The 60,948-nt window shown below is 41.8% G+C and overlaps 1 protein-coding gene and 1 long non-coding RNA gene across 2 annotated transcripts in view; one reads left to right on the top strand and one right to left on the bottom strand.

Annotated features, from left to right (window-relative positions):
- Positions 1-8,706: 8,706 nt before the first annotated feature.
- ELL2 (elongation factor for RNA polymerase II 2) lies at positions 8,707-51,084 on the bottom strand. The gene is made up of 12 exons (XM_035099692.3): positions 50,736-51,084; positions 42,807-42,854; positions 35,673-35,794; positions 33,835-33,998; positions 29,852-30,111; positions 26,946-27,070; positions 26,722-26,815; positions 23,951-24,524; positions 21,186-21,252; positions 16,938-17,109; positions 14,213-14,257; positions 8,707-10,163 (listed from the first exon to the last, which is right to left on the bottom strand). Exons 1-12 carry the CDS (start codon positions 50,865-50,867, stop codon positions 10,047-10,049), a joined length of 1,920 nt encoding a protein of 639 aa, XP_034955583.3. The 5' UTR covers positions 50,868-51,084; the 3' UTR covers positions 8,707-10,046.
- Positions 51,085-54,230: 3,146 nt separating this feature from the next.
- LOC148684405 (uncharacterized) overlaps positions 54,231-60,948 on the top strand; it is a 9,733-nt gene continuing 3,015 nt past the window's right edge. The window contains exons 1-2 of the long non-coding RNA XR_015946121.1: positions 54,231-54,358; positions 59,400-59,587. This is a non-coding gene — a long non-coding RNA (uncharacterized LOC148684405). The remainder of the gene's footprint in view (positions 54,359-59,399; positions 59,588-60,948) is intronic.

The following is a 60,948-nucleotide window of genomic DNA, read 5'->3' as shown; positions in this document are numbered from 1 at the left end:
TTCATTCAAGATGGCCATACTAACCACTATGTGGTGCCCGAGTTTGCTTGTTTTCCTTTTCCCTCCTCCACTCCTTTTCCCTTTGTGTTATCTCTTTTAGGTTACAGATGGGCATGCCCCAGACTTGCAGGATTTAATTTGTTACTTTACTAGGATTTAATTTGTTACTTACCAGAATCCCGAGGTCCACCAGCCTGAGCCAAGTCCAAATAGTGGCTTAGCAAGGGCAGGCATACACTAAGAGGGTACAACAGAGTGCTTCTGAGCAAATGCTCAGCTCACAGATTTGTGATCAGTACTAGAAGTAAGGTGACGTATTGTTTCAGACCCAGGTGGCACTGTGGGTTAAACCACAGAGTCTACGGCTTGCTGATCAGAAGGTCAGCAGTTCGAATCCCTGCAACAGGGTGAGCTCCCGTTGCTCGGTCCCAGCTCCTGCCCACCTAGCAGTTCGAAAGCACATCAAAGTGCAAGTAGATAAATAGGGACCGCTCCGGCGGGAAGGTAAACGGCGTTTCCGTGCGCTGCTCTGGTTCACCAGAAGCGGCTTAGTCATGCTGGCCACATGACCTGAAAGCTGTCTGCGGACAAACCCTGGCTCCCTTGGCCTATAGAGCGAGATGAGCGCCGCGACCCCAGAGTCGGACATGACTGGACCTAATGGTCAGGGGCCCCTTTACCTTTTAATAGAAGTAAGGTGACGTATTGTTTCAGATGAAATGCACTCTAACCTAATTTGGGGCAGGGGAAATGCTTTTTAGTTGTTGCAGTTGTTGGGTAACTGGGAATCAAATGACCTTAGCTAATTTACTGCCAGTAACCCAGAGATCTACCAGTATATTTTGATCTTGCCACCCCTATTATAGAGATTGCACATTTGCAATAATACCTTGTTCTTTTTTTAATCTGCGTATTGCTTAGTAAATTTAGATGCCTTATAAATAATGGCGATGATTGCAGGAAGCCACTTGCCATCATGAAGACACAAGATTTATAAAGTGGGATTGCTGTGTTTACCTTTCTTTCTGCCTAACCCACCCACACAAAAGGTCATTTTTACATTAAGAGTTTCTGCCTCTCAAATCTATTACGGGCAATCACTGGAGCTTTGAAATGCAAATAGGTGAAGTTCAGAAAGCTGTCTAAGTTTGCTTTTGACCTCTAGTCAACAAACCACACTCTACCTCTTGGAAGAGCCGCTGACCTATTTTATACTGTCGCACCTTTGTGAAAGGTTTTGGCAGCCGTTCCAGGAAAACACTGAGTAATGGAATAAAACCTTGGTTTCAGAGAGAACTTTCCATGAAAATAAGTTTTCTGTAGCAGAGAACGCCTCTGATCACAGGGGGGACAGTAGTCAGCGCTCAGCCTTAATGTAAAAAGTGGCAAATGGTTATTTGAAAAGTAGGGCAGGAATCTACACATTGCATGTGTGGTGTGCATGTAATTCTGGAAGTGTTGCACCTCAAGCATAATGCATTTATGTTCCCCGCTCCTCTGATATAGGACACTGAATGTCATGCTTTAGGAAAAGAGAACAGATATATTTAAAAATTTTAATGGACAGGCTCGACCCAGTCAGGCATAAATAAAGAACTTCTGAGTTGCATGGCTAAAAGCAAATGGAAGACTTGAGTACATACTGTTGTAAACAAAAACTGCTCTCTTTCCCTTACGGGGTACAAGAGCCCTTATAGAGTCCTTTGTAGGTTCTCCATCGGTAGGAGAAAATAACAGAGGCCAACCAGAGAATATTGAGAATCTAGTAAGCCTGATCTTTATTAAAGCTGTTGCAACAGGGTGCTCCCCCCACACGCAGGAGAGAGGAGGAGGACCCAGGACAAAGGTGTGCAAGCCCTTATATAGACTTTTGAACTGCCCACTCTGTAGCTCAAGACCACCCCTCCATACATCATACATACATCACAGAAGGGGTGTAGCCCAAGAACACCCCCCCCCAAGCACACCATACGTACATCAGAGAAGGGGCAGACTACAACAGAAATCTGAGTGAGTTGTTTTTATGCTATAGGTAGGTAGCCGTGTTGGTCTGCCGTAGTCGAAACAAAATAAAAAATTCCTCCTAGTAGCACCTTAGAGACCAACTTAGTTGGTCTCTAAGGCGCTACTGGAAGGATTATTTAAATTTTGTTTTTATGCTGTCTGCCTGGTTACCTGATTGGATTACCTGGGCATCCTGGCCACTCTTTTGTTATGATAACTACTCAGTTCCTGAATCCAGGTCACAGGGCCCACCCTATTCATATCTTAAATGTGCCCTTGAGACAGGATTTGTGAGCAAAGAGACAATGGGGAGGCTTTCCCATTTCCTGTGACCTTGCAGAGAAATATTTGAGGTCAATTTGGAAGAGACAAGTGGTTTCAGGACATTTTCTGTGGGGTTTCAGACATGCGGTTTATACATTTATGAATATTTATTATATACAGTATATAAAAAGACCTTAAGATTCTTATAACAATACAGTTCGAAAGCCCTAAAAAAACCTCTTCCCAAAACAATGAGATGCTTTAGGTGAGATTCCTGCATTCTACAATTCTGTGTAAGGCTGAACAATGGGCCTGATCCAGGTGAAACTCTTCCCTCCATTAGCACTACCAAATAACTTATTCCCAGGGCTGCCGGATGTGCTCACACAGCCCCCATTCACTTCAATTGCGCCCACCCACAATATTAGCCATGCTCTAGTCGGATAGCAGTCAAAGGAAAGGGGATCCTTTTACAGAGGAAGGAAACATTTAAGTATCAGTAGGCATAACAAACCACCTGCTTTTGCAACTGACAGTTTAAAGCCTTTCCATTCGCGGTATTTGCTTGTAGCTCAGCATTGCCCAAGTCTAACTGGAATAGTAACTAATTTTGCAATGTTCATTGCTCAAATACTTATTGAAATGCTCTAGAAATGTGTTGGGGTTTTTTGTGGGGAGTGGGTGGGGCTGGAGGAGAAGAGACTCTGGCAGTGCCAGTAAGCTTTGGAGAGGTATGTCAACACAAGATTTACTAGGCATAGCACCTCCCTGCCCCTCAATCCATTGGCAAGAACTGCTGCTAATTTACATATATTAACTTAGCCTAACCTACCTCACAGGGCTATTGTGATTTATTATTTATTATTTGATTTCTTGCCCACCCTTCACCTTAAGGTTTCAGGGCATGTTACAGCCATAAATAGATACCGCCGGAGTGGTATCTATTTATCTACTTGCACTTTGATGTGCTTTCGAACTGCTAGGCTGGCAGGAGCAGGGACCGAGCAACGGGAGCTCACCCCGTCGGCGGGGATTTGAACCGCCGACCTTCTGGTCGGCAACAGGTTTTTTTTTTTTTTAAAGCACCTTAGTTACAGGAATAGGCTGGATCCTATTGCAAAGATGAAAGCGGAAGAAGGGGGTGGGTAATTTACACAACCTTGAGCTTATTTGTGGAAAAGCAAAATGCAAATATATAATGTAATTCACACTGGCCCCCTTGCTTTACTGGAAACATTTCGTAGTCCTTTAAGGAAAAGAAGAAAAAGAAAAGGGCCGACTCTGATAAGGAAAAAAATCTCAATCTCTCTCTCTCTCTCTCTCTCTCTCTCTCTCTCTCTCTTGTAAGTTTCACTGCTTGGGTGTCTGAACTGCCAAATCCCAGTCTACCTAGCTTACCTTGCAGGGCTGTTGTGAAGGGCGAAGAGGAAGACAATGTACACAGCCTGGAGCTCCTGGGAGTAAAATCAAGAGGCAAATCTACAAACATGAGTACAAGTCACAGCTCTCAGCAAAACACATACACAAAACTTTTATGAAAAATAAAAAAGGATCATCGAGTTAATGCATAGCCTAGGAATTTTAGCTTGCTGCAGCCCTAGCATGTTTGCTGAGTCCTTGTGCATTTTCTATTTTGTTTCTGGTTATATTCATAAATAACAGCCCAGTGATGAGAAACCAATCAACACCAGGGGTGTTGCAATAGCATCTTTTTTTAAAAAAAAAGCAGGAAGGAAGCTTCATTTATTTCAAGTGAGTTACTTCTGAGTAACACATATCCAAGTCAGCCAGTTGCCTTTTATTTTGTAAAGGCAGTGCACTTGGGGAGTGAATTAAATAATTTGAACGTAGAGGAAAGTGCTTAACCATTTCCCAGGATCCACCTCTGTCTAGCTTCAGGCTAGTAGCAGCCACCACTCTTGCTGGGATGAGGGGGGCTGTTGGAGATTCATTCCCCGTGTCTGCTGTCATGGGATTGTTGACTATCACATGATGGTACAGTATATGTTTTGACTCCACAGAATGGGAAGTGACGGGGACCGATCAGCCAGGAGGGAGGGAACATGCCAGTTGGGCATGTGTCTCTGCCAGGGTCCTACTCGAGTGTAAGAGATCCTAACAGGGGCATCCCAAGACCCTGGTGGGAGTGGTCAGTCTTTTTTACTTTGATTGTTTAGCAACAGTGATTAAATGTTCTTAGCAATGGTGCTGAAGTCTTAGAGCTGCCTCCCCATTTGGTGTGCTAACTTTTTTCAGAAATGTCTGACTGAAAAAAAACCAATTCTTTTTTTAGGAGTCTGAGGTCTCTGCTGCCTCACTACATGTGAAACCCCTGTGGTCCTGTTCAGGGATGAAGTAGAATCATAGAATCGTAAAGTTGGACAGGACCCCAAGGGTCATCTAGTCCAGTGTTTCTCAACCTTTTTTTGGCCCACGGCACACTTGTTCCATGAAAAAAATCACGAGGCACACCACCATTAAAAAAGTTAAAAAAATTAACTCTGTGCCGCCCTATATTGACTATAGGAAGGAGGAAATTAATCTCCCTCCTGCCGCCCCATGCGAGGGGAGAAGCCTTCAGACCCCCAATTCTCCTCTCCCGCGGCCCGAAGTGGTACAGTCCAGGCAAGGCTCTGCCTGCCCCCGGATTACAAGGGCGCGCACACTTCCAGGGGAGCTGCGGGGCGGCTCAAAGGCGAAAGGTTACCTTGGCTGCTGCTTGCGAGTAATTCCGGACCGCGAAGCCCAGCGTCCGCCGCGCAGCCATGGCGAAGGACGGGCGAAGGGGGTAGGGGAGGCGGAGCAACCTTGATGCGGCTTAAGGGGGGCCGGCGGCGGATCTGGAGCGTGCCTCCCTAGGGGGCCTCCCTAGACTCTAAAACCACCCTCCAGTCGTTTGCACTGAGCTTTGGGAAAGAGGAGGAGAAATATTGCTTTCCGGCGGGTTAGTGTTGTTTATTGGCGGCCGCCAGGCACGTGACAATGTAAATCGCCCTTCTCGTCGCCGCACGTCATGGCACACCAGCCAGCGTCTCGCGGCACACTAGTGTGCCGTGGAACAGCGGTTGAGAAACGCTGATCTAGTCCAATCCCCTGCAATGCAAAAATCTCAGCTAAAGGAGATGGAAGTGTTCCAACCTTCATTTCTCAGTGCTTATACCATGGTTATTAAAAGCCTAAGAAACAAATGATGCCAAGTTCACTGTAGACAAGAACACTACAGGCACTCTTGTGAAACCACCACAGCCTGGATAAATTGCAGAAAAACAAACATTAAGACTTACATTTGCGCAAGGTTATTAGGGGGAAAGCTAGTATTTGGAAACATGCATGCTCATGGTGGGCCAGTTGTTTTATCTGGCCCTGACACAAGCAAGCCATTTCATTATACAGTTCCAGTTGCTGCTGGAGGAAATGTTTTTTGTTTCATTTTGAAAGCAACACATTTAAACATAAAGGAAATGTGCAGGTTGTATTCAAGTTTTTTAGTTTTTACCTAGGCAATTGCAGCCCTTCTTGCTGATGTTCCAGTAGTCTTTCACATTTACAGTGCAAGACTAAGATGTTAAGGTCCATTGAAAGCACATTGCTCCCCACCCCACTGAATATTGGGAAGTGTAGTTTGCTAAGATTGCTGGGAATTGTAGCTCTGGGAGGGGTAAACTAGGATCCCCAGGATTCTTTGCTGGGGATGCCCTGTGCTTTTAATGTATGTTTAATGCCTTTGTGGGTTTCCCACAGACATCTGGTTGGGAACAGGATGTTGGACTAGGGGGGCCATTGGCCTGATCCGGCAGGCTGGTCTGCTTAGCCAAGAGGGTGGGGAAAGGATGAGAACAATGATTGTTTAAGCCATGAAGACTTGTTAAAATTCATTCAGGCCTCATCTAAAGGAAGGATCTCCAGATGTACAAAGCCTTGCCACGTTGACATTTGGCCGAGATGCTAGCTCAACACATATTAAGTTAAAAGGTGCCACATTCTGGATAATCATCTTCTCAGCATGACTGATGGGAGGCCTTAAATGCTGCAGGAAGCAATCTTAAGCCGGCTAGTACATACTGTGTCTATTTGCAGCATGTTCTGTGCAGAGATCTTCGGAGGTCATGTCCAAAGGTTTTTTGTTTTGAACTGCCTCTCGATTTAATTCAACTGGACATAGATCCATGATACAAATCCTGCCTTTTGTTCTTACCTTGGTTTATTACCGGTATATTAAACCCTTCCACAGAACCCATAGTCTCTGAAGTCCCCATTTTCAGCATCAACAGATCTGACTGAAAAATGTTTGTAATGTTTCCATTACAAAATAAAAAGCCGCCTGGTATTATTATTATTATTATTATTATTATTATTATTATTATTAGGGCATTTTAGTTAAGAGTAAAGCAGCTACATAGGCAAGACGCATGAAAATATCCAGTTACTGCCCTATAACTCATATTTTTAATCATGTTTGATTAGTGGTGTTAGTTTACCGTGAGAGAAACTGCACAAACTATCTAGTTAAAGAAACTGACAAGTTCACTATAGATTGTCAGGAAGGAAATTTTAATCGTGGACAGACATACTTGCATGCTAAATACAACTTTGGACATGCCTTTTTTTTACTGTAACTTATTTACCGTAGTAAAAGAAACAGCCATCACCTACTAGATAATACAGTTCATGCTATCCCTGTTTTATGTCATATCATACCTTGATAGCACATGGCTTCCCCCAAGGTATCCTGGGAACTATAGTTCACCCTACACAGAACTACAATTCCTAGCACCCTTAACAAACCAGAGCCCATTGAAGCCGTGTGCTTTCAATGTCCACAATGTGGATGTGACCTTGGTGAATGTGATTATTACCTGCACCCCTGATCTACTGGGATGTCCTAAGGACATTCTGTGCTGTTTCAGAGAAGTATGTATTTAAAATTTTAACAACAGAATTACACTATTGATGTTATCTCATTGACTCAGTGCATTGTCATTTTGATTGCTGGCCACAGCTTTGTAACACTTATCAATTTGGCACTGTCAATATATGTGACCCTTAACATAACAGTTGCCATGTTAATCTTCTGAAGCAAAAACAGCACTTAAATGACAACAAAATCATATGCATTTGAAGTCTAAAGTTCACTTTGCCCAGCTGCGGGAAATGAATTTTGTTTGCAGAAATATTATGTTAAGGAGAATGTGGATTGAGAGGTTAGTGTGTAGAACTGGACATTTCCCAGGCGTCATGGAGAATGTGCACATAATCTGCCCACAAAGAAGGAATTGTGCACATTTCCCAGACAATATATGTAGTCTCCAACCAGCCTTGGAAAATACGCATATATCAACTGAATTTTGTCTATTCTCTGGTCATTATGCTTTATGTCCAACAGGCTTTGAGAAATCCTGTCAACGTATACACAAGGAGTGTGTAGAGAGGGAAAATGTAAGGTGGGGGTTCAATGGCAATGAGATGTAAAAATTACATTCAATGGTGTATCTTGTCTAAGGCCATTTAGTGGGTTCATGGGTGCACTGAAATTTGAACTTAGAACATTTTGTTCATAAATCACTTAGCTATACTGCTACAGCAATTCTCAAGTTCATTTAAAGTAGTTGTCAGCTTTCAAGGCATGAAATGATGGAACCTTAGAGAAATAATCACTCTTCAGCTACTTGTGAACAAACTTGTAAAATCATGAAGTGCATGCAACTTCACGGGTGGATTTATTTTGCATTATGATGTGTTACAAATGCAGCATTAGTGCTTTACAATCTCTCTGCCGATTAGCTGTATCACCACTTTGAGCTAAGTAACCATCATTCTGGTTTTACAGGGAGGAAATGAGATGGAGGAAGTGATTTGCCCAAGGACATGGCTGAGTTAGGTTACAAACCAAAGCTTCTCTGCCACTCAGGGCTGATGTCAATGCGCTTGCAGCAGAATGAGATTTTCCACTCCAGCAAGTCTCGTGAGTAACAAAACTACAAATGACAATTGGTCAAAAAGGGAAAAAAGTTAACACTAATATGTAGTAGAGAAAAATGCCAAGTTTGATATTACTATTGGGTTCTCTATGCAAAAAACATTAACATAAAAAAAGTTGCCCCAATGCAATCCAGAAATTTCTGCATCAGTTCACTAAGCCTTGAAAGCCAATACACCAAAAAAGTACTGAGGAAGAGGTTTGACTGTAAGAGGTCATAATATGTTTAAATGACTACACTAAAAAGCTGTGAAAATTTATGCTTTGTGACTAAAATAATGGGCTGTAGAGAGGGTTTCTCACATGCAAAATGGTTTCCTGTGAAAAATGTTCCTGATTTTTTTGGTCTTTAAAATCTGAGCCCAGCATTTCAGAGTCATATGTGTATAATGCTTAAGGTATTTGTAGGAAAATATACCATGTTCTGTTGTTCTGCTGTACAGCAACACACAACAACTGAGTTAATGCTGGAGACAAGTTTATTAAAGATACTACCAAAATTTTGGCAAACATTCCAAAAAATAAAATAAAATCAGACTTGTAAACATAATGCTTCCCTTTTCAATTGGCAGCACTTTTGAAAGAAATATATTAAGACAAATGAAAAGACAAGTATAAGTCAATTTTGTGACCAAATAACTTATGTTCCCACATGATAAAGTGACGGTTTAACTTAAATTAAACCAATTAACTGCATGAAATGAAAGTTTGTGCTGTTTGATGATCACAGTATTTTATAGTTAAATACATCTTTGTTATATTCCTGACACACAGGAAGAAAAATCTTTAAATATACATTTCATGTAGGCAATAGCTTCATTGCATATTCTCTTCAAAAATACTTTTATAGCAGTATATAAATAGGTCACCTACATGTTAATTTTATAATTTTGCCCCAAAACTATAGAATATTTTTTTTTGTAAAGTATCAATTTTTCCTGGATAAGAAAGCTGACAAATCGTTGAAATGGAAATATTTGTCTTCCAGAACAGATGCAGCAGTTTTATTGGAAAAAACCCTGCATTAACACTTGTCAGTTGTCAACCTGAACATTTGGCCTATATAGCAGATTTACCCCCCAACTGTGTATGCACACAACCCCCCTCCTCTCTCTCTCTCTCTCATGCACACACGCAGACACACACACACACACACACACACACACACACACACACACACATTTCAGACACAGTAGTGCTTCCCATTTTAATGTACTGGGAAGCAGTGTTTATGGAGAAATGGATTAAGTACAATTCAGATACATAAGCAAACAATGTAAGGCAATCATTGCAGTGGGGGTTCAAATCACAGAAATAAGTTACCCTTGTTGATAGGTGTGTGCATGTGCACATATTCATTCACACCTCTGAACCCTCCAGAAACAACGTTTACTTTATTGTGCAAATTTTTAAACTTTCTACCATTTAAGGCAAATCGTTTTTGCATTAACAAGAAAAAGTCAGGAAAAAACAGGCTTGTAATTCATCCATAAGCATCTGCTTCTGCTAATATATATTAGCAGAACCTCAGAACTACAGAGACTGGATCCCCAGTACCCAATGGTAAAATGATTTCCATGGATAAATGAGTAAATGTTAAGGATAAAAAGGGACCAGGGAAAAAGCAGCTTCAACTATGCAGGGAAGCAACATCCTCACCATCAAGAAAAACAGCAACTCAGCCTGCTAATGCTGAAACTCCCGCATTAGAGATTTCACTTTGTTTTTAAACCTTAGAGCAAGTCTTATGGAATTTTAAATAAATAATCTTTAGTTTATTCACATCTTCTGGTCCAGAGCCCTAGTGCCATGACTCTGCGTGCCGTTGGTCAAATTCACCTATAAGTCTCTTAATGTGAGCCAGCTTGTTGTGGAGATATTCACATCTGTACTTTTCTTCATGGTAGTTAGGACTAGACTGCAACAGAAACAAAAGTAAAATTCTAACAATGTACAATCTGACACTGACTGTATATAATCCACAAAACATTGTTAAAAAGTAATGAAATGCAAGCCTATAAAACCACAGATAAAACAAAACCTAATCTGCAAGCATCTCCTGAAACCTACCAATTCAGAAAGAATTGGAACCATCACAAAGTTGGGCTCTTAAAGCCATCTCAGATACACAGTTCACGAGGATACCATGGCCGTTGGCACTGATGCCAAGAGGTCCTGCACAATAATCAGGGACATGCTTCCCCTGTTTAGGATCAGTCAGGGATGTTTCAGTCACAAAAGTGGGATAGAAAACAGACTGAGAAGATTCAGACAATCAAATTCCATAGAGGAAACTTTTGATTTCAGGTAGGTTTTTTTTTAAGTTAGCATTTTTTTGCCCTTTGTATGTTATACAACCCATGCCCAGGCATTTTCCATAATTAATCAGATAACAAAAATCACGGTTACACAGTGTAATTCACTGTATTCTGTTCTCTATCAAGGAACTCATGTGTTTTGCTTAAGGCTGGTGACAGATCTGGCAACTACCGTGTTTCCCCCTTTTTAAGACACCGTCTTATAACTTTTTTTCCTCAAAAAAACACACGGTGTCTTATTTTCAGGGGATGTCTTATTGTGTTTTTATGGTATCTATGGTTCCGGGCGGTGGGGCGGCAGGCCTCCTCGGCCGGGCCATGAAGAGGCCAGGCTGCTGGCTAGGCGCTCCGCCCGGCGATGCCTTTGTGTCGGTTTTTAAATTCTTTCTTCTATTTCCCCCCTGCCAACCGCTCCAAGGTTCCTGCTACTTTATTTTTCGGGGGGGGGGGTGTTTCGCATGAGGATGAGCAGGGCTGAGGGATCCCGCCCGGCCTTAGACAGGCCACCCGCGCGCCTTCAGAGCTTGGCCAGCCGAGCTTGGCCTCCGGGGAATGTGGGACCCGGGCAAGGCGGCACTGAGAGCCCCCACGGCTGCGCAGCCATCGCCCTTGTTGCTGTGTTCCTTTCAAGCCTCTCACTCAAAATGAGGCGCTCACTGCACTTGGAAGGAGCCGCGCGCCCACGGCTCATGCAGCAAGGGCCCTCCCGACTCCTACCCAGGCGCCCCTTTCCCCTCCTCCTTGCCGTTTCTGGGCGGCGGGCGGCAGGCAGGAAGAGGCCAGGTCGCTGGCTCGGCGCTCCGCCCGATCGGCGCTGCGGAGCGCTCCGAGCGATCGGCGCTGGTTCTGGGCGCCAGGGTGGCAGGCCTCCTCGCCGGGCGCTCTGGCGGCGCAGAAGGGGGCAGCAGCGCTCCCGCCGTGTGTCGCCCCGGTGGTGCGGAAGGGCCTGCGGGCCTCCCGTCACCACTCTGCCTTGGGCCATGCAGCCCATGACACTCCAGCGTCACGGAAGGGGCCAGCAGCGCTCCCGCCGCCGTCCATCACTCCAGTGGTGCGGAAGCACCCGCGGGCCTCCCGCCGCAGCTCAGCCTTGGGCCATGCAGCCCACAGGGGCGAGCAGCGGCCTCGCCTCTGCCTGGCCCGGCAGCAGCAGCAGCAACAGCAGCGGGAGGACAAGGACGGCGCTGCTGCTGGGTCCCGCTGCCTCGAGGCAAGCGGCGCTGCTGCGCGGAGGTATGGCTTATTTTCAGGGGGTGTTTAATCTGCACAAATGCTTAAAAAGCCTGCTATGGCTTACTTTCTGACTACGTATTAAAAAGGGGGAAACGGTACCACGTTTTTTAAAATGAAGGTACTTCCTTCTCAGAGAATCCATGGTGTAATCTGAAACTTACTGCACCTAGCAGAGACTATTCAAATGAAGTCTTCAATCTCCATCTTGAGACCTTACAGCCCAACACAGAGTTCCCTTAGCTCAGTTGGTTAAAGTGTGGTGCTGATAACACTGTCCCGTATGGGACAGCTGCGTATTCCTGCATTACAGGGGGTTGTATGACCCTCAGGGTCCCTTCCAACTGCACAATTCCATTCTACAACATCAAGCCATTTTGTTTTGTTGCTTTAGTTCTCTCTTGTCCTCATTCCCTACTTTGTCTAACACCCACCCTGATGGACAGTTCAGGAGAATGCGAAGCTCACTCTTTATTTTGTGACATTTTGGTTGGTCCTAATAAAAGGATTGCTAAACTGCAGCTTTCAGAATTTTTCATGGAGACCAACCAAGCCTCTTTTGGTTTTTATGCATAATTTGAGGCTACTGCAATCTTGAGAAAGTCAGAACTCTTGACATACACAGTATTCAAAAGGCACATCTAACTAATGCTACATAGAAACAAGCAATGTTTCAATACTAACGTGGCCTTGTGGTTACAGTGAAGGTTGGCTGCATATCGTACTGCAGTTGAAAGGACAAGTGCCATTTCGTTTCAAAACGGGACCAGCTGAGATGTTTGTGAAGTGCTTTATGTGGACCCAGGATGTGCTTCTGGAGACACAGTGCATACAAAGTGCCTGATGTGTCCACAAATACAGCCATGGGTTCCCAGAACTAATTTGATCACTGTGGTAACTGAAAAAAATGGTTACCGCACAAAAGAGAATTGGGCACAGCTATTGCTTTTGGACCCATGGCTGAACCAGATCATGTACTACTTCCTCCACATTGCTGGGTCCTTGCAGTCACTCTGTTTTAACATGGGTTTAAAACACCTGAATTGAATTAAAATTCTGGAAGCAGGAGGTACAATGCAGGGAATGCTAGGTACAGTCATACCTCAGTGTACGTCTGCTGCAGCTTGAGTACTTTCGGTCTGAGTACTCCACGGACCCGGAAGTGTTTAATTCCGGGTTCCGCAGCGCGTGCGTGTGCAGAAGCGATCTGCGCAGCACGCACGCATGGAAGTGCCACTCCGTATAAGTACTTTTCGGGGAGCGAATGGCTCCCCGGAACCAATTGTGTACTTAAACTGAGGTACCACTGTACTTCTAAATCCTACTGTCCAGGGGGAGCCCAATGAACAAAGTTACATGCAATAAAATGAAGCCTCTTGCACTTCAGTGGGATTCAGACATTAATGCAGGCATCCCCAAACTTCGGCCCTCCAGATGTTTTGGACTACAATTCCCATCTTCCCTGACCACTGGTCCTGTTAGCTAAGGATCATGGGAGTTGTAGACCAAAACATCTGGAGTATGCAGTTTGGGGATGCCTGCATTAATGTATCTGGATTGCTCAGGTGAAAAACACTTGTTGGGGGGTTTATTCCACCCTCATCTGCCTCTCTCCACCTCCGCCAATGGGACCAGCTGATGTACTTCTCAGTTCATGCCTCTCTGGCAGAAGACTCCTCCCCAATCCTCAACAGATGGTTCTTCTAAGGCCCGAGTGACTGTCACTTCCCTTCCCAGCTCTGCTCTGCTTCCTAAGTTATGTGCCCAGGCTCAGAAAGTGATGCAGCCACATAAGGCATACAGCTGCTCAGTACCACATTAGCAATTACTCCTTCAGTTTTAAGCAGCAAATGAGGGAGAGCACATAAGAAGAGGCATATGGTCAATTAGAGCCTCACTTCTAAGTCACATTTCTAAAATTCTCATTGTTTTAAGAGCACTATTTATAATTCTGAATATCTGGGATCAATACCAAATCTTGGCTTGTCACTATGGCTAGAGGATTCAGTTGGAAAGTGAAATGCTATAGAAGGCAGGACAAAAATGTACTTCACTCATATGAAGATTCTCAATTCACAATGATCATAGAAGCCAAAACAAAACATTTGCCACAAACATATTAAAAACAGACAAATAGAAGCATTTGTCCAGACTGAAAAGCAAGCGCAATGCAATGAGAATCCAAGAGGCAATGATCCAACATGGTTTCAGTATTTAAATACACGTCACCTAAATATGTGTTTTAATCCATTTCACTGTAAAATTAGAAGTGCTAGAATTATATACAGTGAAGCCAATATGAGTACAGGAATTAGGTCTTTTTGATGTTAACTTTGAGCTCTGATTAATCCTATTCAGCTGGAATGGCATAGTTTTATACATACACCATACACAATAATTAAGTATAAGTTATACAAACCTGTTTGATCTTCCGATATTCTTGTAAAACTTCGTCATGAAGGATCTACAAGTTTAAGGATAAATTTATGGTTACTAAGTACAGCTAGCAATTAACAATTACCTTAAGATTAACTGAAGACAGTGTACCACACCTGTACAGTAAGAACATCCATCTTACACATCCCTGGATCACACATTCATTTTACCAAAAACTCCCACTCTCCCCTCAAGAATTGGGATGGTGTGAATCTGGTATTGTAGTTTGAAAACCCAATTTGTAGAGCCCCTCATTTCTGCCTTCTCTGCAGAGAAAAATAATCGCTCACTAATGGAGAAGAACAGTCAGTAACAAAGAGTTACTGAGCCAGTTCAGACAATCATATCTCAGCTTACTAGGCTGAAATATGAATAAGACTTTAAACCAACTTCAAACTGTTGCTTAATGTCTTGGCTTGTTCTGGAGCTGGTATCCCTGGAATACTGAAGCTGCAGTATCCCAGTTTGGATGAATCAGGAAACTATGATTTGTGGGAGAGCCTTGTTGTTTTGATGGATGTCATTGGAGGCTAGAGCTTAACACACACACACCCCAACCACCCAAAGGGGACTATGAACTTAAAGCAATGTTGAGATTTAAGAGGAAGAACATGGGCCAAAAAGTAAAAAGTCACTGTGGAGGTGAGAGGAATTTTGCAACGTATGTGTCTCTGGAGATGCTTCTGATGGGAGCGGAATGGTGGTCCCCACTTGTCAGCTATACTTGGAGAAAAATACCCTGCCTTCAGACTGAGAAAGAAAATGGCAATTTCCTGGAACTTGTTGATCTAGCTGACCAACTGAAAGGAGAAGACTATAGTTCCTTGGGAACTTCCTACTATGGGATGGAAGGGACGCGAACTGAGCAGAGGAAGATTGGAGTTATCCTTGAGATTTCAGTTGTCCACCCCAATCACAATGGAACAACAATACAGTGGTATCTCAGTTTACGAACTTAATCCGTTGTGGAAGTCCATTCTTAAACCGAAACCGTTCTTAAACTGAGGCACACTTTCCCTAATGAGGCCTCCCGCTGCTGGTGCCCTTCCACTGTTCGGATTCTGTTCTTAGACCGAGGTAAAGTTCGCAAACCGGGAGTTTGTAAACTGAATCGTTCGTAAACAGGACTGTTCTTAAACTGAGGTACCACTGTATTGTGACCAGCCAGCAAAGAATGCAGTTTAAAACATCAATGGCAGACACACAAGACCAATGAATGTCAACAACTGGATTTATCAGATCACATCTGGACTGAAAAGAAAAATTGCTCCTCACTTGATGTTATATGAAAAATTAAATAATATAATACAATGAATAGAAATCATTAAGAGTGCAGCTGTTGAATAAGTGATAATTTTGTAAAATGGAATGTAACCAGAGGTAAATAGGAGTATGAAGCCCAATAATAGTAGATGATAAAGATGCATCAAGAATGGTGTGCGGGAATTAATTTGGAAATAATTTGTATAATTTGCATAATCAGGCAAAAATTTGGAAAACCAATAAAATTAATTGACAAAAAAGAAACAGGAAGCTATGGCTAGTTAGAGGCTTTCTGGTTGGTTGGTTTACACTGTATGCACACAGTCCCTTTGCTCTCCCATTTGCAGTGTGAGCAAATGTTCATCTCAGTTTATTAAACCAAGATATGCTAATCTGAATGTGGGCATTGCCTTTCAGCATCAGAGAGCTTTTTGACTACACACTTTAGGAAGTCTCCTCTCCTCCTGTTCTGTTTGTGCTAAGCAACACTCCAGGGGTTAGAGGCTAGGACAAAAGAACCAAGTTTATACAAATATCTTGTTGATCCTATCACAACATGAGCGTCATCCTGCTCTTGCACAACCCTTTGCCATCACTAATCATTGGGTTTTAAGACTCAGCAGCAAGTACTGCTTCTCATTTATTTTAAAGTAATCTGAAGGCACAAGACTGATGAACCTATATCCCTTATCACTATATTGGTTTGAACCAGAGAATGGGAGTAAACACTGCAGATCAGTTCATGATTGATATATAAATAATTCTCCTAAAATAATACAATACTTGTTTTGTATTATTTCCTTGCCAAGGAAAGTAAAGATCCATCACTTCCCAAGATAAAAAGATGTGATGAGGTTTACAAAATAGAACCAGCCTCTGCCAAGTCTGCAGGACAGGAATGATCACAATTGTGGAACATTTCCCAGGAGTTCTTCTCTATAAGGCAGGGGTTAGCAACCTTTTCCCACCGTCTCTCAGACCATGTGGTGGGCCGGCTAGATTTTTTTTTTGGGGGGAAATTAAACGAATTCCTATGCCCCACAAATAACCCAGAGATGCATTTTAAATAAAAGCACACCTTCTACTCATGTAAAAACACCAGGCAACCCCCACAAATAACCTAGAGATACATTTTAAATAAAAGGACACATTCTACTCATGTAAAAACATGCTGATTCCCGGACCATCCGCGGGCCGGATTGAGATGGCGATTGGGCCGCATCCGGCCCACAGGCCTTAGGTTGCCTACCCCTGCTTTAAGGCCTCCATGGAGGGATCTGGCACATTCAAGGTACAGTCAAGTTCTTTTAGAACTTAAAATTATGGCCATACCATGGGGAACAGATGTAATGTGCACCCAACAATTCTAATCCCAATCATCAGGCATACTTGGATGAAGGTTAAAGCTACATTAACATCAGAGGAAGGTGGAAAGCAGGTTTTACCTGATATTCTTTTGATCCTGGAGAAAGCAGTTTACGCTTTGCATCTAGTTTCATAAACTTTCTAGTAACACTCTCCATCCTTGCATGCAAGGTTCTATATTCATCATATTCTGCGTTGAAGTCATCCTTGTAACTTTGTCGTTGTTCATAAGAGATAATACCTATGTATTTTCTTTTTTAAAATAGAATAAAATAAACAAGATTTAAAATTCATGGTATTGTAATTTTTTAAAAAAGTTTATCATAAATCACTTCCCCTTTAAAACTTATTAAGAGGTATAAATTACTTAATTCCCCCTTCACTGTCATGGTGATCTAACCACCTTTTAACTACCGGTAGTCAGAATTTACGGTAGTTTCTGCAATCTCCAGGTTACCGGTTATTTTCTTTTTTAAAAAAATGTTCACAACAACATGCATTTTTACATAGGAACCAAGATATTAAAATCAAAGACTGCGGATTTTTAAAATTCTTCTGTGAATTTGATTATAGTTTATATTTCCTACAATTAATACAACTGAAGGACCTTTTAAATATCAGGCAAAATCTCATGACTTTGGTGGACTAAAGAAGTTAATAAAAAGCCCTGGCGGCTAAGACTTAAGAAATAGTTACAGTATTGTATCATACGATTGTGTTGGAGAAAAGATAAACAGCTTCCACCTCACTGAAGATGTTTCAGTAGAAATACATTTTATGCCATCAACCTAATTGCTGCCTATTGCTACATATCTCCAAGCATCCCTCTCTGCTGGGTTAGGGCAATTAGAAGGAACAATATTATAGATTGTCTCCTTTCTGTTCTTGCATTGTCCTACGTTTTATCCTTCACTTTATCATTATTCACTTTTCATTGCTCTGACCATGCAACAGCCCTTTAATTCCCTAAACTGGCTTCCTGTTTGCTCCTAGATCATGCACAAGATTCTTATCCGTACCTTCACAACCCTCCACAGCCTTCACCTTTCCATATTCAGTTCTTGTATCTTGACACAACCCTAACTGTAGCTATTACTCATCCAGCTCCACCCTCCTCAACTATCTGAAGGTCTTCTCCTACCTGAAATAACTTCCCTCTTTGCTGCCTCTTCTACCCAAAACTGTCTCCCTGAACACCTCCATGCTGTTTACTCTCCAAGCACTTCCTCAAAACCTGCTTTCGCCATGTTCTCAAGCCTCTGGGAAAACCCCCAGTCCCAATAGCTGATTGTAACTAAACCAAACTACATTTATGAGAAATAATGGTACATTCTATTTCCATTTACTGCTGCCTCCAACACTCTCCACTTCCTCTATTTCCCTTGTGCCTATTCTTAGACTGCAGGTGCTTAAAGACCTGTTTTCTCTCTTTTTGTAAAACACCATGTACTTAGGCAGCACTGTAGATTAAAAAAACATTATTCCACTGGCCTTAGTAGCCTTTATCTGTTTTCTGCATGACTGCTAACAAACAGTGCCTTTGGGAGAGAAATTGCTAGCCACACCATCAAATGAGTTTTTACAGGAATGCAAGACACCATCGTCTCAGATTTTTCTGCACAAAAGGAGTGTGTGCTGCCCAAGTAGAACAAAACAGGGCTCTGTGCCAGTTACAGCTGATATGCGATAGACATGTGCAGGCAGCGTGATTCCAGGGACAAGGGTCATGTGAACATGACTTGGAGTCATTGCACTCTCATCGCCCTGTTGTACAGTAGCACTACTAGGCAAGGTTGTGTCAGCATTTTGATTCACAACATTCAAAAGCACACACTGCTCTTTCTTTCTTTTTACACCAAGGGTTATTAGGTTTACTGCATGTATTTAAATCCCCAGTACGGATGGCTTTTAAAAAAAATCTTGCTCGAGAATGAGAAGTAAATCTCTTTCCAACACAGACGGGTGTTGGAAAAGCATTTCAAGTAACTCATAAAAATGTTCATTTCATTTTCTTTGTCTCAAGAAACAATTACAAACAGGACATACTGAAAATCATCAAACAGGTGTTTGAAAATAGTTACTTTTCAGCATGATTTCTACAATAGCACTAACTAGTTAGGTAAAGGGACCCCTGACCATTAGGTCCAGTCGCGGACGACTCTGGGGTTGCAGCGCTCATTTCGCTTTATTGGCCAAGGGAGCTGGCGTACAGCTTCCAGGTCATGTGGACAGCATGACTTAAGCTGCTTTCTGGCGAACCAGAGCAGTGCACGGAAACACCGTTTACCTTCCTGCTGGAGCGGTTCCTATTTATCTACTTGCACTTTGGCATGCTTTCGAACTGCTAGGTTGGCAGGAGCTGGGACTGAGCAACAGGAGCTCACCCCGTTGCGGGGATTCGAACCACCGACCTTCTGATCGGCAAGCCCTAGGCTCTGTGGTTTAATCCACAGCACCACCCGCGTCCCAGTTAATTATTACTTAATAGCTAAATTTGTGACTGCTGCAAACTGGACATCTACCAAGAGGAGATGTTATGTCCGAACAGTGCAAACTTCTAGTTGTAGAAACCTTTACACCCCAAGCAGGCTGCAGTTCCACACCATTGGCACTGCTGAGAAGCCAGCTCCACCAGATGTTTCAGCTTCCTCCACTATCAACTGACAGCAGCTATTCCATCAGGTTGCAGGAAAGAGCAAGACTGAAGCAGAAGAGGAGCAACTTTTGGCTCCTCCTCTCCCTGAACCATTTCTGTCTCAGCTGGTCATTAGAAAAAGTTCTTAACTGAGAACTAATGCCTGAATTCTTCTCCCCCCCCCTTTCCTTCATCCTAATCTCTTTTTCTTTTGTGTCTCTTTTTAAGCCTGAGGGCTGAGACTGTCTTATCACTGGTCTTTGTGAGGCACTCTGGGAGCCTTTTCAGATGAACAGCTGGGTGGGAATACTTTAAAAAAATAAATGAGCTTAGCTGATTGGACAATATTTTTGTTTTTTACATCCCCCACCACTATCTCATCTAAGGAGCACACACACTCCACATTATCTATGTCAACTTTTAGAAAAACAACAATGATTTTGAAGCACAGACATATTCTGGGGAAGAGGAGCAAAAAAAAGTCACAACAATAGTATTTTTTACATGAAGAGTTTTGCTATTTTTATTGCAAACAGTCATAACCCAGTCTGCATCACAATGGCTTTTTCAAAACATTCATGTTGTTTTGATGTTGTTTTGATGCCCATTTGTTTCCTTGACTGTAATGGCTTTTGTGTGCGATTATTCTTTTTCACTCCCTTTTGCTTTCGATGCCATGTATCAAGGGTGACCCATGCGATTTTGTTTGCATCTGTGCTACAAAATTGCAAGACATACTAGTATGCCATTGTCAACAAAATCACGTGGATTGCCACGGCCAAATTAAATGGCAAAAGGGGAAAGGAGAAAAAATGGTGTTTATAATCAGCCGCTGCTAAGGGAGCAAAATGGATGCAGAACATACCAAAAAACAAAAACAAAAAACAAAAAACCCCCAAAACAAATAAGTTCAGAAACAGTGTCAGAAATCGCTGAAAATATGAAGTGCTTTTCAACAGAAAGATATGAAGTGATACTACGATGCAAACTACAAAGTTGTGAAGGAGCAGACATGACTCACCAAGTGGGGTGGAGCCACAGCAACAGCCTCTGGGAAGCCGCATCACTGTTGCTTACGAGGGGTGAAATGGCGGTGAGGTTGAGGTTCTGTGCGCACCCCTTCGGGAATGCGAATTAGCTCCACCAGTGTGTCCGCACAGCCCCAACCGTGCCACCGCCTCCCCACTCCCAGTACACTTATTTTGCACGCTTCTCTGAGTGTAGGAAAAGCAGCATACAAATGCCGAGAATGAATTAAGTCGAACCTTTGCTCTATCACTATGACAGTTGATGCTAAAGCCAAGATACATACATAGAAGGGAGCAAACTGCATAGAAGCTGGCTTATACTACTTTGCAAGATCCGAATCATATGTGGTCATATGCATTCCTATGGGATTCGCTAGACGAATTTTTCGCTATAAGAAAAGACCCGTGGAACGAATTAATTTTGTCTAGCGAGGCACCACTGTAAGAGACTTTTCTCTTCAGCGCGGGAATAGGAGGGAAAGTCAAGGCAGAGCTGCAATAACATAAGTCTACTTGAAATCTTACACAGAGCAACATTTCCAGGCAGCTTCCCCCTCTTTACTTAGTAACTTTCTTAGTTACCAAGTGCTTTTTCACTTTGAGGGAGGACTGCATAAATTGTTTCCTGCCGCTCTATCCCCTTTCTCCAGTATTATCCTACTTACACAAAGTAGTCCGGTAGTTCACTTGTTGACAAAGGATCTGCGGTGGAAGTGCAAGTCTCTTCAACACCTATAAAGAAATACAAGTTTACACACTTTGATAAGAGATTGTTCCCAAACCAAACTGGATTTGACTTTCAAGTGCCTACACAGAGTGTTCCTTTCTAGGGATTAGCTTTAAGAGACAATTAAGAGCAAACCACTCTGTCGAATATTTATAATAGTAGTTGCATGACAAATTCTGAATCGGCCAATGGCAGGAACTTAAAATGCAAAAGGAACTTTGGTTTGCGTACAATAAAAGCAGTTCAGTCTTAACCCAAGGTCAGCCTTCTATTATTTCAAGACAAGTTGTGGCATCTGCACAGCAATTCAAGAATTTCTGTGGCAGATGTCGGTGGACAAAAGGAGATGGGAGTTTTACATCAACATCCAGCTTTCACTAGGGCACAATAAATAACAATGGAGTGGAATGCCAAAGTGCTTTTCTTTCTGCTAATACTTCCCCTTCAAACAAAGTTATGAATATGCAAAGATAATCAAATAATTTACTATAAAATAAGCTGACAAGCAATTACTGGGTTGAATCTATCTCTCATCAGAATGGCAGGGTTAAAAACAATTGCTTGGATGTAAAGAATTTCTTGTATGAACAGAAGGCACTTGCACTTACATGTGAGGCTATATATATTATATATATATACACATACACATATAGAATTCTTACAATGCTGCCAAACACACACAATCAAATATAGTGGTATGTTAATGTATTTCATATCAATATATAATCCAAGGAAAAGCTTATTTTGTATTCCTAAAAATATAATTTAAAAATGTGTGTTTCACCCCCTCTTAAGCTGGACTTAGTCTGATAAAGACCAAGAATCTGTGATAGTACCCTGTGTGACCAAGCAACTACAGTAAACAAAGACTAATTCAAATTGTCCCAGGCCCTGACTAGGACAACCATGCCATGAGCCTCAGTGAATTGGAAATATATTGTATCTAGTCAGCAATAATATTTAAACAGGAATTTGTTCAAAGATGTAAGCAACTTTTTATTTAACTTCACAAAATAGTTTTAAAATAGTCCACAACTAAATTTGGCTCTACAAAGTGTGTCATAGGTCCTTTAGAAAAAGTTACAAATCACAGCCCCCTTGCTGATATTCAATAACTTTTAAAAAAATAGCAGCTACATTTCCTCCCAGTCTGGGTTTTTCTAACCACAGCATCTTTGTATCCTTTCTAAAATAGGGAAGGCAACAGATGGGTGGACAACTTTCGGGATAACAACTCAAATTCCCTGAGCGGCTGTCACTACAACTATTAGGGGAAGCCCGGAATTCTGTATCTAAATACAGTGAGACCTCTAGTTAAGAAGTTCATTTGTTCTGGAGGTCCGTTCTTAACCTGAAACTGTTCTTGACCTGAAGCACCACTTTAGCTAAAGGGGCCTCCTGCTGCCACTGCGCCGCCGGAGCATGATTTCTGTTCTCATCCTGAAGCAAAGTTCTTAACCCAAGGTACTATTTCTGGGTTAGCGGAGTCTGTAACCTGAAACGTTTGTAACCTGAAGTGTTTGTAACCCAAGGTACCACTGTACTGTGTCTTGAGACAATGTCAAATCTAACAGTTGAGAAATTAAAAGAATGGTATTCTTTCTAGCTATTTACTAATGGAATGCCTATGTACTTTAGTACCCTACTTTTCAGTTGCAAGCATGCTGGGGCTTACCTCTAAGTAATGTGATTTCAGTAACACCCCACTAGACCTTCTCAAAGCTCAACTCCGAGGTGAGACAGTGTCCTGGTGACTGTAAGTTTGCGGCTGGTAATCAAGGCCAGCCAAAATTTGTAAACTGCTGCATACTGGGTTCATTTCTGTCAATGATTTAAATATTATTCCTGTCCCACCCACTATATTAAATCTCAAATAAATCAATACGAAGGAAATCTGTGGGGCAGGTTAGAATAAATGATGGTCAGAGTACATTCCCACAGCTTTTTGCAGCTGTTACTTCTCTCCAACACTGAAACTGTGTATGCACGTTTATAAAGAGAAAAACAACCTTACAAGAACAGGCTTACGAATATATACTTCAGCTGATTAGAGAAATTGTTCGGAGGCAAGATATATACACCGTATAAGGCTTTCATTCATGTGGCTCTGAATATGTATTGGTCATTGGCAACAGATTTCAAATTCAGGCAAAAGGAACGAGACAGGGAATTTCCATGTACAGTGGTGCCTCGCTTAACGAATGCCCTGCTTAACGAAATTTCCGCTTAACGAAAGGTTTTTTCTAGCGGAGGTTGCCTCGCTAGACGAATGCGTTTTATGAAAAATTTGTCTAGCGAATCGCGGTTTCCCATAGGAATGCATTGAAATTCAATTAATGTGTTCCTATGGGCAAAAAAATTAAAATTCAATGCGTTCCTAGACGAATTTTTCGTTTAAGAAAAGACCCGTGGAACAAATTAAATTCGTCTAGCGAGGCACCACTGTATTACATCTGCATTGGTTTAACTGCTTGTGGGCTGGCTCCATTCTGCACTAATAACAGTAATGTCTGCATCCTGGAGACAAGGGAGGGGTTGGCATGGGAGGTAACCACTTCATTCAACTATCCCTTGTGTCTACCTGCATGCAGGTATTACTGTATGCAGGTATTACCATGGGCAAATAACTCCCATGCTTCAGTGCTATTGTAATTATAGGGCATAGGTGCCTTGGTCGTCCAAAGTGAAAAGCAATGGCAATACCTTCAATCAATTTCAGGCTGGAGTTCTTCAGTTTGACAATTTCCTTCTTTTCACGGTCTCTCTCCTTCTCTGCAGCATTCCCAGTGTTGTGGTCTTTGATTTGGTCCTTCTCCTTATGCTTCTTTGACTTCTTCTTGGATTTTTTGTGCAACGCTGAATGTTTCTCATCCATAGACTTTGGGCACACTGACAGATCTTCAGCAGGTGCTGGGATTTCCAGCGGAGTCCTAGAAGTGTATTTCTGATGCTGGTCCCCATAAATGCTGCCATTCTGACTCAAAGTGTCAACAGGCAGGTCTTGAGTCCCCCGGCCTTCAGGAGTGCTCGGGGAATTGGAGTTAGAATTCACAGTCCGAGGAGGATTTGAAACAGGAAGGCAAGTTGGAGGAAGTGGCAGAGCAGCTGGTGTTGCAGCAACTGCAGGGGGAGGGGGAGGCTGAGAAGCTTCAGCATTCTTTTCACCAGAAGCAGTCAAGTGACCATTTAGTGTTGGTTGAACTCTATTGGTAAGATGAGATATCCTTGGTTTTTTGCTCATTAAAGGATCAATAAAATCAGAATCCAAAAGCCGTTTCTGCAATAAATTGAGGCACACAAACAGAACTGTTATTTTTGCAGTTATTAAGAAATGACAATTAGAAATAGTTATAAAGGAAACATTATTTCAAGCTTTAGAAGAGTTGTGTGAGCAGAAGGGAGCTCCCACAATGGATTTTATTTATGGTGCCATGGGAATTCTCCATTGGACATGGATTCATTCCTTAAGAAAACCAAATAATTCACACTGTGATAATTTAGATCAGGGGTCAGCAAACTTGTTCAGCAGGGGGCCGGTCCACTGTCTCTCAGACCTTGTGGGGAGCCGGACTATATTTTGAAAAAAAATATGAATGAATTCATATGCCCCACAAATAACCCAGAGATGCATTTTAAATAAAAGGACACATTCTACTCATGTAAAAACACCAGGCAGGCCCCACAAATAACCCAGAAATGCGTTTTAAATAAAAGAACACATTCTACTCATGTAAAAACATGCTGATTCCCGGGCCGGATTTAGAAGGTGATTGGGCCGTATCCAGCCCCCAGGCCTTAGTTTGGGGACCCCTGATTTAGATATTAAAGGAACAATGTTTGTACTTAACATGTCAATTGGTGCTAAATTAATTTTCTGTAACCACGAAACACACTTTTCTTGTCCTAATTTCTCGTGTCCACATGCAGCCATTACCAGTACCCAAAATATTTTGCTGCCTCAAGCAAAGCATCAAATCGTGACTCCCCACCACGATAGAACCAACACTTTAAAAAAGTTTTGCTACACTCTTCAAACATTAATTTCTGCATTTATCAATCCCTTTCACCTATACTATCTGAAGTGGTCAGCTTCACCTTGCTGCAGGATAGGATCAGACTTTTTCACATGGGAGGAAAGAATAATTCCAATATTGTCTAAAGTCACTCTCACCCAATAGTGGAGTTTTTTTTTTAAACAACAACACAGACTGAATACATGCCCAAGAGCATGCATGTACACACCCAAGCTAGATGCTACTTTGCTAAATCAGCACTTTCCCGGGGAAACAACAAGCCACATTTTGAAACTGAAAAGCTTAAAATGCGCTTTGGTGGCACGGGGCTGCCAAACTGGAAAGACAACTAATGCCAGGTGTATGTGTGCTCAAGTAGTCAAGTGGGTTGTGTCCAATGACTCATATCTATAAGGACATGGACTGTTTCAGTACAGTGCAAGAAATCTTACCAGAAGGGCTCAGCACCAATATACACAACAGATTTAAATTAGATGTGAGTCAGAGAGACCGCACAGAAGAGACAGAAACCAGAAGACCCAAAAGCAAGCACAAAAAGTCATTCTTCCTCCTTAAGGCAGATTAGAACTGCTCCTGATTCTTTTTCTCTTGGAACACTTATTAGGAATTTTAAGCCACTCTATAAGTGCAATATTTTCAATTTTGGAATACTGTTGTAATTCCCTCTCCAAAACAGGTGTTACCATAATATAGATATCTAAATAATTACTTCAGAGAAAAAGAAGCTGCCTTATATCAAACTGGAACACTCAACCTTCTAGTTCAGTGTTGTCTATAGTGGCTAGTAGCAGCCAGGGGCGTAGTGTGGTGGGTGCCGTGGCTGCCATGGACCCGGGTGCAATTTAGAAACAGGCTCCTTCCTCAGACCCTGGCTCCTTGCCAGAAGAAGCTATGCCTTGGCTGCAACACTTGTGCCTGTTGCAGTTCCACCCCCTGGGTCAGGCCTGAACCGGGGGAAGGAGAGCAGGCAAGTGGGAGGAAGAGCTGCTGCCCACCCTCCTCAGCACACCTTGAGCCTGGCAGCAACAGCTCTGCCACTGGGTCATTTCTGGAGAGCGGCTGCCACCCACCCGCCTTGGCTGTGACTTGCCTCGAGCCTGGCTGCAGTAACTCCACTGCCAAGTCACGTCTGACCCAGAGGCAGAGAGCTGTAGGAGAGTGGGCAGGAGCTTCCCTGCCCTTTTCCAATCCTGAACTCTGTGCCCTGCCCGCCCCAGGCAGCGCGGGCATACGCTCCAAAACTGGTAGCAGCTCTTTCAAACTTCAGACAAGAAGATGCCAGGATTGAAGCTAGGACCTTTTCGCATGCCAAGTGAGTGTGCTCTACCACTGACATGGCTTTTCCCCACTAGTCAACTGAATCTTCCAAACATACATCAGCATTTGTCATGTGTTGCCTTATTGGATGAATCAGGGTATAAAGAGTGACAAATAAAATACCTGGGGAGGAGAAGCAGATGCAGCATCTTTTTGAGAACCCAGAGGAGATTCCAAGTGACCGGTGCTGGTGACATTCTGAGATGAATTTAGTTTCCTGTAAAGATCACCCACATTCCAGGTTACAAGGAATATCAAGTTAACGATGCTCTAGCAGTTATTATTTGTAGGAAGCAAATAGCTTTTGTTTTCAAATCAACATATTACAAAGAAGGGATTGAACTTACCGGGAGAGTATTAATTCCAGTGACTGTTTATCTATTTCATTGTACCCAGGCCAGTCTTTCTGAACTTCCTTATAAACATATTCTTTCAGTGTATAAGAGTTGTCCTTTGGATTCAAATTGGCTACCTACAGATAAAGAGATAAAAATACAAACAGTATCAGCAAGTTGACAGAACCTGGTGTTCAACACAACAAACCATGAAGGCAGGTCTCCTCCACAGTGGTGCCTACTCTATAGAATGCCTTCCCCCAATTCCAATGTTTGGGAGGCACAGACTGTTGGGTTTGTCCATTGTTTCCTAAAATCCCACTTAATCAGACTTTCCCTGACTGGTAGCACTACACCCTTCCTAGTTTTATTCCTGTGATTGGGCTTCTCAGTATTATTTACTCTTGTAAATCACTTTGCAAGTGGTATAGAAATATTATTAAAGAAATAAGCTACAGATAAAATTTGGGTAAGACCATGCAAGACTGATGTAAAAGCCACAACAGCTACATAAAAATTTATCCCAAGAGTTTAGAGAGAATATAAATACCATGTTAAAAATAGTTTTGCTTATTTAGTGTATGTGTTTGCACACAGACTCATAGAAATGTTTTAAATACAAAACATATAACATATACATACACATGATTACACACAGACATATGATCTGATATGACTGAATACATCCAGACTCCATCCTAAGCACAAATTTGGTTCAAATTATCACATACCTAGGTCACACAGTTTTGAAATATGTGTGAATGTATTTACCATAATCTGAAAAAGAGGTGGCTGACATTGCATATTCCCTTCATAGGTATTAACCTGTACAATTCAACATATTAGTCTAATCCTGCATTTCTCTACACCTGGACATTACCTAATTATCCTCCTAAATTGCTTTGGTTACTGAAACTATTGCAAAAATAGCTGGTGTTCTTTCTTATGTTTATCCCACTTGTTTTTTAAGACATATACAGTATTTATTTCCCTCCTTATTCTTCCTAGATAACGAAAAGCAGAATTTTTAGCTAACCCTAACTGATCTCTCAACTGGCCTAAGATATCTGCTTTCTTCCCTAAATCACTACACCATCCATCAGAGCATTTCAGATTCATAAAACTTGTGTAAACCATGGAATCTTTTCACTTTCTAGAGTCAGTGGCGGAGCATATGCCCACGCTGCCCAGGGGTATGGAGGGTGGCCTCCCAGGCGCAGGATAGCCGCGTGCGCTATCCCACTTCCTTCATCTCCCCTTCCCGCTCGCCTGCCTCCCTCCCGTCCTCTCACCTGTCTGCCTGCCTCCTCCAGCCAGGAGCACGGAGCAACAGCGCACTGCCTGCCTGTGACTCCCACGCCTACCACCAGCCATCAGGGGAAGGGGGTAAGCTGCTGCCCCATACTCCTGGCTGGAGGAGGCAAGCAGGCAGGCGAGCGGGAAGGGGAGAGGAAGGAACCGGCAAAGCGGTGCAGGAGCTCTCCCCTTCCCCCGACAGCTCGTGTTAGGCATGGGAGTCTGAGTTGTGGGCAGGCGGGCAGAGCACCGAATGTCACCCACGCTCAGGGATGACACTCAGAGTGGTGGGCCACCCCCACCCGCCAGTGTCTAGAGTGATATATATATAAGTGCTTAAAAGATAACCGACTATGAAATTATTCAACTATTTTATGCAATCACTTTTAAACACCAATCAAGTATAGCTGTCTATCCCAGATACCTAAACTATGGCTACATTCCAAAGAAAAGATCTGCATATGCAGGAGCGAATTGCACATGAAGCTGGAACTTTGCTTATTGTTTCTGGCGCAGCAGTTTCTGAAGAAGCAAACTGCTGTTTAGCTTAAAAACCAGGTTGCCTCTCTGGCAGTGAGAGCTGCATTAGTAGGAGTTAAGACTTCTGAAATATACTTCTCAGCTACCTTGTAGTTCCTGCAGAAAGAAGAGTCTACATTTTTACACACGTGGAATTACTTCATTGATCCCACTTTGAAGGCTTGCATTTAGCAAAAGAGTTCTATTCTACCCACTCTTTTTCTAAATTCTTTTGGAAGTAGCTTATTAGTCTTATTTTCTATTTCCTTATTCTTGTCAATTTAAAGACCCCATTATAATCACTTCCTATGTAAGATTTCTCTTTCAGCTAATTAAATTAATTTAGCTGGGGGGGTTATAGAAGTTCTCATTGATTCAAGTTTAAAGCATTCTCCCTCTTTAAAATACCAGGAGAAAAATTTCTTGAGGAGTTTGTTTTCTCAATTCTTAAAATGAGAATTTTGAGGGGGGAATGCTCTTTTTAACTGGGTTGTTTAAATCCATTGGCTTGTAACATACTTGGCAAACATACTTGGTACACTTTGCCCTGTGAATCTTTGCTGACGAAGAATAGTTGAAACAGGGCCTTGTCCTGATTTTTACTGGAATTTATCTTTATTTGCCTTCAACATTGGGATTGATTCCCATTTAAACTCCGCATCACATCAATAAAACCTTGTGAATATTTTTTTGGAATCCATCTTCTTTTGGCTGAGTTCTTGCAATATATCGTTTATTCCTGATGCCTTCCTTCACTTTTTCACATTCCAGTGCTCTTTCTGGCCAAGCATAAATGTGCTTGGTCATGGAAAATGTGACCCCAGATTCAAAGTAGTCCTCCCATTTGAGCAAGCTGATGCACAAGCTTTATCTCAAGAGCTTTTACACAAGAGTCTTTAGGTTTAGACCCAAACTTGCAGTTTTTTTATATAGATGGATGTTGGCAAAACTGGAGGCATATTCAAGATATGCAAAAGAAAAACAAACAAAAACAAAAACTAATTTGGCATAAGAACACTAGTTTAAGCATGGCAATATACGTACCATAACCACTGAAAACAGAAATATGAGAAAGGATAGGAGAGTAAAACAAATAATCTCACCTGCTGAAGAATAATTGCAAGGGAATTCCTGTCTTTTTGACTAACACCATCTTTGAGTAAGCGAGCAAGAAGCTCCGGTTTTTTATAGGTTTTCAGTGCCAATAAGTGAATCACTCTGTCCCTATATGGCCGCTGAGAAATACTGTTGTTTGTATGCATCTTGCGTATTGTACTTGCTGGGTTGATGGGAGTGGACCTTTTCCTCTCAGGCACTGCATCTGGAATACTTTGTGGCGCTTTCCGAATTTGTACTCTTTTACCTATATGCAAGATAAACAACTGTTTTCATTTCTCTCCACCTTAGACACAAACGAGTTACCCAAAATTTACTTCCAAACTGACTGCTGGAGTAAAAAGGTTCATTGACTCAAGTTTTTATGACATACTAGGGATTTAAAATAAAATAAAATTAGATTTTAGAGATGTGTTCCTTCTTTGTACCTATCTATATACATAAAAATGTAGGCATTGTGCACACAGATGTAACAGCCTTTCTCCGTAACCGCTGAACTGTAATTTAACAAATTTGGCCACAACGTTCCATGCCCATCAGTAAGGGATCTGGCATAATCCCCCCCCAAAAGCAAGCCTTTCATACCTAAAATAATGATTAAACACAAAAAGTGGCGCCCAAATTAGACGTCACCAGCAGAAGCTCTGAAGACTCTAGCAGCATTCAATAGAAGGGCAGATCGCCCACTGCTGCCTGCAAAGCCGCGCCACCAGATGACACCACAAAATTCCACAGCAACCAACTGAAAACAGGCCTTTTGCAGCAACAAGGCCCAACATTGCCAGGTGGAGGTAGGGGCCTGCCTGGGGTCCCCGAATAGGGGGCAGGGATAGGTAATGGGTCAGAACAGGGTGGGGGGAGACACAGGGATGAAACCTGCCCTCTCCACAGTATCTCGCCTCGGCTTTGCAGACTAGGCTGAGTGGATTTAGGGGTCTGCCTGGGTGGGGGATGGGGGGGGCGAATAGGCCGCAGCATAGAATCAACTGAATATGGGCCTTTTACAGGACCGTGCCTTTGGTTAGAATGTTATTTCACATAACACATGGGGGTAGGGGAGTCAGGGTTGGGACAGGGCAAAATTTTACAGAACATGCACATTGGGGAAATGATTGTGTGCAAAATGAACGGGTCACAGGGATAACCTAGCAGTTTCTTACTAGCAGTTTCTTGGCAGCTATAAATAAAATAATTGATCCTTTGATAGCTGATAGATACTACTTAAAGACTTTCTACTGCTTCATTTATACTAGAAGGAGATGCTAATAAGCTATTCCTAGGAAATAAGAGTTCAAAGCCATGCATGGCTAAACTCACCAGGTTGCTTTGAACAAGTTTATTGTGGGATATGATTTATTTATATACTGTTTTTAGTCCAAAGGCCCCCAAAGTGGTGAACTATATTGATATTACTACAATATGACTGCGATGATATTGCTCACTCAGAGCACTAAAGATGATAAGCAAATATGTTTCTCGTTAATATTACAGAATCCAATATGTCTACCGTAATGATTTCCACAGCCAGTCAAAATAGTTGCTATGAAGTTTCTCTGAAGAACCCACAACTAGCATGTTTTGGTTCTGGAGCTTTGCTGTATCTTTCCAGGAAAAGAGCTTTGCATCACCACAAGCATTCAAAATTATTTGGCAAGAGATCTCTCTTTTTAAAAAAGTTCTGCAGTGCTTCATCCCTTGTATAAATCTTGGTAACTGTGTGGAAGGAGGAGTTCTAATGAAAACCATCTGAACTCCTTCCACATACACACAGATCCCAGATTTGAACAAGGGATGAACAGCTACTAATGCTTGGGAACATGGCTATTTAAGATTTCTTTGGTGTTGTGAGTTAGGAGATGACTTGCTGAGAAAGTGGATGACAATGTTTTGTAGAGCTGGATTATACTAGGAAACTCACTGCTTTGGAGGCCAATTAAAGGTAAAAGACAGAAAACTAGATGATTTTATTACTGCTATATTAAAACCTTTGTTAGTTTTTATAAACAAATCTAACACACTTTAACCAAACACAGATAAAACCTATGTTATTTAAAGAAACTATTATCTTATTTCAGCCATCCTGTGATAACACTTCAGTAAGTGTTCTCTCATAAATCAGGTTGTTATTTTCTTGTTTTAGAAATAGCTTCCTCCCAGTTAACGTAATAGCTTACCAGTTATTATGAAATATATTGGCAACTTGACTAGCATTTTACTATTGCAAAAAAGACCCAAATGCTTCTCTAATTCTAATCTACTGCAAACAACAAATTCACCAGAACCAAAGCACTCTTTGGAAGTTAAATGTTTACTGCTAATAGTGAATACAGATTAAATGATCTGTTTACATCATGACACAGCTTGCTTGAGAACTGCTAGAAAATTACTATTCCTCTAGGTTTCACTTGGCAAAAATATGTTTGCATGAACAAGTCTGGAGTTTTGGCATCCTTTGCCCATCTGTGAAGTGAGAATATACAGATTGCCAAAGAGAAAAATAAAAGAAGACTAATGTGACTAGAAATTAAGACAGTTACAAAAATATTTCTAATTTTATAAAATTTAGCTTTTCTTCCAAAAGATGTTTAATGATTTGCCAAGTGGACAGCGCATTACAAAGAATGCCATTCTGAGCATGTACAACCCAAGTTTCTAAAGTCAATAAAGTAAAAGATAACCTGAAGCTCATATACAACATGCAGCAACTTGAATTTCTGCTACAGAGCATTAAAATAGCCACATAAATGGGAAATTTTTTAAAAAGGACTAATCCGAATGAATTAACTGCAGTTGATTCCTATTATCCTATGCAGCTTAATCCTCACCACTGTGTTCCTTCAAACTCCTGAAGAGCCATAGAGATAAGGTAGGATAGAGAAGGAAGAGTCCTTCTCTATCCTACCTTATCTCTATGGTTTTTCAGGAAGCCAAGCCTTCCTTGGCACATTACCCAACAGCCAAAGAGTATCAAATGGTACAGATTACATATGGAGTCCCTCCATTTTCCTTCACTCAGGCTACAGATCCTATACTCCCTTGCTTGAGAACAAGCCCCACTGAATTCAGTAAGTCTTACTCCTGAATAAACATAAATAGGATTGTGAAGGAAGCCATACCACAACAACTGAATGCCAATCCACCTATTATCACAATTACCGTCATTAGTAATCCTGTAGCTACCACTGGTATAAGAACTAGCAGACACCAGCATAAATATTCTAGCCTTAATACCTACGCACTTGATATGTCAGATGCAGCTGTCAAAAACATCAGCTGGCAGAACTTCTGCAGGCACTGGACATACTTTTTAATAAAAAATGCACACAGAAATGTCTGGATCAAAGTATCTCTGCATATTATTGTTTAACTTATTTAACACATCTGACAGAATATAAATTGGCAACAGTGGTGTCTCAATCTCTCTTCTTCATCTCTCTCTTCCATCACTGTACACTCTAGCTGCTAGTGTCATCTAAAATCCTGTTAAAATACTGCTTCCAACATAAATTTGGACACTGAACTAAATAACCTCTGAGATCCCTTCTAACTCCAGTACTGTACTATGATTTTAAGATACTATCTACTCCTTAAAATCAGAAAGATATTAAAACAGCAACTTATATCTACTGCAGATTCCTGAAATGCATTAAAAATATTGTTCAAACGGTAACTATGGTATTCAGCAGCAGAATTCAGATGAACCTGACATGATGCCATCAGGATCGAGAGATACATCACTAACGGATAGTCATTCCCATAGCACAAATGTCAACCATCATTTCCTCTCAAACAATGTACAATACTCTGGTGCCACATGGATGCTTTCAAAAAAGGCAACATATGAATGTTGCAGTCCTATATATGTTTACATAGCAGTAAGGTACACTGAAACCAACAGATTATACTTCAACCGTGACAACAGTTAGCATCAGGCTGTTACAGAGGGAGAGAAAAAAGAAGACAGTCATACCTACATATGGTCCACCAGGTTTTATGACCTTTGTACTTCGATTGCGAGACTCCTCTTCTGCTTGGGTCATACGTTCTCTAGTCATTTGGTAAGAATCATTTGTTGCACATACTGTAATTTTGTCCTGTATAAACCCCAAGCAATTGAGCTGGGAAGATCCGGTACTAAGCAATAATGAGGGGGAAAGAATCCTTATTTAAAACATTTGGGTGTAGATGCAAAGATACAGTATAGCAAAACTAAGTATGAAAAGATACTATTTTATTTCCTTCTGGTCATTTAAAGTCAAGTTATGGACTGTAACATATTCATGTTTGCCAGTTTTGTATATAAATCTGTAATAGATGTTTTTGTAACAGAGAACTCAGGCAACAAGATAAAACAGCATAGTGGTTTATACACATATACTGCAGCAGGGAAGCGAATTGAATTGATTTCTTAAAGCAAAAGCAATGAATGTGGTGAAAAAATTAAGTGCAGCCTTGATGGATCAGATCAAAAATTGAATCAGGGCTAGAAAACAAAAGTCTTCTCCTTTTGTTGATCCTAGACAATTCTTAGTGGTCTAGTTTGTACATAATGCTGAACCATGGTTAAGTGCTCTGGGTATAAAGAGGATAGATTCACCATGTGTCTTGGTCTCACACGATGCTCATTCCTCCCTGGTGACTGAAAGTCAGGGTTGACGAACTCTTCTTCCTCTTCGGCCAGAGCCCAAGACTCATAGCAGCTCGTCCCTGATTCTGCACATAGCTAACCTATGGTTTAGCACAGGGGGTCAGCAAACTTTTTCAGCAGGGGGCCGGTCCACTGTCCCTCAGACCTTGTGGGGGCCGGACTATATTTTTTGGGGGGGAAATATGAACGAATTCCTATGCCCTACAAATAACCCAGAGATGCATTTTAAATAAAAGGACACATTCTACACATGTAAAAACATGCTGATTCTGCGGACCGGATTGAGAAGGCGATTGGGCCGCATCCGGCCCCCAGCCCTTAGTTTGGTGACCCCTGGTTTAGCAGGACTGGGCCAATGTTTTTAGTTAGCTGCCCATTATGAAGAGGCATTTGAGCCAGACTGAAGAACTAGATTTGACACTTAAAATTTACAAAAATGATCCTAAACATTTTCTCAGATATCAGTATACATAGATGTGCACACTTCTCCATAACCCACCAACTCACAGTAATATTTACAGATGCTTCAAGATCAAGAATTGCCACAATAAGTACGTAGTTTATAAGAGGCTGCAGCCTTAGAAATTTGTACTGAATTTTATAATACACACAAAACATTTGCGCCAAGAATACATATTAACATTCCTTTCATTCCATTCTATAGCAAAGTCATGATTCATCGGTAGTATCCTGGGTGCATCTGCCATATTTAGCAGGCTGAGTAACAAAAGTAAACAGCTCTTCCTGTCTGCTCTTTATTAAATGTGTGAGCACTGTGGATAATCTCTAAGCATCACGCGTCTATGCCTGGTAGAAAAGAACTCTAATGTAAATTGGACAGGATTCTTTGGCACATTTATAGGATAAAGAGTGAAAGGCCCTTCATATCAAATAGCAGAAATATTACTGTGAGTTGGTGGGTTATGGAGAAGTGTGCACATCTATGTATACTTTGGCATTTTTTGTCAAACACCAAGTCTCAACAAGATTATTTCCCACAAACAGGTAACTGCATTCTGCAGCAGACTGTAGCACATTTTAAAGTAATGTTTAAATTAGGAGAGGGATTTTTCATCAATAGTTCATTGCAATTACTCTTCAGATCATAGCAGCAATTAAAAAACAAACAATTTCGTTTCCCTTTCATAAACATTACGTACCTTGAAACAGTTTGCTGGACGCAGTCAAAGCTTCCCTGAGGATTATCTTTGCCAACATTTGACAAATAGAAATTAAAGGTATGCACTTCATTTGGGAGATCAGTTTTGGGAATCTTGACAAGCTGAAAAAGCAATAAAAAAAGACTCAGGCATGCTTACTTCACGGAAAAGTACCATATTTGATCATTAATAATGAATAATACAGCAAACCTGCAGTGTCAGCCGCATATTGTAACAGATGCAACTGAAAGATGACAACTTGCCAAAGGGACACCCACTGAGTGATATCCAACCAAGTCATAGAGTAGATCTTCCGAAATCAATGGACTAAAGTTCACTGATTTCAATAGATTTATTCCGAGTATGAATAACACTATATCCCACACACTGAGTCTAAGAAAGAACCACAATCTAATCACAAAAGCACAAGGAAAAATATTTCTGCACATAGAAATATTATAGAGTTCACAATTTATTTTCCTTTTACTGGTTTATTAATCCATAATAAGCCATACAACAAACCCGACATTTCTTGCAAGGTATAGTAGCCCTAAATGCACCTTTACATAATTCATTTACATTTAAAGTCCCAATGATCCCATGTACACACACAAGGGGGGGGTTGTAATTGTTTTGTTCTTGTTTTTATTATGTATTTTGATTCTGTAGGTTTATGCTGTGAACTGCCTGATATCTTCAGATGAAGGGTGGTATACAAATTTAATAAATATAAATGAATAAATAAATGCAGGCACAACAGACGTCTTCCAAATTTATTGGCTATAGGACACAACAGTAGGGATTCCAAGCAGCTTGGCCACTCAGCATTATCTACAAACCCAGAGTATTTCATTTGGGTCCAGAGGGCCATTTTGGACTTGACATATGTCCACTCAGATGCCAAGCTAAAGTTGCTAGGATTTTCTTCTTAATAAAAACTGAAGATATAGCTAAGATAAAATATGGTAACTATGTTCCAAATCTTGACTAGCATAAATGTCAACAGTATTACTTTCTTTTTAAAATATTTTTCATTAACACAGTACATTTCATAGATTTATAGGCCAGTATTTCATGGAATTATAAGCCTAATTAGATAGGTATTTCCAACAGAAGTTCAATGGGGTGAGGACTTTAATCGCTCTTCTTTCTTGCTCTGTAGTTGTTGCTATTGTCAAAAGGTAAATGGCAAGAGAGCCAAGAAATTAAAACGAGGCTGATAGAAACATTGATACCTGCCCACTACAGCAAACATTCCAGTGGCTTCACAAGTAACCCTGCTACTAAAATCACTCTGAGGACCCAGCAACTTCTATCAACAGCTTTTGTACAAAAGCATAATGGGGCCAGCATAATGCAGCTATGCTGTTCCACTGACTGCAACTGATACGGTATTCTAGTAGAGATTATAAAGTACTGTACTGTGCAAGCACAGATAATGTATACAAAAGGGGGGGAGACACTCTGTCATGTGGTCTACTATACAAAGGCATATCTTATGGAGCAAGTATTTTTGAATAGGTAAGCAACACTAGAAAATGTCTAAATAAATTAAGCAAATGGGATCTATTTCAAAGATGATGTCTATGTCTAACAAGAGTGATCTATATGGGGTTTCTTCCATACCTGGGGTATCACACCCAACAGTTTTCTTGTACACTTAAGCACAGCTTAGCAAGAAGAGTGTGCACAACCATGTGTTCTAAAACAGAAGCAGGAGAAGGAAGGGAGACACACAGAAGGTTCACCCTGGCTGCTCCTCTTCTTTAGGGAAACAGAAATTGGGTGTGGAGTAAGACCCCTTCTTTGGGGTGTCAGGCAAAAAGACTTCACTCAGAATCCCCTCACGATGAAGATATGCTGGGGCATTTATCGGAGGGGAAGGCAGGGTTTGGGAGCCTTCTGAATGTCAGCTTCAATCTACTCAAGGGGTCCCCAAACTAAGGCCTGGGGGCCGGATGCGGCCCAAACACCTTCTAAATACGGCCCACGGACGGTCTGGGAATCAGCATATTTTTACATGAGTAGAATGTGTCCTTTTATTTAAAATACATCTCTGGGTTATTTGTGGGGCATAGGAATTCATTCATATATATTTTTCAAAATATAGTCCGGCCCCCCACAAGGTCTATGGGACAGTGGACCGGCCCCCTGCTGAAAAAGTTTGCTGACCCCTGATCTACTCTATGAGAATATAACTACAACAGTGGTTGCATAGTTCTCTGTGCTTGTGGCTCCTTGTTTTGGAACCTTTATGCAGTATTGCCAACTGAAATATTTTTCTTGCATGTGTGTTCTCTTCCCAAAATGTCTGTGTGTGTTTTAGATTAAATTCCATTCAATATTACTATTGTAGACTGCTCTTTCTAAGATAATAGGGGGTTCTTAATGGGACCAAAAAGTGGTATAAAAATGTCTTTACAAACAGATTTATAAATAAATAGTTGCACCTACTGGTTAACATTTAAACAGGTTCTGCAATACATTGATCTTTTGGGTTAAATCTGATTTTGCTCCTGTAATATTTATAAAAGTATCATGGAAGATAGCCAATGTGGTGCACTGCTTAGACTAAGTGTTGGCTGCAACCCAGTCATGATGCTCACTGGGTGACCTTGCACCAGTCACTGTAAGATGAGAGAAACCATGTATGCCACCCTTCCCTTCTTTTTCCTCCAAGGAAAATGGGATGTAAATGTAATAATTAATAAAGATGGGGAGGGCACAACAGTCCATGAGTACATGAAGGCATTTCAGCCCCCTTCCCAATTAAGCTCCTTCTGCCTCCCCAAAAGGTGTTCCTGGAGATCAGAGGTGCCATTTGATATGACTACAGTGGCATCTGATAGGACTACAACCAAATGGAAAAATTGTGTGTGTAAAATAACACATTGTAAGTGATATAATTTAGCATTAAGGTAACTTAAATGATTGTGTAGAATTTGCATATTTGGAAAATTCTTTCCATGGACCTCTTTTCTTTTTGCTTCCTAAGGTATTTTCCTAAAGGTTCAAGTTCTCTGCATATTCACTGAAGTCTTCCAGAAACAAGGACAAATAAGCAGCAACTACATGTGCTTGCTTACAAACTCCCATACAATTTGGGCATAACATATATATGGAAATGTTTCTAGTTCCTGTAATTCTCTGCACTCCAAGGCAACAAGGACTGAGCATATAGAGAAGAACTCTATGTGCCTGTCTGCCCCACTCCTCTAGGCAACTTGCTGAAGACCAGACCTAGACACCACCTGGAAGCATTTTTTATTTGGAACTAGCAGTTTTGTACCCAGTGTTGCACTGGAATTCTACACTCCTACTATCAGTGCAGTGCAGTTTTATCAATGGTGAAAGGCAGTAGAGTTTTCAATTGTGCAGTCCATCATTTTGATTCAAAATGGCACCCAACTGTATCCAAGTAGAGACAAAAACATGCTCCTTGATCTTGGGAATCATCATGCACAATTTGGTTATGACACCTTAAGGGGTGTTCAAATGCACAGTAAAAGAACCACTTTGCAAAATATGGTAGATGTTAATGGGCTTAAAGGATTGAATTGATGTATTGCCTCTTTTAATATCAATGGCTTGGATCCAATGATAAGGGAGGAAAGCTTACCATTCATTCAGCCCCACGGCAACCCTCTGAATAACATATACATAGGAATATGTGTGTGTGCATGTTCTCTTGAAAAATGCAAAATGCCATAGGAGAAAGAGAGTATAACTGTATTCCTTTGTATAACTGTGTAATCCTATTTACATTTATTGGAGTAAGACCCTCTGTACTCAAGGAAACTTACTTCTAAGTAGATAAATATAGGACTGGATGTTCAATCTCCATTTCCAAGGAGAACTATAAGAAGATCCCACCTTGTTTGAGACCCTGGAAAGTCACTTCTTCTCAACTGAGACAATGCTGCACTAGACAGATGGATATTCATTTAAAAGGGGGGGGCAACATGCCGTGAATCTGCTACTGTCTGCTTCAGGTCAGTACAGAAATTTTTAGAAGTATATCCTTTGGCAAGAGAAATACAACATTCCTTATATTTCTGCCAGGCACAATAAACTGGATAGCTAGGGGTTCCCATACCAGCAAAAATGAAGTAGTTATTAGTCACCACGTTACAGGGAGATTCACAAACCATTTATTTAATTACAGCAGAAGGTGTCATTTTCAAAAAAGGTTTTTAATTTGGGGAGTTTCTTTATACATTACTAACAATTTTAGAAGTGGTATTGCAAAAGATAATATTTGGTATGACTCACAAATAGTATGTGAAATTCTTCAGATGTATCTTATCTACCACTGAGAGGAATCTATGCCAGTCGAAACAGAACCAACATTGGAACTGTATCTAATTACTATTAAATGCTTAACTTCTTTAGTTGTTCTTAGATTCCCAATATTTGGGTATATACAGGGCAATCCAGTCCTCAAAATCTGGCTTTAAACCTAATGAAACTCTGAAGGCTGTAAAACAGCAGATGGCATCATCTTTGTAAATAGATCATCAGTAAGTCTGTCGATTCTGGGGAAGACATTTAGGTACTGCGGCCTGCTTAGTTCAGCTAACCAACCAATGTGGTTAAACAGTAACTATGATGTGCAAGCAGAGAGACAGACAGAAAAGTACATGCCTTCAACTTCAGACTCAATCCAAAATTTAAGATAAGACCAACCAAAGAAAGAAAATACTTGCCAACCGTCTAGTGGCTTATGGAGAAGCAGAGCAGTAGTTACTTTCCATGCTAAAATTTAAGATGCATATTCACAAAATCTACAGAGTTTCATACAGTGTTTCTAGCTATTGCTAGCAAAGAATTTTGTACTGCCTTATTTTTCCAAGTGTTCATACCTATTATAAGAGGTAATCACATGAAGCAGCCACAGTCATAGTACAGTGGTACCTCGGGTTACAAACACCTCGGGTTACAAACACTTCGGGTTACAAACTCCACTATCCCAGTAGTAGTACCTCGGGTTAAGAACTTTGCCCCAGGATGAGAACGGAAATTGTGCCCTGTAAGATGAATGCCTCCGAAGCCTCCGAAACTGCACCCCATGCCGGCTTTGCGCTGTGACTTTCTCAGGGAAAGCAAGCGGGCGGGCTAGGTGTCCCCCGCTTGCGTTCCCTGAGAAGGCACCCGGCTTTATCAGCGAAGGCAAGCGGGGGACACCTAGCCCGCCCGCTTGCGTTCCCTGAGAAAGCCGAGTGTCGGGGGAGGCAGGCGGGAGGCGGCGGCGGGAGGTGTCCCCCCCCCGCCTCTCGCCCCGCACCCCCGGCACAGAGCGCAACTTCGGGCGTCTCCAAAGTTCAGTGTCGGGGGAGGCAGGCGCTGCGGGGGGCTTTTTGCCATTTGCCTTCCCCGAGCCAAGGGGGAGGAAAACTGCGAAAAGCCCCCGGCGGCAGCGCCACACTTCAGCTCTGGCACTGGCTTGGCGGCGGTGGGGGAAAGGCGCAGGATCGTTCCTTCGCCTTTCCCCCACCCCTCCCGACAGAGCCGGATCCGACGAAGCTTCTGAAGCTTCGTCCGATCCGGCTCTGTCGTTGGCAGCAGCGGTGCTTGCTCTCTTGGCTCGGGGAAGCGCCTGCCTGCCTTCCCCGAGCCAAGAGAGCAAGCGCCGCCGCCACCACCAGTTCCCCCGGAGCCCATAGGAACGCATTAATTTACTTTTAATGAATTCCTATGGGAAACGGTGCCTCGTTATACGAAATTTTCGTAGGACGAATTGAGTCCTGGAACGAATTAATTTCGTCTAGCGAGGCACCACTGTATAAGAATGCCCTCTAGTCTGTTTAAAATGATGGTCTATATTGTTGTAGTAGTTGTTAACAACCAGTCCCAGAGATCAGAGAAAGCCACCTGACATATCCATGGGTAGCCATCATAGTGCCCTCCAGATGTTGTTAGACTAAAACTCCCATCATTCCTTACCGCTGGCAGTGTTGATGGGAGCTACCCTGCTCTGAATAACCAACAACTGAGCTGTCACTTCTCAGCCTAATATTTACCTATATTGAAACTGGAGTGTCATGAATTCTAGCAAACACACCTATTAAATCTTCCCCATGTCTTGCCTTCATATTTAATCTAGTCCCCCCCCCCCCTCCATCATTTGACTAGGAGAGTCCAAAGCACACTGGCATTTAGAGCAATGTTGGTGGTTTGGAATAGTAAGTACACTGACCATAAGACCAGTGTATTCAGGAAACACCTTTATTTATTGCATGTATGTGTACCCCACCTTTCATCCAGAAAGACCAAGCAGACATACTTAAGGTTCCCAAGTTCCAATCCTCCCTGCCCCATTTGTTTGCCTTAGACTTCAAAACCTATCTGACATACTAAGGAAAAGCCTCTATACATCTTCCCTCCCAAGTCTATCCTTCCACATTTCCAAAAAAGTTGAATGAAAAACATTATAGCAAAAATAACCTAGACAGCATCTTAAAAAGCAGAGACATCACCTTGCCGACAAAGGTCCGTATAGTTAAAGCTATGGTTTTCCCAGTAGTGATGTATGGAAGTGAGAGCTGGACCATAAAGAAGGCTGATCGCCAAAGAATTGATGCTTTTGAATTATGGTGCTGGAGGAGACTCTTGAGAGTCCCATGGACTGCAAGAAGATCAAACCTATCCATTCTTAAGGAAATCAGCCCTGAGTGCTCCCTGGAAGGACAGATCATGAAGCTGAGGCTCCAATACTTTGGCCACCTCATGAGAAGAGAAGAATCCTTGGAAAAGACCCTGATGTTGGGAAAGATTGAGGGCACTAGGAGAAGGGGACGACAGAGGACGAGATGGTTGGACAGTGTTCTCGAAGCTACGAACATGAGTTTGACCAAACTGCGGGAGGCAGTGCAAGACAGGAGTGCCTGGCGTGCTATGGTCCATGGGGTCACGAAGAGTCGGACACGACTAAACGACTAAACAACAACAAACTATATTATATTATATATTATATTAATGTCTCTCCCCCCGTTTCTTCCAAACACTCTGTTCTGAGAGTGCTAGTCTCACATATCCCGGAAAGACAGTTTATGGAGGTACTACAGGCCAGAAGAGAGAAGCTTTTGTTAACATGATAATACCAGTAGTTATTTTTTTTTTAAAGTAAATACTCACCCCTTGGAGTCCTTGAAATTGGATGGAAGGTCGAGAAGGAACCAGATTCTAAAGAAAAACAAGGAACAATGAGCTCTCAAAGAAGAAGAAAAGCAAAGCTACTTCAACAATCATCTGAAGTATTTTGTTCATGCTTGTAATTATTATACAAAAAAATCAATGATTAATACACATTAAGTCTGATCTCTGAAATGGCATTAGTTAGGGACAGATGCAATGTCAAACCATGGCTTAGTGTTACAGGAATGAGTTGCAGCAAGGCTTGGGTTTCTGCATTATGCCCATCCCTGCCTCTCATGCTGTCAAGAGGACTTCTGCAGTATTGACTTTTAGTTTTCTTGAACCCTGACTTCCACTACACTCAAACCCAGGATTATGGTTTATCCCAACCTATGGTCAGTTTGAAATAATGGCAAGTTCAAAACATGGGTCCACCTTCTAGCTTCATGGAAAGAAGAAGAGGGAGCAAGCTCATTCAGGTAGTACTAAACCATGGCTGATCATTACATCCATAGTATGCACTCTGAATGAAACATAATGTTGCTGTTCCACTTGCAGCAACAAGTGGAACTAATGTAAAGTGAAGGGAAAACAGTTCTCAATCATTTCTTCTGGCCTCTAACATCTCCACTGCTCTGAATAGGCTTTCAGGGGTCTGCAGCAGAAAGAAGTGAAAAGCACCTTCTCACCTTCTCTCTCCTTAGCAAAATAGTCACACTGAACATCACCCATTATCTTTATCTCAGCTGGTCTAACACAAATGTAATTTGATTCAGCTAACTTAGCTGGGAAAGCATTAGATCCCACAAAAATGTAAACAGAATGAATCAGGTAAAGTTCTTCACAAAAAACTAAAACAAGACACAACTGTGGGACACATATCCCTTTCCATTAATTCAGAAAAAAAGACTATGAAAAACATTTTAAGCATTTAATAGTGAATGGTTTGTTACCTTTCAGCAGGCTTATTTAATATATATAAACAAAAAGCTGTCTGCTATTCCCAATTTGTTTTGGTACAAGAAAAACCTACGACAGCGAATGGAACCTTTGGAACTTATCCAAATACAATAAAATCGAATGAATGGCTTTATTGTAAGGATACTGAACATGCTTTGCAGAAAACGACAAAAACAGTGATACTTTACTAATTGTTAAAGATCTAATTTGATGGTGCCTCATATAAGATGAATTACAGCTTTACTGTTGCAATACTCGGCTTTAGGCCATAAAAAGGCAGAGGAACTGAAGAAAAGAATTTCTACAGCCCAATCCCAAATTGCTCAAAATGGTTCATATAGCTGGATCTTTCTATTTGATGTTTTGTAACAACCACCAAAACCTAACTAGATTTGATTTTGACAATGTTGCATCAAACCAATTTAGCAGCTTAGGCAATTGTTTTTGCAACACCAGTGGGGAAGCTCAGGCCCAGGATTGAATGTGGCCCTATAGCCCTTTTTATCTGGTCTTTGCAACTCTCCCCAAGCTACACCCTCTTTTCCTGGGCCACACCCTTTGCCAGCTCTGCTTCAAGCCCTGCCTCATTTCTGCCCTTTTGTCTGGTTGGTGATAATACCTTCTGGTTGATTGGATGGAAGGATGTGCCTGGGGGGTTTGTGTAGAAATATTTGAGGTTGACTAGGAGGAAATGTGGCCTTCAAACTGAAAAGAGCCCCTCAGCTTTAATCTAAAAGCACCTCAGTGGACAAGTTCAAGACACCTCAACAAACACTGCCAACAACTGAAATTAGGTTACATATGACAAAACAGTTTAGGTTCTAGTTCTGCAATTCTGTTAGTTATGCCATGGAATATTTATTTTAAAAAGGGCAAGTCTTCTGTACATGAAACAAAATTTTAAAAAATCCTTCCAGTAGCACCTTAGAGACCAACTAAGTTTGTTATTGGTATGAGCTTTTGTGTGCATGCACACATCTTCAGAAACACATATCTGCACATATTTGCATTCCTCAACAAGCACCTCACTATTCATTGCTCTAGTGTGGATGCATAAACTATGGTTTTTGTGAGATTCAAAATCCTCAGGCGTGTGCACTGCCCTATTATATATGCTGTGGCCATAAGGAGACTGGAAGCTTTCAGGGAAGTTTTCAATTAACTGCATTTTATAATTATATTTGAGCCACAAACTGTGGTTCATCTTTTAACTACATTTTATTGAAACAAGTCAACTTAATAAACCATGGCTTGAAGTTGGCTTATTTCCATAAACCATAGCTTGGCTAACCAGAGTTTGTCCAGATTCAACCAAACACTAAAATGTATTTATCTAAAAATCAAAATGAAAGCTTCGGCTCCCCTCTCCCTGCTGTACAAGAGACTTGATGAAACAAGATTCTTTTGCATAACACTAATGTGGAGTTTAATGTTACAGTCAAACAAGACCAATATCTGCAGCTGATGCCTGTCTTAGCCTTGTGTGAAGCAGGTACCTTTTCTTAATCTTCTACGCATGTTTAATTTCAACACAAGCAATACTATAGCTTACTCAGAAATAAGGCTGTGTTCAGTGGAGCATGTTTTGAGGAAAGCACAACAGTACAAAATATACTTTTATTTTATACATGAATTCTTAAATTCATGACGCATATTCAAATATTTGTTAAATATGAAATGACAACTCAAATATGCTTGTTTAGAGTTTTCAGACTCTATTCCATTCAGATTCACAATATAAACTGTAATTATATTTGATGCTTCAAGGGGTGTGTTACATCACTTGAGTTGATTAGGAACTCAAATAACTTTTTGATTAAGAAAAATGAAGACATCAGCCTAGGAGTTGAAATGGGGAAACATTTTGAAAACCTTGTCCTGCGTGAAGTGTCAAACTACCCACATATTAGAAACATATTAAATATTGAAAAACTATACAATAAAAATCAGTCACAGCTTGATTGCTTAATTCTGTTGCCTTTAAACTACTGTATTCTCACTGTGTTACATAGGTAGGCATTAAATGAAATACAGCTCTTCATAGAAAAGAGATAGTAAAACCAAGCACCTTTTAAACCAAGTGTCCCCTTAATCTCCATACTATTGTTCTCAATTCCCTCCATTTTCCTGTACTCTGTTGCCTATTTATTTTTAGATTTTAAGCTGCTTTGGGCAGAGGTCTGTCTGTATTACCTTTTGTAAAGCTCTCAGTATATTTTTAGGTGCTCCATAATCAACCTAGAAGAACGATATATATTACAAAGTGCAACACCCCCCCCAACTTGTATTAAAAGGGTCACTTTAGGACTTTTGCATGTAGTTTATACACTAATAAGCAAGTTGCCTGAACCCAAAGGATCCACATGACACAATGGTACAATCATTTGGGCACCAGGTTAAAACTCATTTATTTGCCTGGGCAATTTAAAGTCCAAAGTTTTAAAGTTGATCAGTACCCAGCCTGTTGCTTGCTTTTAAAACTGTCTCCATTGTTTTTATGTTGTTGTTTTATCTTCCATAGTATTATATTGTTTTTATTTTTTTAATTAACCTTTGTATGCCATCCAGGTAACTCTGTAGATGAAGGGCACCCTAGGAGCATTTATAATAAATAAATAATCAGAAACAAGTACGAAAGCTTGACATCAACATTATTAAAGTATTACAATTCTAAAAATGTTATGTGAAGAGAAAAAGGGACTACGGTAGCACAGTGATCAGACTTTTAGTAGATTAGAAGAACTATTAACACCTGCCCTGACCCCGAAGTTCCTACTGGTTATTTATGGGCACATAAAAAGCTGGCCTTGACACAAATCAGATTCCTGCAAGTATTAGTTGTGAGGCCATCCTTCAAGAGAGTGATCACGTTTAGAATAGTGGCAGTGCCAGCTTGTAAGCAGTTATAGTCTGATCACCGATCAGCAGCAGGAGCCAATCTGGTCCTCTGAAGAACCCGCTTCATGAACTATTCTGAATTTCCTATTCAAACTAAAGAAATAAAATAAAAAGACAGGCTGCTGGAATGATCTGATTAAAAAGGCACAAGATGTGTTTGTACCATAATGAGATTTTATTGCATATATGATGTTTCAGCTTAGCTAAATGTTTTGACAGTACCTATAAATGATACCTACATTACAAGCAAATGCTTTGCACCCACATCAAGTTTATGACTATAAGCGTTTGAAGATAATATTTCTTAAATACCTTACACAGTGCCTATGGCTTCTTGCAATATTTGAATTAATTTATTTTTCAGGAGGCTATTCATGCAGGCAAAAACATTTTTCTTCTCCCAGGCCTTTAGCTAATTAAACAACCTATGGCCTTTTAAACTGTATGTGTGTGCGCTCGCTATTGTTTTTGTTATTATGGCAAGTATTGTTTTGTTTTCATATTGTAAAACTGCCCTGTGCTTTTTGGATGAATTTAATGGCAATAATATCTAACTACTGTGATATAGCAAGAATAAAAAGAAATTAACTACAAATTTCCCTGTGTTTTGGACAGCTGGAAGAACTGTTCAAGTTAAGAGATGTTTTGCTGTTTAATTAATTAGGAAAATGGGCATAGGGAAAGCTGGTGAAGATTACCAATGCAGGCAGCTAAAAGCCAAAACTGACTTTTGTTCATCAAACTGTCACTTTAATAGCTACTTTATGACTCTGCAGGCAGCTGATCAAATGGTGGGCAAGTTCTGTTCCCTTCCGTTACAAATTCCCGGTATGTTGCATATTGCAGAACTCACTTTGGACATACCGGTATTTGCACAGTAATATTTTACCAGACAAGGAAACAGCAACTAGGTTTGTTACTTCAAATTTTATTTATCTCAATTATAGGTAAATGACATCTGTATACACATGATAATTCTGTACGTAAAGTAAACTCCAGGAAATTAAATGATATTTATTCTCATGTAACTGAAAGCAGGATTGCAACTGCCTTCTCTGTGACATTTCACATTCTAAATCACTAAAAAATGTTGCAGCTAAGCTCCTGTTTTTAAGTTAATCACATTTGATTTTACAACGCTTGGGCAATTATCTTTCTCGATGATGCATTTACCTACAAAATGTAGACTAGCTGAACTCAGCACAAATTTTAAATAGTCATGTGTTGTAACATGCAAGAGTGTCACTACGTTCAGGTTAAATTAGGTACCGTATTACGTACATGAGGCCCTATTCATAAGAGACTCCAGAAGAATGCTTAAAATTAAACTCAAATCTACAGTTTTATATATATTTTACATTTTATAGGAAATTAAGTTGATTCGAAAATTATGTATTTTACAATTACTACTTCAGAAAGTTTATTCTGTGCCACAAAGTAATATGTCTTACATTATGGAAACCTAAAGCATTATGGAAATTTAAAAGCTAGCAATTTCAGCCTCAAGAAAGCCTTTGGTTTCTTTAAACTCTACAAAATAGGCAAAATTATTTAATATTTATGTTCTAAATATTGACCGAAGTTAGTTTCAAGACAGGAGAAGAATGATATTTAAAACTGAACATAAAATTTGTATACTATGCAACTCAATTTTTTATATTAAAGAACTGCTATAACTCAATCTCACTTTAAGAGGTTAAGTCTGAACAACAAAAAATCCTCTGAAGATATTTACTCTAAAACTTTCTTTATAAGCAGTTTGGTTCAAAAGTTAATGAGTTTATTTATTTAAAACACAGAGTATGAAAAATAATTATACCTCCAACCACACGCTGCTCACTCCAAAGTTCTAACTTTTCTTAATTATTAAAAGATGGGGGAGGGGAACACAAGCAACTCTCTACATTTAAAGCAGAAATCAAGTGTTTAAAACTGTCCCATTCCAAAATATGAGCCTTAAAGCAGGCTTGACATAGCAATAACAGTTTGCAGTTCTTCAAGAAACATATGCAGTGGAAAGCTGCAATTTGAAGTTGATTTCGAAGGATCATTTGGCAGAAGTAATGATTTCCACTCAGGTTTAACAAGGGAAACAGCTGATGTACTGCATAATTATGCAGTACAAAACCCAGTGTTGGCTATAATACTCTGTTCAATGGCTAAGGGGCAGAGAGAATGATGGCCCAGACACACTAGAATAGAAGGGGCAAACTCAGTGAAGGAAGCTTACTCGCTTACTCTATTTTAGATTCACCTACTTATTATGAAAAACATCCATTAGTCATAAGAAAAGGCACAATTTGGAGGTCAATTCTGGGAAAACCATGTCTGAGTCATCTTTTTACATGAAGAACTACATAAGGAAAGCAGCACGGAGACTGAGAAGAGAGACTGTTGTCTGACAAGAACCTGTTATTTAAATTTTGTCTGGTTTTAGTATGTTCCTGGCTTATCTTTTAAGAATTGCTCCTAGAACTGTTTCAAAGGAAATCTTTTGGAAGAAAGCCTGCTGGCACTACAAAAGACATAGAATATTTTTTTTAAGAAAAGAAAAAAGAAGACTCGATCAGCACCTTTTCTTGGGATTCATTGTACTCAAAGTAACAATCGTCCACAATTTCTCAGAACAGTAAGGGAGAGGGGAGAGAGTAACAAATGGGCCTTAGGGAGGAAAAAATGAGACAAGCAACATTTAATTTGAAATTCCATGTTAAAACACCAGCTAATTAGAGCTTAATCCTCCTTGCTGGGACATATAGCCACTTTTAATGTGCCCTGAACAAACACAAGCGGAGGCTCAAGTTTCCAATGGAAAGCTACAGTAAGGAAAAACTAAAGAAGACTATCAATTCTCCTGTCCCCTACTTTTGCAAGAGAAGCCTGACACAGAGAGATTTATCACATGTTCTTTTTAACTGACCCATTCCCCCCAAGTCTAAAATGCCCTTCCCCTATGATGCTTTTGGTGGGAGGGGTAGTGTAGGGTGTTAATCCCCCAAACAAAGACAACATTGCATGAATCTAACATATCTCCAGAATATAAATGAAAAGGGGAATACAATCCAGATATAAACCGATTTAAAACATTTCTACATTATCTCCGATGTGCTGAACAATTTATACAGCTGGTGTTACCACTGGAATGTGCTGTGGAATTTGTCCCCATCAGGATTTCTCACAAGGCAGCTGTTATGGATGGGGGTGGGAGAGGGACAAGGTATTGGTGGTGGAGGTGGGGACACAGGAAGACAGCGAGAAAGTTTTCCTGACAGCATGATAAAGATGTACAATAAATCTGTCATAGTTGCCATTGTCCCTTAAAAAACAACAACCAGGGCCACTTCACATTTTCGGGGTGGGCAGGCTGAGAAGCTGGGCCTAGGGAAAAGCTCAGCCCATCCCTCTCTCCCTGCCCCGGGGAGGGAGAGCGAGCGAGCGAGATCAGCAGGCAGAAGAACTAAGCCCATAAATAAATGACAGCTCAGCAGAATCGGCCTCATCTGGGAACGGCTGGCTCCGGTCACCGCCAGCTCCAGAGGCACTAGCTGGCACCGACACCGAGAAAAATGACTTTCTTGTGTAAATGCCATTTTCAAAGGATCGCCCTCTGCCACGGCCAACCTCCTCCTCCTCCTCCCTTCTGCGTGAGGTACATACAGGGCAGCTGGGGGCATTTGTTGCCCCGCAAAACTTTTTTTCCCCTTACGCGAAAGGAAAAGAAAAAAGAAAGAGAGGGGGATCTTAAGTTGGTGGGGAGGAAGAATGTGGAATTAGTATTCTTATTCCACCCCCCACATGCCTATAAATAGGCACGAACCATATGGAGAGACGGTCCCATGGAAAGGGGGGGGGGAAGAGAAGAGCAGACTAAGGGATCCTCAGCCGGACCCAGACTGAGCACAGTGGGGGGCGAGATTTCACGCCCTGTGATGAGTGGGGTGCGTGGAATTCCTCGAGGAAGCAGCCCCTCCACGCCCCTTGTGCCGGGTGGTCTGTGTCCCTCTTCTTCCCTTCCCGGGCGTCCCACCTCGGGCGAGTGAGGCCGACCAGCGACCCCGGGGCGCCCCTCACCTTGCTCCCCTGGTAGCTCTCCAGCGCTCGGAAGGCGGTCTCGGTCAGCTTGACATGTAGCACCGTGATGTTGTCCTGGGTGACTCTGCCGCAGGACACGCCATACCTGCCCCCTTCCTGCAGCGCCGCCATCTTACCAATCCGCCGCCAACGCCGCCGCCACCTCCCGCCCCACAGCCACCACTGCCACCGCTGGGGCCGCCAAGCCGCCACCGGAGCCTGCTACTGTTGCTGCTGCTGGGTCAACAGCTACAGCCATCCTGCCGCTGACGTACCAGCCAAGCCCGCCAGCGCGCAGACGCCACCGCCGCGCCGCCGCCGCCGCCGCGGCACCCCGCCCACTCAGCGCAACGGCCGCCCTTCCCTCTCCTCCTCCCCTCCCTCTACGCACACGTTAGCCACGCCCCCTTTCTTCCCCCCACGCGACAGGCCCGCTGCCAGGCCGCGACACGCACGCCACGCCCCCCACGCCCCCCTCCCCACGCGAAGACGCCTCGCGCCGCCGGCCTAGCTGATTGGCCGAAGCTTCCCCAGCCGGGATCCGCGCGAAAGAGGCTTACCCGAGGTCAGCCGGAGAGGACGGGGGCGGGGCTGCACGCTGACGTCAGCGCAGGCGGCGTTCAAGCGCGTTTATATCATTATTGACGCTTAGGGTTGAGTCACCTGTAGGACCATTATGTACCCAGGGCTGTCAGCGGCCGTGCTCTGTGCCGCCTCTGCCGCCTGTTTACCCACAACAGTGTTTGCTCTCCTCCAGGATGCTATTTCTCCCCACATCTGGATCCACGAGGCTGCATGTGTGTGTGTGGGGGGGCTTGTGCTCTTATATTGCAGGGTTAGGGAGCCTGGGGTTCTCCAGATGTTGAGGCTTTCAACCTCCATTGTCCCAGACCATTGGCCATGCATGCTGGCTGGGGCTGATCGGAATTGGAGTCCAACGATCTGCCTCACAGGGTCCTTGTGAGGATAAAATGGGGAGTGGGGGGGGGAAATACCACATGTTCGCCACATTGAGCTCCTTTCAGGAAAAATCAAATAAATAAGCCTCTAGAGGAGAGCCTTCTCCAAGCTGGTGACCTACAGCTGTTTTGAGCTACGGTACTAAATCTAAGCTATGCTGGTTGGGATTGATGGGTGCTGGAGTTTGAAACAACTGGAGAGCACTGGGTGAGGGAAGGCTGGTTTGGAGGATCACAGGATTCCCATCCTCACTGCTTAGCCAAGTGACTCGCTAGGTGGCACAGAATTTAGTTATAGGTGGGTGAAATCAGGAGTTTCCTATGCCTGATTTGTTCTTCGTTGAAAGTCTAAATATCAGTTAAGTAAATGTGTGGTGGGGGCAGCTAGAATGGATGTACTACCTTTGCCCCATTACCACTCAGTCTCGACAAGATGCTGGGCAAATGTCTGAAGCAGAGAGTCTCTTATACTTGGTTGTATATATTTAAAGTACATTTAAAGACTTCATGGCCTTCATGACGACCCTGGGGCTATCTCAGATGGTCATTGGTCCAACACACCGGGCAGGGCATACTCTTGATGCTTGATGCCATCCCTCTAAATGTAGCTCTCAAAGTAATCTGGAATAATAAATATATTATGGAATGATTTATATAGTTCATTTTTTAATTGTGCAAAACGCTTCAGAATTCTTATTTTACGTATCATCATTTATTGTTTCCATACTGTCCCATATACAGATAAAAATCTCCACTGTATCCGTAAGCAGGTAATGAAAGAGGCTTAGAGTTAATCATTTAGTGACATTTTAACTATTCAGTTTAGCTCCCTTCATGCTCATCTCAGGGAGCTTGGAAGACATCCCTCCCTTCCATGAGTTCAAGGGATATATGAGAGGTGCCCATGCTTGGCTAGCTCCTTGCTTTCCTAGCATTGCACTTGGTGCATTGGGGAAGTGGCAATCACACCTAAAGCCCTTTCTCGTGGATCAGATGTGTGACTGAGGGCTTAATCCCCCTTGTGTGAAAGGGGCAGTGTGTCTGGCTGTGAAAGTGCAGTTCCCTGGCTGCCCTCCTTGACATTCATGCATTGAGTGTAAACTTCTACAGGTCCAGTAGCAGAGTTTCACCACTCATGGTCTATGCATGTTGCTCTCCTCTTCTCAAGGGTACATTCATGATTCCCCCCTCCCCATTTTTTTATCCTCTCAAGAATTCTGTGAGGTAGGTTATAGACTGAGAGATGATTGGCCCAAGGTCACCCAGCAAAGTTTATGGCCGAGTGGAGATTTAAACCCTGGTCTCTCAGGTCCTCTTCTGAAGCTGAAGCCGTACACTACTGTGACTCTCTTCAGATCTAGGATAAAGGCAGAAAGGGTGTTATGAATGTAATCCCAATGGGGGTTACAAATTTAATCCCAAATGTTTCTTATGTCATGCAATCTTCTTACATTTGCCATATAAGGGCATAGATGATAGCTAAGAATAAAAGCGGGTGGAACGTATTTTTGGAGACATCAGTGTGCTTATCCCAAAACTGGAAATATCTTGAGAAATCAGGACTGTGTGTAATGTTAGAATCCTAGAGTTGTAGAGTTGGAAGGGACCCTGAGAATCATCTAGTCCAGGCACGTCCAACAGGTATGTCGTGATCTACCGGTAGATCACTGATCCACTGGTAGATCACTGGTTGTGATCCACTGGTAGATCACTGGTAGATCACTGGCTCCCCTCAAAGAAGCTCAACAACTTTGACTCTCCTAAAAAAGCTCAACAACTTTGACCCGAACCCCTAAAAACAGGCTTTCCTCCCTAAAAAAGCTCAACAACCTGAACCCCCCAAAATGGGGTAGATCAGTGCCTGTTTTTAACTCTGTGAGTAGATCGCAGTCTCTTGGGAGTTGGCCACCCCTGATCTAGTCCAACACTCTGCAAAGCAGGAATATGCAGCTGTCCCATTCGCGGATCGAACCTGCAACATTGGCATTATCAGCACCATGTTTTGTTGTCCTCGTTTTGAAATTCTGCATGTTTTTGTTTGTTTGTTTGTTTTAACATGCTAGCTAATATGTACATTCTGGTGTTAAAGGAAGACGGCAGATTACTACAGTACTAGCAATAGCTGGGCTTGGGGAATCAGCTACTGTTTTAATACAAATTCAGTACATTCCAGCATTTGATACACATACTGAGAAAGGGAGGATGTGTGATTTGGTGGCGGGTTGCAACAGATGGTTGCATAATCCTGTTTGTCTCCATTCTTCCAGGGTCAGGTACTATTTCTCCTTGCCAGGGTTTTTGTTTTCTTTTTAATATGAAGTCTTAAACAGTTGGATGAACCATTCTGCACTAATTTCTTCCCAGGATAAAAGGCTGCCTCTCTCTGACGACAATGGCATATGGCACAGACAATGATTAAAACAAAGGAAGAATCACAGAGAATTGTTTGTGCTGAAGTTGGTAGCCTCCAGAGCTGCATGTACTCAGTTTCCAAAAGCCTGCGCCAGGTTATTCACATTCCACTACAGGAAAAATAAACACATTTGAATGGTTTCTGTGATGCTAGTGTTTTAATGTAAGATTATTCTGCTTGTGAAGGAATAATCCAGGAGCAATGTAGGACACTGGAGCCTTGTTCTCTGGCTTCCAAAGGCTAAACTACAGGTAACACTGCTGTTTGCTATTAGCATCCAATCAGGATTGGGAAATCTGAAACACAGAGAAGGCTGCTGCTGCTGTTTTTAATCCCTCTCCTCTTGTCTGAGGCACCTCTGAAACGGCTATTTAACAAAGAATGCTGCAGCACGATTGCTGACAGGAGCGAGGTCTTGCTCAGAGATCAAGAAGAATCCTGATAACTAGTTTGTTAAGGGCAGTGCTTTTTTCCGGGGGCACACAGGGGTACACATACCCCTAAACATTTTGTGAATCTAAATGGAGAAGAAACTATTTTTTTAAAAAAAAAGTTTCTTCTCCACGGTGAATTGTCAGTTCTGTTGCCACCCCAATGGTTGCCTTATTTCCTGTCACGGTGTTTCCTGAGTCTTGGACAGAAGTGATCGTTTAATGTGTGAAGTAGGAGTTGGAATCTAGCACGGTGATTGGTCAGTTTCATTGTTACCACCCTTGGTGGTGGCTTCCTTTCCTTTCCCGGTGTAATACATGTTCTTTGTACTTTTTTCCATTTATTGTATTTATTTCCGCCAATTTGAACTATAAAATGGTGATTTTCTTGAGCCAAAACAAGAGTACAGTACTCTTTTTTTTAAATAGAAAAAAGGCACTGGTTAAGGGTGTTGGAATGGTGGCTCTGTGAGGGCTAAACTACAGTTCCCAGGATTCATTGAGCGGTGCTGGGAATGTGTTTTAAATGTATGGTCTCTGTCCGCAGCCTCTGAGATAACTGAAAGAAAAATGGATCCAGTTTACAGCCTGGCCAACATGCCGATTTTCCAGGAAGGAAGTTCCGCTGTGTTCAAGTAAATGTGCATTGGGCTGCAGTCTTAGCTGTACACAGTGATACTAGCACCATAACAACAACAACAACAACAACAACAACAACAACAACAACAACACTACTTCCTAGAATTGAAATAGGATGAAAGCAGCCTTGCACCCAATTATGCACACTTAAGTCCCATTCAGGTTGATAGAACAGCTTCAATCAGTGGGACTGAATCATGCATAGTTGCATGCTGGATTACAGCCATTGTGATTTATTCCTCCTGACAACTGCTCCTTAATTCTCCTAAGTACTGAAGTGAGCACCGTTTTTTTTAAAAAAAACTTGCACTGACTTTGAAAGCGTAAAAGCTTAATGAACAGGCAGAAGTGTCCATTGCACTGCATCCCTGTTAATAGCATGTATGTTTCTTGCTAGACCGCTTGATTTTATTTTATTTTTTCCCTGAAAACAGGCTGCAGTTGCTGTGGTCCATTTGTCCCATGGCTGCAAATCAGGACGACTTTGTTCAGAACAGGACAAAAGGCTTCGAATCCTGCTTTGGAAACATGTTTTGTCTGTAGAAAGGGATTTCCTAAAGTACTTTAGCATCTGATTTGGAGAGTTCCCATCTGGAGGGGAGCATTGTTGAAGTCACACTGGTGCCAGAAAGTGCAGTGATAAGGGCTACAAAAGAGATCAATTGAACCTTCAAAAGTCAGACAATGAATACAAAGAACTTTTTACAATGGTGACCATTTGATAGGAGTCTTCTCTCACCAAGGTCACTGGCAAAGTGTCCATACACACAGGTTTTAGGCTTAGATTTGAGAGGTTAATCATATTTTAAGCTTGTGAAACACCTGCTACACAAAATGCAATGCAGTGTTGCTGTTGTTTTGTTTATTTTCGTTGTGCAACATTCTTGTGGAGGGTTCACACCAAAGGTGAAAAGGGTTTCCATGGAGCAGCCCTCACAGCATGTTAGGCTACTGCTGGAACTCATTTGCATCTCACTCAGTTGACCCTCTAGATTGTAAGGTAGACTGCCACCACCCTGGGGAAGCTCATGCCCTAAGGTTGGGGAAAAGGTTGGTCTATTTCTTGTACTACATACTGGTTTTTGTGGGAATATGAACATGGAGTAAGGTGGGCCAACTTGGGTGTAACAATTCACCTATCAATCACCTGCCATCATTAGGATGTCTGATGGATGGGCAGCCAATCCAGCTGTGTCTCTCCCTGTTCACATATGATGTAAGGTGTAGGGCAGTTGGGTGTGGTTTGGGGAAATTGCCTCCCGGGCCAAATTTGGATCAGTGGTTCCCGTCCTTAGGCACACCAAAAACCAACCGAAGTTTCAGCTGGATCTTCACTTTGTCTTACTTTGCTAGACCCTTATAACCGACCTTATTAGACAAAATGTCACTTTTTGAGGTGCAACCTAGAACAAACTTTGGCTTGTAGTTAGTGAGGAAAAAGCTTAACCACAAGCCCAGGTTTGGATGATGTGCTCAGCCATAGCTTAGCCGGGGTGGACTTGGGTCTTTCAAATTGCAGCGGCGCCCTGTTCAAGGCCAAAATTCGGCGCCCCATCCTGCCTCTGGCCTTCTGTTCAGTTCACTATGCCGTAGTTGCAATGCTCTGCAGTGCCTCTTAGGCTCAGTGCCCAGTGCGGGGAAGCCAGTCATGCTGCTCTTAAATCTGCCTCGGAGCTTGACTTAGCTGTCAGGGCTTCAGAAAGGCGTAGGTCAGCAATCAAAAACAATAAATCACCCAGGGCCAGTGAAGTTAAATCTTTATCCAAGGAAACAAACCACAGATCAGGCCTCTTTCTTGGAAGTCTTGCCCCAATGACATAGTTGCGAGGACTGAAGGGCCCCGCCTTCCTACCTCTCTCTAAGGCTCCTCCTCTCCAGGGTTTTCCTCACACAGCCTCAAACTGTGTCTGCATAGGTGTCTGCACACCTCTGTTCTGCTCTCCTCATTATTCTGTGCCTTCTTGGGGAGATTGTCACTGCAGGAGGCAGAGAATCCCTGGCTTCATCAGGAGCCTCTTGACCCCCCTCCTCTCCAGCCTCTGCTTCTGCCTCAGAGTCTGAGCTGCATTCAGCCACAGACTCTTCCTGCTCACTAAACCCTGTTGCCCCTCCATCTTCCAACACCTCTCCACCCCCTGTCTTCTCCTGCTGACCACTCATCATCGTCCCACCACCAATCCCCTGGCTCTGAGTCCCACCACTCTTCTGTATCCAGACAGTTCATGACATTAGCTCATCATGGTGTGGTGGCAAAAAGGGCTTGGGAGCAGCAAAGCAGCTGCAAGCTCCTTTCTAAGGGCCCACAGGTATGTTGTCCAGCCAAGCCTTGGTTTAGCATGCTATGAGAACCAGGCTAGGATTGTAGCCTTAAAAAAAAACCTTGTACATCCCTCAGCCCTCTGGATCAAAAATGCGAATTTGTTTTTTTCGGTACAATGTGTCCCCACCAGAAAATCATTAAACCAATTAGAGGGGAAGGAATTTGTTTAAAACTATAATTGCTTAAGTCTGGTGGACTGCAGGTAGGTAATTTAGCACGTAGCAACAGGTTCAGTTTACTATTCCATTTTAAAATATATAATTGTGCCCAGTGTTTAGATATTGTTCCTTAAATAGGAGCCCTGCTGTTCTGGTTTTGTATTTGAAAGTCTCTGTTGTTGTTGAAGCAATAGCATTTTTGTTTCTTTTGCTGGAAGTCACCACTTAAGCCCCCATTAGTTCTGTCAAAACACTATAACTGCCGTGTTTTCTAGGAAGACTAAGTTTTGTCATTATTTATAGAACTGACGCTTGTAAAAAGGGGCATTTCTTATCTTTCATAAACACTATGAACACAGTAGCCAGCAAAATGGAGTACTTGAAAATAAAATGTAGACCTTCTTTTATGTGAATATTTTATTACACCGGAGTGAAGTTTAGGCTGCAATCTTGTACACACTTACTTGGGAGTGAGCCATACTAAAAACATCTATAGGATTGTGCTGTTAGGGCACAGTCTTTAAATGCACTTTCTAAGACCATTTGAATGCAGTGGGACTAAACTCTACATCCCTCCCACCTTTCCATGCCTCACAAATTGGCCTTTTAACCATCAATCCTTCTTCACAGGAAACTCCGAGAATTATAGCTCTGTGAAGGGAATAGGAGTTGCCTAACAATTCTCACCACGCTTAACAAACTACAGTTCCCAGGATTCTTTTGGGGAAGCCATGACAGTGGTACAATACCTATTTAAAATGTAAGTTGCAAGTGTGGCATTAATTTTTTTAATGCTGCTTATAGTTTAGCTGTGTGCACTGCAAACTATTGTGTTGATAAAACACAAACCATCTAAAACCCAGAATCTAGCATTTCACTATCCCAGAGACAATCTATACATATACATTGTGTATACATTTATATACATGTGCAAATGTAGACTTTATGCACCTTTCTGTGATTCCAAGGTGATTTTGTAATTAATTAACTATTTGTAGGGTTGCTATATTTCAAAAAGGAAAAACCAGGACACCCCCAAAGTTGTTGAGCTTTATTTTACAGAAACTCCCAAAAAACCCACAATTTTTTTAATTGACTTGCCTAAGATCCTGGATGAAGTGCCGCCTTTCGGAAATTCCCCCGGGACATCAATTCTGCCTTTGAAATCTCGGAAGTGTCCGGGAAAATTCAGATGTATGGCAGCCCTACTATTTGCACAATGTTTGTATACTCAAAATGCTTGAAGTATGTTATCCAAAAGTCCCCCCCCTTTGGCTTGAGGAATACCACTTTTCATGATTTAATGCTGGATCTAATCATCGTTGTATATGCCAAGTTTACAAATATGGAGATTTGTGATATTTTAATGTCATTTCTTTCTTGACTTGTGTGGAAATACGTATTTCAAAATAAGGCTTTCTAAAAAATTTCAGCCGTTGGAACCCTTAGCTAAGGCTTACTCACTAGCCAGCTATGTCACACCTAATGTAAAACAAATATATCAAAGTTCATCTAGCAAATGTTAAGAGTTTTGCTCAGCCCAAGTCTACAGAAGTTTGAGAAACAATTTTGAAATTAGGTTAAGAGGCCCCAAACATATTAAAAGTCTGGATGCATCCTGGACAGCACTTTCACTTTTTGTTCTTATGAATATAAACATGCTTTCACCACTTGGCAATGTTGGCTCAGGTTTTTTTTTTTAAACAACACCACTGAATTTGTGCAATTACATTTGCATCCTCAGGAGATGTGTGCCAGATGAGTCTGATGCATTGCACATTGGTGGAAAAATGGAGGATGGGGAGACTTCAGATGGGCCGGGTGAAATTTCCACATGGGACAATAGTGCAAACTCATAATAGGAATGGATCTGATGATTAAAGAAGAGGGATGAGATGATGGCAAGGAAGACAGACAGCAAAACACAGAAAGGTTTGTACTTCTTCAGGCTGCAAGTGGAGCACTTAGTAATATCATATAAATCATTGCAGACTGCACCACTGGCACACAAATATCAGTGGAATATCGTTCAAAAACCATGCTATCTATGTGCAACAGCTGACTTGTCAGCTGAGGAATCCAGAGTCAGACTATTGTATTTCAGGAGGCTAGAGAAGGTTATGTGAATGAAATATTGCATATTAGAGCTGATTCACTGACAGATATGATGAATGTTAAGTCTCTGAAAGATGCATTAAATGGGGAGAGCCTCCATGCACCTGTAACGGCCACTAGTTTCAATACTACAGAAGCCTCCCTCTAGCTATCTCTTGCTCTGGGCTCCCAGGAAGGACAGAGTTTAGCATTTGCTCGCTTTGGCATTAGCGTTGCATTTTCTTGTTATTGAGAACCCAAATAGTGCCAAAGCTGGTTCTCTTTGTTAGTCTCCCCTTGAAGCTACAGGCAGCTGTACTAACTCTTGGAACTTGGTAGTCACTACAAGTGTATGGAGTGTTCTATATGTATTAGGCTCCCCAATGCGACTGGACATAATGGTCAGGGGTCCCTTTACGTTTACCTTTAATGTCTATTAAGTGTGTGGGGTTCCCCCCCCCCACACTATGCTTGCAGACTTTCACCTACATCAATATTGCACATTTTCACCATGTAGGACAGTGGTTCCCAGTTAGCTAAGTACTGCAGAACCCCTGCTTTTCAAAAGCCAAGCCATGGACCCCCTACTTTCGAAAATTTTGGTATCTCTATGGTAGGTTTTTTTTTTTAAAAAAAAAGTGAATGGTGTCACGGACCCCCTGGGTGGGTTATGCAGATGCCTTGGGATCCACGGACCACCAATTTGAAACCGATGATGTAGGGTATTTATGCAATGAATTGCATAGCCTGCCTTGGACAATGTGAAATCCCCAAGGTATCTCACCTGATTCTTGCAAAGAAATTGACTACAAGCAAATCCAATAGCTAAGTAACCCTTGTTCAGAATTTTAGCAACTGAGGAGTGACTCTAATTAACTTTGTGGTGTTAACCTGGAAGGTTTGCCAGAAGTGCTCCAACCAGAAAGTTTACTTAAGATAAGAACCTTGCCCATGCAAGGACACAAGATATTAAAGCAAAACCAGCATGCTGCAGATGCATGTCTCTGTTTCCACAGCTAAATCCGGTCTTTTAGCTTTCCTTTCAGTGTAATTTTGCTTTTTCTTATAGATCTTATGGGTTTAGGGAATTAGATGTTTTGCTGGTTATTAGCAACCAGTATTCAATTCATAATGGGTATCTCAGAATCTTGGAATATGTTTAGCTAGCCAATTGCCGAAGATAAGATTTGTGTGAAGTT

This window comes from Zootoca vivipara, chromosome 10 (assembly GCF_965207765.1).
Source record: "Zootoca vivipara chromosome 10, rZooViv2.hap1.1, whole genome shotgun sequence".
Lineage (NCBI taxonomy): Eukaryota > Metazoa > Chordata > Lepidosauria > Squamata > Lacertidae > Zootoca > Zootoca vivipara.
Note: the sequence above shows the minus strand (reverse complement) of the source record. Positions and strands in the feature narration are given on the sequence as shown.

Coding starts and splice junctions, on each gene's coding strand:
- ELL2 (XM_035099692.3), bottom strand. CDS start 50,867: ATGGCGGCGCTGCAGGAAGGGGGCAGGTATGGCGTGTCCTGCGGCAGA. Junction 33,999..35,672: donor GTCCAGCAAACTGTTTCAAG/GTACGTAATGTT, acceptor ATTATTGCTTAG/TACCGGATCTTCCCAGCTCA. Junction 14,258..16,937: donor CAGGATCAAAAGAATATCAG/GTAAAACCTGCT, acceptor TTAAACTTGTAG/ATCCTTCATGACGAAGTTTT.